Source organism: Populus nigra, chromosome 3 (assembly GCF_951802175.1).
Source record: "Populus nigra chromosome 3, ddPopNigr1.1, whole genome shotgun sequence".
NCBI lineage: Eukaryota > Viridiplantae > Streptophyta > Magnoliopsida > Malpighiales > Salicaceae > Populus > Populus nigra.
Window position 1 is genome coordinate 5,388,316 of NC_084854.1, and position 69,288 is coordinate 5,457,603.

General features: G+C 33.2%; 9 protein-coding genes and 1 long non-coding RNA gene across 16 annotated transcripts; 3 read left to right on the forward strand and 7 right to left on the reverse strand.

Moving 5' to 3' along the window:
• Window positions 1-3,310: 3,310 nt before the first annotated feature.
• LOC133690086 (F-box/kelch-repeat protein At1g57790-like) lies at window positions 3,311-7,710 on the forward strand. Of its 3 annotated transcripts, none has more exons than XM_062110261.1 (3): window positions 3,311-3,466; window positions 4,338-5,483; window positions 7,324-7,710. In XM_062110261.1, exons 1-2 carry the CDS (start codon window positions 3,435-3,437, stop codon window positions 5,437-5,439), a joined length of 1,134 nt encoding a protein of 377 aa, XP_061966245.1. In that variant the 5' UTR covers window positions 3,311-3,434; the 3' UTR covers window positions 5,440-5,483; window positions 7,324-7,710. The 3 variants fall into 3 exon arrangements, with proteins under 3 accessions (XP_061966245.1, XP_061966244.1, XP_061966247.1); XM_062110260.1 differs by having other exon boundaries at window positions 7,347-7,710; XM_062110263.1 differs by having other exon boundaries at window positions 7,362-7,710.
• A 1,504-nt stretch (window positions 7,711-9,214) lies between these two features.
• On the reverse strand, window positions 9,215-11,131 carry LOC133690087 (uncharacterized). The gene is made up of 2 exons (XR_009841393.1): window positions 9,612-11,131; window positions 9,215-9,523 (listed from the first exon to the last, which is right to left on the reverse strand). It is a non-coding gene; the product is annotated as an uncharacterized LOC133690087 (long non-coding RNA).
• An 809-nt stretch (window positions 11,132-11,940) lies between these two features.
• On the reverse strand, window positions 11,941-17,230 carry LOC133690084 (heterogeneous nuclear ribonucleoprotein Q-like). Of its 4 annotated transcripts, none has more exons than XM_062110258.1 (9): window positions 17,009-17,227; window positions 15,476-15,886; window positions 15,279-15,395; window positions 14,927-15,067; window positions 14,651-14,824; window positions 14,076-14,283; window positions 13,813-13,988; window positions 12,966-13,051; window positions 11,941-12,423 (listed from the first exon to the last, which is right to left on the reverse strand). In XM_062110258.1, the coding sequence occupies exons 2-9, from the start codon at window positions 15,875-15,877 to the stop codon at window positions 12,291-12,293; spliced, it is 1,437 nt and encodes a 478-aa protein (XP_061966242.1). In that variant the 5' UTR covers window positions 15,878-15,886; window positions 17,009-17,227; the 3' UTR covers window positions 11,941-12,290. The 4 variants fall into 4 exon arrangements, with proteins under 4 accessions (XP_061966242.1, XP_061966240.1, XP_061966241.1 ...); XM_062110256.1 differs by having other exon boundaries at window positions 15,476-15,911; XM_062110257.1 differs by having other exon boundaries at window positions 15,476-16,269.
• Window positions 17,231-26,067: 8,837 nt separating this feature from the next.
• LOC133688865 (replication protein A 14 kDa subunit A-like) lies at window positions 26,068-27,951 on the reverse strand. The gene is made up of 3 exons (XM_062108495.1): window positions 27,771-27,951; window positions 27,103-27,374; window positions 26,068-26,430 (listed from the first exon to the last, which is right to left on the reverse strand). Exons 2-3 carry the CDS (start codon window positions 27,359-27,361, stop codon window positions 26,366-26,368), a joined length of 324 nt encoding a protein of 107 aa, XP_061964479.1. The 5' UTR covers window positions 27,362-27,374; window positions 27,771-27,951; the 3' UTR covers window positions 26,068-26,365.
• A 6,597-nt stretch (window positions 27,952-34,548) lies between these two features.
• On the forward strand, window positions 34,549-36,675 carry LOC133689269 (uncharacterized). Its single transcript, XM_062109076.1, has 2 exons — window positions 34,549-35,761; window positions 36,022-36,675. Exons 1-2 carry the CDS (start codon window positions 34,873-34,875, stop codon window positions 36,597-36,599), a joined length of 1,467 nt encoding a protein of 488 aa, XP_061965060.1. The 5' UTR covers window positions 34,549-34,872; the 3' UTR covers window positions 36,600-36,675.
• Window positions 36,676-37,168: 493 nt separating this feature from the next.
• Window positions 37,169-42,753, reverse strand: LOC133689268 (ABC transporter B family member 29, chloroplastic). Its single transcript, XM_062109075.1, has 10 exons — window positions 42,009-42,753; window positions 41,465-41,551; window positions 41,267-41,374; window positions 40,709-40,975; window positions 40,261-40,344; window positions 39,498-39,714; window positions 39,280-39,365; window positions 38,523-38,710; window positions 38,270-38,399; window positions 37,169-37,736 (listed from the first exon to the last, which is right to left on the reverse strand). The coding sequence occupies exons 1-10, from the start codon at window positions 42,690-42,692 to the stop codon at window positions 37,593-37,595; spliced, it is 1,995 nt and encodes a 664-aa protein (XP_061965059.1). The 5' UTR covers window positions 42,693-42,753; the 3' UTR covers window positions 37,169-37,592.
• A 2,938-nt stretch (window positions 42,754-45,691) lies between these two features.
• Window positions 45,692-50,146, reverse strand: LOC133688414 (uncharacterized). Its single transcript, XM_062107892.1, has 2 exons — window positions 49,694-50,146; window positions 45,692-45,823 (listed from the first exon to the last, which is right to left on the reverse strand). Exons 1-2 carry the CDS (start codon window positions 49,835-49,837, stop codon window positions 45,692-45,694), a joined length of 276 nt encoding a protein of 91 aa, XP_061963876.1. The 5' UTR covers window positions 49,838-50,146.
• Window positions 50,147-50,249: 103 nt separating this feature from the next.
• On the reverse strand, window positions 50,250-57,453 carry LOC133690103 (signal recognition particle subunit SRP54, chloroplastic-like). Its single transcript, XM_062110287.1, has 15 exons — window positions 57,177-57,453; window positions 56,939-57,077; window positions 56,592-56,659; window positions 56,410-56,511; window positions 55,859-56,011; window positions 55,671-55,748; window positions 55,144-55,269; window positions 54,912-55,014; window positions 54,236-54,336; window positions 53,415-53,552; window positions 53,190-53,333; window positions 52,880-52,955; window positions 52,005-52,090; window positions 51,770-51,895; window positions 50,250-50,748 (listed from the first exon to the last, which is right to left on the reverse strand). Exons 1-15 carry the CDS (start codon window positions 57,357-57,359, stop codon window positions 50,641-50,643), a joined length of 1,731 nt encoding a protein of 576 aa, XP_061966271.1. The 5' UTR covers window positions 57,360-57,453; the 3' UTR covers window positions 50,250-50,640.
• Window positions 57,454-59,805: 2,352 nt separating this feature from the next.
• Window positions 59,806-62,777, forward strand: LOC133687909 (putative pentatricopeptide repeat-containing protein At3g11460, mitochondrial). The gene has a single exon (XM_062107246.1). It carries the CDS (start codon window positions 59,936-59,938, stop codon window positions 61,811-61,813), a length of 1,878 nt encoding a protein of 625 aa, XP_061963230.1. The 5' UTR covers window positions 59,806-59,935; the 3' UTR covers window positions 61,814-62,777.
• Window positions 62,778-63,052: 275 nt separating this feature from the next.
• LOC133687910 (uncharacterized) lies at window positions 63,053-68,194 on the reverse strand. 2 transcript variants are annotated; one of them, XM_062107247.1, is made up of 7 exons: window positions 67,182-68,194; window positions 66,912-67,087; window positions 65,764-65,862; window positions 65,556-65,653; window positions 65,261-65,416; window positions 64,285-64,404; window positions 63,053-63,491 (listed from the first exon to the last, which is right to left on the reverse strand). In XM_062107247.1, the coding sequence occupies exons 1-7, from the start codon at window positions 67,271-67,273 to the stop codon at window positions 63,243-63,245; spliced, it is 990 nt and encodes a 329-aa protein (XP_061963231.1). In that variant the 5' UTR covers window positions 67,274-68,194; the 3' UTR covers window positions 63,053-63,242. The 2 variants fall into 2 exon arrangements, with proteins under 2 accessions (XP_061963231.1, XP_061963232.1); XM_062107248.1 differs by having other exon boundaries at window positions 65,556-65,657; window positions 65,792-65,862; window positions 67,182-68,192.
• Window positions 68,195-69,288: the final 1,094 nt, after the last annotated feature.

The window sequence follows — 69,288 nt, forward strand, 5'->3', positions numbered from 1 at the left end:
CCCATAACAAAACCAGCTTCCAATTGCCCAAAACAACCTCCAATCCTTTATTAAAACACCATAATCATTTTCTTCTTGTCCCCATGAGTCTTTCTACTGTTTTTTTTGTTGTTACAAATCACCGATCCAAACTTGTGGTGACAGCCTCCTCGCCGCCATAATCGGTGGAACCCGAACCTAAACATCAAAAAATCAAGGTATAACAATTGTATTGTCTTTTAGTTTTATTGATTTTATTATTAAATTAATAAATTTGAAGTTTTGATTTATAATTATTTGTGTTGTGTTTGATAATTAGATTTTTTTTTTATGTTGAGATAAATTTGGGTTTTCAATGTTGTAATTATATGTTTTTAATACAATTGATGTTATTTATGAAATCAATTAGGTTTGAATTAAAGAAATTAGAGTTTAAATTGATTGTTGGGTTACTTGTTATATTTAATAATATTGTTTGAATTTAGATAAATTTTATTTTAATTGATGCAATTAGATAGACTTTTAATCAATTGATGTTATTAATAAAGTTATGGTTAAGATTATAGCAACTAGCGTCGAAGTTGAATTTTGATAAAAATTATCGTAATTAGAGATTTTGTTCAATTGATATCATTTAGTTTTTAATTGATGCAATCAAATATGTTTTCATTGATATTATTAAGGTCAAAATAATAGCAATTAGGGGTTGCACTGAATTATGAGATAATTTTTTTGATGAAATGAGTATTCTTATTTTATAGAAAATGTTTTCAAACTTTTTTATGTTGTGTAATTATGATGGTATTATTGTTCCTGATATGAATAATAATATCACTTATACTAACGGAAGTATTATGTTCTTGAATGCTGCTAAAGGCATGTCATTTGAAGATACTAAAAAAGTTACATATAAAAGACCTGGGTTGAGTTATAATGATGTTGAAATAAATATCACTTGGAGATTTCTTGTTGGGAAGCATCAGTATTTTCTGATATTGATTGCATGTTATGAGGATTTTAGAAATATGATGGAATTATTTGTCTAAAGTGGAACGAACATGATGGAGTAGTTGATCTAAACTTAGCAGCTCAAAATGAACATGATGGAGTTGCATGTGAGTAGTCGACCTAAACTTAGTATCTCATATAATATATATACTCATATTTTCTCGGCTACTTAGACAATGATCGCATTCAGCTGGTACTGGTATGTCTAGGATATTGGAAGACAAAGTTATGAAAATTTAATTAAAACTGCATATTATGATTAATGGAGGTATGACTTCTCTGAATCTAGCGATAATAAAGATGAGGATATCATGAATTTAGTTAAAATATCGATGATGATAATGATAATGATGATAAGAAATTTGATAAAAATAAACATTCTTATGATGAGAATTACCAATATGGCAATATAAAAACATTTTTTTCTAAATCTTTTACTAGTGTTTTGAAAGGTGCATGATAAGCTATTAAGATCCGCTGTCGAGAAATGGAAATGCAAAATCATGCTGCTTCCATGTTTACCACCTGTAGAAGGAAAGAAATAATTTTCTTGCACCGAGGCTTGTAGCCCAGCGGCAGAGGTAAGGTTTCCTTGCCTCTGTTACCTGGGTTTGAGTCTTAGCGTGCACACCTGTCACCCCCGCGGTGTTTTACTTGTCTACTTGGCTTGCAGGGTGTTCAGTGGGTCCAGAGATTAGTAGTGATGCGCGTAAGCTGGCCCGGATACCCTGGGTTACCAAAAAGAAAAATTTCTTTTTGTTTCAAAAATAAATAAAAATATTTGAAACCACAATTACATAATTAAATTACTAGAGATGTGATGATCATTTGCAACATTGCTGGATCGGTTTTGGGTTTCAAAATCTCAAGTCATACATTGTTTTTGAAAACTTGGATTTCCTGTGTAGAAGAATTAAGAAAAGAGAAGTTGAAAAGTGACTGTATATCTGATGAATTTTTTTTCTTTTAACCGGACAATACCTATTATACTATAAATTGAGCATTTCACTATAGCTCGGGGATTGTTTAATAAAACAAAAACTTTGTGGATTGTGTTGTCTCCCCGTAGTGCAATCTATAAAAGTTAAATTTGGTCCCTGAAATTCACTCAAAAAATTAGTTTGGTCCCTGATGTTTTTTATTTTTATATTTCAATCTTAAATGTTAATTTTCCTCGCAATTCTTAGATATTATGAAATGAGAGAAAAAAATCATTAAGAAAGAGAGGAGAGGAGAGATAAAGATCTTAGTCGGTCATAAAAAAATTAATCTTGGTGTCAATAGATTCGTTTTAAAGATGAAAATTTAATGAAAGTGATTTTTTTTTACTTTAACCATGCCGAAAAAATAGATTTGAGTTGTGTTTATTTTTACTTGGTTTTATTTCAATTTTTAGATTAGGGGGTGTTTTAAGGTTGGAATGAAATTATAGAGATTCTTGTTATGTTTTAAGGGTAATGCAAACTTTGTGATCACGTGGTTATACAACCCACTATAAGATTAACACCGAATCTTGAAAAGTCAAAACAAGTCAGTAAGGATATGACACAATAAAAACTCTTCTCAATGTACCAACACTATTGGAAGAAGAATCTTCACCTTACGAAAGGTGATGTTTGGACGTAAAATAATATTTATCGGAATCCAATCATTATGTTACCGTGCATACACACCCGTGACCTGACTAACAAAAGTCAAAGTTCTCTGTACTAAAATCTTGAATTCTTTTTTTACTAGATCTAAAGTCTTGAAATCAACCTATTATTACAAGAAAGATTATGTGAGGATGCTTTTAACATTACCAAAAAAAAAAAAAGGTTATGTTTGGACGTAAAATAATATATTATGTGTCATTCAAAGAATACTGGCATTGTCCACGAGCCAACTATTTTTATATTTATTAAATTATTATATTATCCCTCTATTATAACTTAATTTTTTTGCATGTAAAGCTAATTTAATTATTTTGAAATATTTTGAAAAGACATACTGCACCGATCATTCCGATAATTATTAATAGATTGCATTATTTCAATTAATTTATTTTTGTTGAAAAGGGAAAGAAGGATCATTATATTGTATGCATTCAAGGTGAAACAATAATGAGCTCTTTTATATTTTTGTTAATGGTAGAAGTTTGCATAGACTTCTCTCTCATGATCTAAATTATTCCGTGTTAAAACCAACAGGCACCGCTATAAATAGAACTCATTGAGAACTCGCCACGTCATGCCCATGTGACCTTTTCACTTACGTTGCAAAATCTTATTGGTCAATCATTATCGCAGAATGGGAAAATTCTGTTATTTCTAAATTATTGTCTTACACGTAAACCCACCTCATTCACTTCTGTGTAAATAAGTTTCTTCTCTTTTTCTCTACACTGTCTGCTCTCTCTCCCTCTCTCTCGAAACTGAATCGCCTCCTTCAGTACCAAAAGAGAAGAAATGGTTTGTAGAAAGCGAAGGAAAGTCAAATTGTAAGTTGGGTTTTGTTTCTATTGACTTAAAACACTATAAAGTTTGTTACTTTACTCTTTTTTTAGCTTAATTTGTGATTTAATTGCTTTACTGTTAGGGTTTCTTACCAAATTATTTTAGGGTTTTAGAGATTGTTATCTGTAGGGGTTCTGTACTGATGCAAGTTGGTTTCTTTAGATTGAGTTTAGTAGTTTTTGATTGATTGTGGAGAATTGGACTTGAAGTTGAATAATTTCATTCCAGTGTGATTTGAATATGATGCTTTGGTTTTAGAGCGATTTCACTTATGGGTGATGTTTTTTGAAAATCTGAAGAATTTTCGAATTGAAGACTCATCATGGAGGGTTTCTTAGAATTGCCATAATGTGCCATAGGGTTTTGTGATTTTGATCAGTGCTGATTTTTTTATTTGGCGGCTATACACTATCTATTCATTTGATTGATTTCTGGTTGAGCAATGCAGTTAAAGTCTTTTGATACTTTGTTTGAATTCATTTTTGGAGCTTTATTGTGGCTTTATGGCTTTTAATACTTAGCATAGAGCTGGTGGTCACGATCTTTTCGTAAATCAACTGCCTTTTACTATACTGAGCTCATAGAAAATATGCAGTTACCAAGATTATATGATTTATGCTTTCTTGCTGCAATCAATTCCTTTATATGGGAGCGGTTTTTTGGGATTGTTGACTCCATAATGTTTTTGATTTGAGAGATTCCACTTTTCAATAAAGGTCCCAATCTATCACTACTATCCCTAAAAGTGAAGCTGAAAAATGGTTATAAATTGCATTTTTTACTCTTTTTACTTCCCTATAAATAGCAAATGAGGATTCTATCTGATCTTAGTCAAATGATTTTTCCTTGACCTAGGTTATCTGCGAGAGTGGTGGATGATAAAACAACAACAACAACAAAGAATAAGAAAGTGAAGCTGGAAACACAAACTTGGTCTGACCTTCCTATAGAACTTCTGGAACTGATTTTGTGTCGCTTGTCACTTGAGGACAATATCCGTTCATCTGTTGCCTGCAAAAGATGGAACACTGCTGCCATTTCTGTCAGAGTGGTAAACCAATCACCCTGGCTTATGTATTTTCCAAAATTTGGTAACATGTATGAGTTCTATGATCCAGCTCAACGCAAGACCTATTCTCTTGAGTTGCCAGAGTTGTATGGGTCCAGAGTTTGCTACACTAGAGATGGTTGGCTGTTGCTATACAGACCCAGAACAAACCGTGTGTTTTTCTTTGATCCTTTTTCTCAGGAAGTTGTCAAACTCCCAAGATTTGAATTGACATATCAGATAGTTGCCTTCTCTTGTGCCCCAACATCTAACACCTGTGTAGTTTTTACAGTTAGGCATGTCAGTCCCACAATTGTTGCAATCAGTACTTGTCATCCAGGGGCAACTGAGTGGGTTACTGTTAATTACCAAAATCGCTTGCCTTTTGTGAGTAGTATTTGGAATAAGATCGTTTTCTGCAATGGATTCTTCTACTGTCTAAGTCTCACTGGCTGGCTTGGTGTTTTTGACCCACTGGAGTGTACTTGGAATGTTCTTGCTGTGCCTCCCCCTAAATGCCCTGAGAATTTTTTTGCAAAAAATTGGTGGAAGGGAAAGTTTATGTCAGAGCATAATGGAGACATTCTAGTTATTTACACTTGTTGTAGTGAAAACCCCATTATATTTAAGTTAGATCAGCCAAAGATGGTCTGGCGAGAGATGAAAACCCTTGATGGTATGACACTTTTTGCCAGTTTCTTGTCATCTCATTCAAGAACTGACCTCCCTGGAATGATGAGAAACAGCGTCTACTTCTCTAAAGTTCGTTTCTTTGGAAAACGCTGCATATCTTATTCTCTCAATGATTGTAGATACTATCCTTGTAAGCAGTGTTACGACTGGGGAGAGCAAGATCCTTTTGAGAATATCTGGATTGAACCACCTGAAGACCTCTCAGCCTTCATTTGAAGAGAATACCAGCGATGCCTGATTTGTATGTGCAAGTTATACAGGTATGCTACTTTGGTTAACCATTTTTCATATTACTTTATATTCTTTCTTGCACAGGATTGAATGCTGCTGTTGCTCCTTGCTCCTTGTATTTGTTGTAGCTCGTGGAAACGTGATTATCTTTAAGGAACTTAAATAATTTCAATGCTTGTCTGATGTAAAGCTAAAGATATACCACTTGAAGATTGAAAATCAAGAACGGTTTCAGCATCATATATTTGCTAACCCCATGACCAAGGGAAGCTTGGAAGTGAATCTCACCGTGTTCTTATGAACTTTAACATGTAATACAAGAAAGCATGGAATGCTGTTTATAAGGGACACTAATGGTTACTATCTGGGACTGACGATAAAAATATGTGAAAAAAAAGAAACATAAAAATAAATATGTTTCTAGAACAATTTTGAAGTGAATTTTTATACTTTTAAAATAGGAGATACAGAGAGAATTAAAGATAATATTTTTTATTTTTTATTTCTAAAATATCTTTATAAAAAAACTTTTAATTTTAAAATTGTCCAACTAAGATAAAAATATTTATTTTTATAGTTTTAAAACTTGATTTTGGGTCAATTTAGGGCAAAGCCTGGGACACTAGTCAAGGCACGGATCAAGTTGACCCGAGTAAGTGTAAAAATAAAAAATGGTTATTATCATAGTTTTAAACCAAATTTAAGGGTTGACTTGAGGTAAGGCTCGTGTCACGAGTGAGGTTGACTGTTGATTCGGGTCAACATAAGGATAAAAATAATAATTATTATAATTTTAAAATTAGTCTCGGGGGTCGTGTCCGGGCAAATCCTGGGCCATGTGCCAGGGGGTCAACCTCGGTGAACCCAGGTTAACATAAAAATAAAAGTGGTTATTATAATAGTTTTAAAACTTGATTTGTGAGTCAACCCATGGAAATACTCGTGTCACGATCAGGAGGGTTAACTTGGGTCAATATAGAGATAAAAATTATTATTATAGTTTTAAAACCTACTCGGAGGTTGACTAGGGCAAGACTCAGATTACGGGTTGGAAGGGTCAACACGGGTTGACCCAAGTTAAATTATGGATAAAAAATATTATTATTATAGTTTTAAAATTCGACTCAAGAGTTGACTTAAGGTAAGGTTCAGGTCAAGGGTTGAGAAAGTTAACTCGATTGACCAAAAAAATTAAAAATAATTAAAGCTACCTTGTGACCAATTTTTCTCTTCAAAAAAATCAATGAGATTTTTATTCGTGTTTTATTTCAAGTTGACCTTGGTTTTTTATCGGGTTAATCCTTTCTCTATATTTTTAAAAACTCAAACCAGTCCAGGCTTCGGGTTGACTTGATTCCAAGTCAACCTATTATGCCAGTCTTGGTTAACTAGATTTATTATAACATTTTTAATTTCAACACTCAATATAAACTAAATATAAACTAAAGTAAAAAAAAATATATGTAATTATTTTTTAAAAGAAGTATGTTTGATAATAATATATTAAAAGTAAAACAAATTTTTTCATATTTTATTTTGTCTTGTCCACTATAATCAAACACGAAAAAAAACAATCATTTTATTTTGTATATTATTAACGAACACAATTCTGTTTCGGTCTTTTTCTACAATGCTTGAAGCTTAGAAAAGTCAACCTTAGCATTATCATTGTATTTGCACAACTTTATACACCAGCACAAACCTCTGATACAAGGATCTTCTATTGTACTCTTGTATGAACATCTGATACAGGGATCTATCTAAAAAATTTCCCTTCAGCAATGAAGGCTTTGAATGGTGCATTTACAGACATCTTCGTATTTGCCTCCTTGATACTTGATCCTGCATGACTGTTTAATGTTTAGTTAGATTTTGCATGACTGTGGTTGCAGCGTTCCATGGAGCAGGTTTAGAGTGCCCACACACGCGCATCAAGATGGAGCTGTTCATCATTGAAGAGTCCTTGAAGCTTTATGATACGGTGCCGCTCAAATGCAGTGTGCTTGAAGCATATATTAGGAAGTTCTTTCAGTACAGGGGAGTGAATAACCTTGAGGTGGTATGATCATCTGTGCATTCTTAGGCATAAATGTGTGTTTAAAACAAATATGTTTATTATTTCTCGTACAGTTGAATACCTAATTAATATTGTTTAGTAGCTTAACCAAGTTGGAAACATGGTGACTTTAAAGATACTGATTAGAACCGAGAAGGGGAACCGATATGAGAATGCAGTGTTAGTCGAACATTACAGAATTTGTGTTGCTGTTGGTGTCTTCGGTTATTTCTCTGGAAATCCCTCCTTTTCCGATCCCGTTTGAATAACCTCGGATCTTGAATATGCAAATTTTGTAACTGCCTTTTTAGTTCTCAAACCTTGATGAATTGTCTTTTGATTGTCCTCGATCTTGATAATGAATAAATACAATTATTAGAAGGATAAGGGTCCTTGCTACTTCAAATAATTTTTATAATATTAGAATTTTATATTTACCTGAAATTTTATTTATGTAACAATATATGATCTACTAATTTGTTTTATTTACACAATTTATTTCGCAATTTACTCCTATCTCTTTTCCTAATTATTGCTTTTATATGTAGGTTTCTTTCTTTATTGTTTTATTTAGGAAGAATTACATTGTAGTGTCGTGCCTCCATTCTTTTAAAAATTATGAACTCCAAACAAATTTCTTAACAAAAATATAGTACAGCTTGTTCTTCTACCTTGCTAGATAGGAAAACTAAAACTCTAAATCTAACCATTCTATTTACTTTTGCACACGAGGTTTTTGAAATTTGTGATTTCTTGTTTCTTGAGCGGGGGAAAATGACCAAGTGATCCGAGTTTTTTACACCTTTTCACACCCTTTCTTCCATTGATTTGATTATCGCCATCAAAATCTGATTATTCTACTGGTTTCAAACCTCAAAGCCACCTGGGTTTAGCGCTCGACATGGAGACGGTGAGGCTCGTTGTGTGCTTGAAAAAGCTTCCGAATACGACGAAAGGGCTCATAAAGTGCTGGATTCTGTTCTCTCGGGCTTTGCGGGTAAAGAAGTCTAAATCCACCACAGTGAAGCTTTCCTTTGGGCTTTGCGGGTGTCGAGAAGGTGAAATTGAAGAGTATTCTTGTGAACATAATTTTTTGTCCAAACCCATAGTTAATCTCTCCATGAATATTTCTTTTTGTCCTCCTCACAAATCCAGTCAGTTTTTTTGTCGGGTCTTTATTTTCTCTATGGAAATGATTTATCAGGGTCTCAATTTAGAGAAAAATCAGGGATCTTCTTCCATTTATTTGGGTCTCAATTTAGAGAAAAATTCGGGATTAACGAGATCGGTGTTTGTGCTTATTTTTATTTGAGTGAACAATCTGAAGACACTCCACAATAAAAACAACAAATCCCTAATTTTTTCCAAAGAGCAAAACCCATAAACCATAAATATCAAAACCCTAAAAAACCATCACTATCAAAACCCAGGATAATCAAAGGCAGAAGAGTGGGTTCCCTAACAATTTAGAAGGCATGCCTATAACAATTGCCAATGATGGGTTAGCTTTGTTCTTTGGTTTAGACACTTTCAGTTATCAACATTTTCAGATCTGGACTTTTCGATTTGTGGGCGAAGATCTGAGGAAGTAGCATATGCCCTGTTTTTTTTTAAATGAAGCTTTGAAGGCATGCTGGATTGTTATTTTTTATTCTGTGACATCTTTGTTATTTTGATACTACCTCACATTCATGCTCTCTAAAATAGGAAGTCATGAATTTTTTTTTAATAAATTAATAATTATTACTTTTAAAATTCTTCAATGTCAAATTTACAAATCTAGGAACACAAGCTAGTAAAAAGCCAGCAAATTCAGAGCAATCAACAAAGTTCATAATCAAACAATCAGGCAAACTCAATTTAGGGTTGAAAAGCCATTTAACCATGTGTTAGCTTTGTCATCAAAATTACCTGCATTGCCAGTTTATTATCAGCATGTGAACCTCCATTTACGACATTGAATGCAGGCACTGGCAAAACCAAGGTCTTGTTTCCAAGAAGATTTGTAATGTGCTGCAAGATAAATGACATCACAACAATGAATCCCCCCAAGGATTACAATGAAACAATAGAACAGACTACACTAGCACTACATATATACCTGGTAAAGACGGATCTTCTTAACCATAGCACCTACTTTGCAAACAGCAAGTGACACTATAAGAAATTGGACGAGCTTTAACTACCTCAATCATTGCCCTGGTGGCGTAGAGAGAGCTTCTCATAGAAAGAACTGAAAAAATCAATCATTGATCTTAACATTGGATCAACCCCAGATTGACTACGTACATAAATCAAAGAATAGAACTTTCAAATTCTGACTCCAATCTTAATTTAATAAAATAAAAACAATGAACAAGAAGAAGAAAAAGAAAAAAAGTGTCCATAAAATCTTACCTGGTGGAGTGGAATTTCAGGCATCAATGGTATCATAAATTCTTGATATTCAACGGGTCAGTGGCTTAGGTGTAGTGAGTTTTAATACGCGGGCTAAAAGTCTCTTGAACCAAAGGCATATGTTCCAAAACTAGCTTTTATGCCAAAAACCGCCATGATCATCAAATTTCCACCAATTAAATCCTCAAATAACAATAACTAATGAAATAACAATACATATCCAGCAGACATGGATTTTTAAATCCATTGAGAATTGGCACGTAAAGAACCAGTTAAAACCATAATGCAAAACAAAAGAACCTAAAGGTTAGGTTTGCATTTGAAGTTTGGAATTAGAACCATAGATGCATAAGAACACAGCGGTGCTTCCGGGATTTCATCAGCAAGAAGAACAACATATAAGATCATATGGGGGTCTATAAACCAATATCATGTTTAGTTTAGTTTAATTTCATCCAGAATTCAGGAAACAATACAAACACCTATCACCGATGAATACGAACAAAGTGGTTTAATTTAATTTTTTCCAGTATTCATATGATGGTGAACCACATAGCTTGTATATCTTGTGTAGTTGCTCTACCTAGATCATCAAGCAAACAAGGACATGGTTCTGTAGCAAAGCTTATTAATCATGAACATGATTCTGAAAAACAAGGAACCTTAATAATCAGGAAACAAGAAAGGTATCAACCTCAAACTAATCTTTCAACCATTTTTCGGTAGCAAATCTTTCAACCATTGGTATACATCTTTAACTTACAAGGTGAGTTCTCAATCCTATCTCCCATTAGAACCTCACCAAGATTTTCAACACTATATTTAACACCCTCTAAAAGCTTACAAAAAGGTAAACTATAATAGCTAAAAGGAATCTCAGTCTCGATAGAAGTGACCGAATTCACTTTCACTGACAAAGTATCAGCAATACCATATTTGTGAGGGTAACTACCAGAAAGGTAAAACCCATGCCTAGATTGGAAAATCAAACAAAGGGTCAAGACCCAGATCTTAAAATGAGTAAAAACAGTGGATGCTCTTACAGTTTTGAAAGGATTTCAGTCTGATCTGGAAGACCTAGATCGTGAAAACAAGTGATTAAGACTCAAAGTTCTGGTCTTTATTGGCGTTTTCTGTAAAAGTTAAGATCTTGATATTACAAAGACAAATTATAAGCAAGTTCTAGCTATTTAGAGGTAAAAAAAGAGAGAGAAAGATAGCCAGCCTGACCTTATAAAAAGAGTGACGCAAAAGAGAAACGAAGAGAAGAGTCTTGGTACTGTCGATGCTTCACAAATCCTCCTAAACTGCTTCACCAAAAATGAGTTATTCTTCTTAACTACCTCCCATATCCGTTGTCCTGGTACTGTCGCTATTTTAAATCCTCTTCTTCTTCCTCCCTGCACATGCAACATTACTGAAGCCCTCCTCTTTCCTTTCCCGCAAATCCCTTTTTGCTCCCGCTACAAATTGGAGAGTGCTACAGTGCTCGCTATATAGCATGCACTATTCACAGAGCCAGAATAGCAAGACTTTTAACGAGTAACAATGCTATGGGTTTTATATATGATAGCCATAATAGCTAAAGAGCCTCAGTAGCAAGGCTAAACGTGGATGCTCTTGGAGAACAAGGGTGTGGATGATCTTATAGCACACTAGCAACGCAACAGGCGGTAGAAATATATGATTATCATTAGCTCTGGTATCGGGCATAAGACATTGTTTAAGCTCTAAATGTAACGAAACTTTGAGCCTGGGCTACAAATTTTCAACATATAACAGACCCATCGCTCTAAAAATACAATCTGTTTTCTCATCCAAGGATCAAACTTGAGGTAGAGAGCCTAGTGCTGCTGCTGCTACATATGATTAAACGAGATGAATAAAATTATTTAGCTGCGTCTTTGTAATTGATATCACCAGTGATCCTGCCACGTGACCTTTCTCACAATTTGGATGAGTTTTCTGAGCGAAGCAACAAGTTGCCCTAACCAAGCATAAGAAGAAATGCAAGGTTAACGAGATTAAGTTGCTTCATCCAAAAATTCACGAATAAATAAGCTGTTTTCAGTGTACCCAGACATAAATAAGCTGTCAGTATACATAAAGCAACCTACACTACTCAGGACTACCCTGTGACCTGAAGCAAAAACAAACAATGAACCAACATGCTCAAAAATCTGATTGTCCACCCTTTATAAAAAAGGAAAAAAGAAAAAAAAAGAGCAAGTAAATGGAGTTTTCGAAAATATAGGCCCATTTCCACTAAACGAAGTTAATTTTCTTGCTTGTTTGAGATGTTACAAAGCTTTTCTCATCATCCAAGTAATCAATGTCAAACAGTAAAAAATTCCTTTTCCCCTCCGCATTTCCACTGCTAAAATTAGTATGGGTTATATCGGCTGCGTCCACGGCCACCATCATTACGTCTCCCACCACTCGAGCTACCAGCACCACTACCCCTGCCACCCCAGGGCTGTGGTGGAGGGCTGTGCATTTGCATTCCAGGCTGTTGGCTGAGGCAAAATAATAAGGATATGTTAAATTCTGGCTGACAACTAATTATTCTGCCAGAGCAAGAAGTGTAAAAGTACAGGAATCAAATTCAGGATTTGCACGCCATTAAAATCACTGGTCTGGCAAGTGCAGCATCAAGGAACTGAGGTAAGACATCTTTTCACAACATAGTAAGAAGCTCAATCATCATGTTCATTGTGCTCAGGGTATGACACTGTCCGAGATTAGCTGTGCTCAATTCTCAGCACGACACATTTGAGAAATATTTTAAGGGTAATTAGTATTACAACGTGAGAATAGAGCAAGGTATATTTCCAAACGTTCCAGGTACACAAAGCATTTCAGAGTGATGAAAGGAGGTTGTTGGACAAACAGGTAAACAAAAGGATGATGACAAATAATCAGCCAGCCAATAGAAAAGTACAAGCAACTAATATCAAACAATGGAATAGAAAAATACAGAGTTCTAATTTGCTAACATATGTAACTGGTTCCTGTTGGATATGCAACTCATTGAAAATTATAAAAAAGTGATACTTACAGGACATATCCAATCCTTCCATCAGGCAAAAGCATTGGCATCATTGACATGCCAGCAGGAGTCGGTCCCCTACCATAGATGACTGGCTGCATGGTTTTTCATGCCAATGAACAAATACACTTAATCAGAAAGTCTGTAATAATTTCAACATGCACACTAGACATGTCATAACAAAGGGAACAGACTAATCCTTATCAAGCACACACTTTCAGTGATGATGTCAAATGCAATTTTTGAATTGGAAAAATACTTTTTATGAGGATAACCCATTGCTTAATGTCAATACAATTCACTGGGTCTTTTCTTGTTGTAATTAAATTGTGTTTATTGTTATTAATTCAAGCATGTATTGGGCTCCACATTCCAAGCAAATATTGTCAACCACAATAATCATGCTGAATTACAATCAGTAATAATTTGGTCAGCATTCAAATCAACTTCTTTATAATATCAAACAAATGGTCACCAGTGTGCCATTCTGTCGCACCTGACAACAAACATTAAGAAATCTGTTTATGCTACCTCTACCCTGCAGCATCCTTAGAGAAATTTTGCAAATATAGAATCATGCAAATTGACATCAGCACGACAAATTCCTGCCAATTAAAAGTAAACCCATCTTTATTTCTGTCTTGAAATGAATGAAAAGGCAACTAGCTCTTCAGCATCAAACCAAAAAAAGAGGTTGAAATAACTCAGATATTCAAGTTGACAAACTTTTCAAATATTTCCTTCCTTCATTGACCATAGCAGACAACCATAAATATGCTTATTCTGTGTGTCAGAGAGCCGTGTGTGTGTGTGTGCACGTGCGCGCACGAGAGAGTACAATTTAACATCAACTTACCTGTGCAAAGCCAGCAGCACCAAATCCTGCACCAAGAGCACCATATGAACTCCCAACTAAACTGTAACCAACACGAGGTGGGAAGCTTGAATGTGGGGATGACTTCTGTGAATTTGGCCCACCAGAAGACTTCAGATCTGCTTGAGGCTTTGCAAGGGAACAATCCAAAACTTGACCTACCAAACAAAGAAGCAACAGTCATTAATAGAGAATATTCATAAGTGAAAGAAAGAGAGGATATGCTAGATCTGAGGAAAAATTACCATCAATTTTATATTTCTCAGTGTTCTTTAATGCCTTCATGGCACTTGACCTCTCTGCAAAATGCACAAAACCAAATCGGCTCTTTTCATGTCCTGGTTTTGCAGGTGGCAAAACTACTTTTGTGACTTTTCCATGATGCTCAAACAGCTGCCTTAGACGATCCTGATTAATATCTTCTGGTAAGTTCTTGACATACACTGCCTTGACCTGCACCAGATGTATTAAGTCAGTCATGACTTGAAAACCTCTCAAAATAAACAATTCGAGAGATGTAACCACACTGTCTTGCTGTTGAGCACGAGCAATTGCCTAAGTGGTTAAAAAAAATTGAAAAAAAAATGCTCAAAAAAAAAAAAAAAAACAGAGATGGAAAAGTTGATTTAGCTTGGTCTTCTGAGAAGGGGAAAAAAGATGGTCCTCATAACCTCCAAGAAATAAGACTGTTTGGTATCAATAACAAGAAGGCAACAAGACAGGTGCAAAAGCATTTCAAGCAGATCAACTAAATTTACTGATAGTCAACACAAGGCTCCATTAAAGAAAATAGCGGACAAAATATGATAATACAGCAGACCTGAGAAGCAGCAGAAGATCCTGCATTTTTGGGATCCGCCCAGCTCACAGTTGGAGCATTATCATCTAGCTTGAATTCTGGGTTTGACATCATTTTTCTTGAGTATTCTGCACATGCATGATTATAATACTCAATGAAAGCAAATCCACGATTACGGCTTGGGTTCTGTGGGTCCTGTAGAAGATAAGGAAGTGCGATCAAGAAAAATCATTACACAATTAAACATCAACCTGGGTTGTCTATGTATGCATGTACAAGAAAATCAAGCACACAAACCTTCAGCAATTCCACCGAATTAACTCCTGGCCCAATCTTTTTTACAGCCTTCTTCATATCTTCTTCTCCCCAGTTTCTTGGAACATTTCCAATAAACAATCTATGATTTGCTTGAGATGTCGAACACTTAACCTTTTTACCCTGAAAAGAAAGCAGACAGGTTAAAAGAAATGGAAACTACCTGCACTAAGAAGTCAGAAACTCTTTTTCAAAAAAATAAAAAATGAAAGTAACATTCAAACAACATAAAATGAGAAAGATAATAGTGAAGGCAAATCCCATTGCAAGCATAAACCTGAAGTGATGTTCATGGCTGATGTTGTTTCTATAAAAGAACTCAGAAGCATAATACCTTAAATTCAGTATTGTTAAGCTCTTCAATGGCCTTCGAAGCCAACTCCTTTGTTCTGAAAGTCACAAAAGCATAACCTTTTGACTCGCTTGAGTCTTTTCCCTTCATTATCCTTATCTGTTGTCAGCTTAAACGAGATTTAGTCCATCCAAAACAAAAAACAATGACAGCATTTTTACAAAGACAAGATGAGTTACCTCCGTTACTTCTCCTATAGATTCACAAAATTCTTTCAAATCCTCTTCAGAAGCATCAGGGGGGATGCCACCGAGATACACCTCTGACCCATGAGGAGGAAGTGCAAGAAGCTCAGAATGTTTTTTATGCTCATCTTCCTCCTCATCACCATCTGAGCCCTTTTGCGAATCTGCTTCATCAGAAGCCTCTTCATTTTCTTCCTCCTCTACCTCCTCTTCCACCTCCTCCTCTATCTCTTCCACTTCCTCCTCTTCCTCTACTTCTTCATACTCGACTTCTTCTTCCATTGTCTCCTCGCCTTCATTGTCACCATCAAGGTCAACCTGCTCTTCATGCTCGGCAGACTTTTCAGGCACATCTGGTTCATCAGCAGATGCACCACTTGCCCTTGATCTCGGCATCTTATGTATCTAACAAAAGAAGCTTGCAAGGCAACTGTGAAGCAAGCACAGAAGCCAGAAGCATTCACAGAAGGAAGAATGCAAGTATGGAAAGGTGGAAACAAAATGAGAGGCCAAATGGAGTTGCAGAATAAGAATCTTGACAGAATTTGTGCCATGAGAAATCGGTCCAAGGAGTTTTAATGCGAATGATAATCAATTAAGGGATCATGAAAAGCAAATAGCTTTAGCAGCAGCAAGAAAGAATTAGGAATGACAATAGAGAGGATAATGATTGATGATGATAATGTTCAACAGATTAAAAACTACATACAATGAAGCAATGAATTTCTTGAAATTTTGATACTGATACTGGCCCAAAAAAAAACCAGCCAGTTTAATCATTCAACTATCTATCCGGATCAATGCATCCAGCCAAAAACAAAAGGGAGAAAAAAGAAAAAGAAAAAGAAAAAAAAAGTAATGAGAGATTGAACTAATGTGATTCACAAAATAAATTACATAATGATTATGAAGTAATGTAACAAAAATAAAGAAGCTTAAAATCCCCGCATAGAAATTCATAATTAATTAAAAACAATATATAATAACAAGCAACAGATACAGCCTTCTCTTGATTCAAATTCAAAGCTTTTCAACCTACCCCGCCCCAAAAAACAAACCCCAAATCTTAATTGCATCTTCTAGAGCCATCTGGATTTACAGCTACATTGCTCCATCTACTACAAAAACATCTTAGTTCATGCGCCAATTGCAAACATTTTTTGCAAGAATTAAATCCAAGTCAAACCAATTCCCGCCATTAATGAGCTAGTTGGCTCCTATTTTTCTAATTATAACATAAATAAGGAAACAATGAAAAAAACCCTCCTTTATTCATATTAGCAGCTCTCTTTTAAAAGAAATAAGAAGAAAGAAAAGACGAGTTCCTCCACAATAACATATTAATCTACGGCCCTCGAGCAACTAAAACCAAAGCCAACAGAACCAAAGAAACCAAACCCACAACCATATTCTAGACAAATAATTAGAACACACAAACAATTCCTATTAAACTAATGTAAAAGCAAAGTATCTAACTTTAATTGCAACAACCAAAAGGATAGAGAGAGAGAGAGAGAGAGATTTTACCGTATTAGGAGCACGCAAACTCGAGCTAAATAACCACGGAGGAAGAAGAAGAGGGAACTTTGAATGATTTTTTTCCTTAACAAAAACCCTAACTTTATTTTTTTTGTTTTTTTTTTCAGCTCTAACCGTTGAGTTCTTTCGGTACTTTGTTTTCGCTGGCCTTGAAATCTAAAGAAGAGGATGCGCGCTGTGCCCTAATTTAATGGGCTAGTTAATTAGTAAGGAATAACGCTGCAATGGATAATGAATGGATAACGGATAGTCGGATACCTACTCCAACGGCCCAATAAATGACGGCGCAGCAAATAATAATTCAGATAAAACAATACTCCTGGTTCTTTTATTAATTAATTCTTGTAAGATATTAAAGATTGAAAGCTAGCAAGGATTTCAATATAAATTCATTTTTCTTATGGGCAAATTAGATATACCTTCGGAGCTTGTTACTCAAGAAAAATTATAATTAGGATCAATATTGAAAACTATAATATTTTATTAGGTATAGTACTTTCTATTTTTAATTATAAAAATATTTATAGATAAGTTTTCACGTACATAGTTATAAAATCTGATCTGATTCATAACTCAATTTAAAACTTGAATCATATGATTAGATAAATCAATTTAGTTTAACTTGATTTAATCCCAAATGATGTTATGTTAATTTTTTTAAATAATCCAATTAGCTTTCATTTAGTTTTTTTTATCGGGTCAACTCATATCTTGTTCGATATAAAACTCAATCCGGATCAAGTTTTGAATTGATAAATTACCGAGTTAATCCATTAAACCGGGTTAGATTTAACAACATTATATATACAACTTGGTGTATTTATTAAATTTTATTTTTTCTAAATATTAACCCTAAATTTTAAATCAAGAAAAAAATGAAAGAAAGCAAACCTTCTTATCACCAAATTAGCAACACATACGTATGAAAATATTTATGTCAAAATAATAAGTGCAAGAGAAATCTTTCATTAGTCTTCCGACTGAATTTTTTTTTTTTGTAATAGGTCTACGAAGAATTTTGTGCTTTGCACGTGTTAATGTAAGATTCGTGAGCATTAAAAATAAAAATGTGTACTGATAATCTATAAAAATATTTGCTAAGCAATTAGATCTACGTAAGATCAGATTAATATCCAAATTCGAAATTTAATTTGCACTCCAAATATAGGGAAAATATTTCGATAGTTCTCGAAAAGAAGAAACTTATGGGGGGAATTCCTTGAGCTTGTAATATATATATATAGACAGACACAAAAAAAAAAAAACAATTGACAAGCTCGAATGTTGTTGTTGGGTTGTCATTTTGAGATAAAACATAATTTTTCCATGTGTTTGTTGTAGCAAAATGTCAATCTCCTCCTTGTATTTCATTTTAGGTTAATTTCCTCCTTGACTGAAAAGATGCAAGTCAAATCAACCAAATCGATTGTAAACACAAGAGGAAATTGATTTCAATGGCATAAGGATCGTTATTAGCGTGATTTGGCCTCCATTTTCAAAAATGTTAAATTATTATAGCAAAAATGTTTGTTTGTGCATCTGCAGGTAAGAATTCATGGCCGGAGCTCCTTGGAGCAGAAGCAAGGGTTGCTATAGTGACAATTGAGACGCAGAATTTTTTTTTTTTTTTAATTTAATGTGGGTGTCCGGTCTAACTTGCATGTACCTCAACTAATCTCACGATCCCATGTAAATCTTCAGTAATTATTATATGAGCATCACATGACTCGAATCTGAAACCACAAAAAAAATAAATTTTTTAGTTACCGTCTAGAGGGTTCGCAGAATCTTTTTATGGACACAGGTTGTGCCGGAAGGAACACCTGTGACTAAAGACTTCTCTTGCATTTGGATTGACAGGAACAAAATCGTTACTCGGGCCCCTGTAATCGGTTAAGGCAATGATTACCATGATGATGCATGGATCTCTCTTCCAAAAATGAAACAATTAGGAATTTAGGAGTACCAATGGTTGCCCTTTTATTGTTAGTGCACTAAATAAGAGAGATAGAGATGTATGCAATATTATTGTGTACTCACGCAAGCACAGTTTAATGAAAATTTTAGAAATGATAGTGATGAGATATTAAAACATTTAAATAGTTTAGGAGTAAGGTTTATGTGTTATAATTGGTTAATATCTTGGTTTTAATAATTTGATGAATTCTTTCTATAGCTAAGATGATTGGTACATGCAAAAAATCCTTTTTGATAAATTTAGAGACTTCCATATACTTAAATAAATATTTTTTTAGATAAAAAAGATGCAATAATATTCTAAAAAGATAAATTCTAAAAATATGTATGCTAAAAATATTGAGAATGAAGAAATTATCAATCTAAACTTGAAGGATTCATGGGGTATTTACAGCTCATAAGTAATTTTTTTTTATGAATATGAGAGATTGAAATGTTATTTTATCCTGATAGCATTGATAAAAGATAATTATCTCTTACATATGCAATAATAAAAGCTAAATATTTCTTATACAAAAACTAATGCGATGGAAATATGGTAGGTTCTTAAGAGAATTTTTATAAACTTAAGGGTATAAGAAAAGTAGGACTCAAAATGTAACTAAATTCATGGGGCTGAACTCTTTTCCTAGCTTAACCCACAAAAGCTGGGCTATTATTATACGCCAAGCCTACGAGAGTCAGGCTTTTTCTCTAGATTGAGCTCATAGCGTTGAGCTTTTTCTCGAGACTGAGCCCATGTAAGTTGGGTTCTTCTCATATAATGAATCTATATAGGCAGGGTTTTTCTTCAAAGTTGAGTTCATGGCGTTGAGCTAAACTCTTTTTCAAGATTGAGTACATGAAAATTAAACTTTTCCTTTAGAATGAGCTCAAGATGTTGGGTTTTTTTCCTTAAGCTAAACCCATGAGAGATGGGTTCTTCTCCTAGATTGCCCATGCTTATTGCCTAAGAGCTAAGACCATAGAGTTTTGCAACTTTAGGGGTTTTTTATGGCATTAAATTTAAGTTTATCATATAATAATATAGTTTTCTTTAGTTATTCATAATAAGTCTCTCACCAAAACACAAAACAATGACAATCCAAAATTTACATTTACAAGGATTGAATCCAAGGAATAGCCATCTACATGTGTATATATAGTAATACTTTTATTATAATCTGGGTAATTTAAATACCTACTGTGTATTGATTAGTTTAAATTAGAATATGGCATAAGACAATAATCTGATAAAATATTTTTTTTCCAGTAATTAATGTTGGTAAGAAAAATAATACGATTAGAGATTAGATAAAGGGATAATGGCTTTGGTGGATAATGCACCCTCATGAAATTCTTCCCGAGGGTACGTATGTTCTTAATTAATTAAGAGATTTCTATGCCTTAAGTACCAACGTTGTAATATTTATCTTACTAATTGCTCTTTGTAACTTAAAGTATCTGCCAATGTCAGAACTCTTAAATAGAGTAAAGAAGGGAAAAAAGAGTTAGCCTTTCTATAAATTTGTGTTCATGTCTACTGTACGTTTTCTCTTCTTCACTGATTTAAGAGCTAGAACTCTTCCTATTATGGAAGTTCTAAGTGATTCTTTATGGACTCATTATCATTACTACATATAAAGTTCATCAACATATATATATATATATATATATATATATATATATATATATATTACAATTGTTTTTGGTTAAATTTCATTGTTTTCAATATTATCTGCAGGCTGCCCCCAGATAATATTGAAAACTGTTAAATCTTGTTTTCCGACGGATCATTTCATGTGTCTTGCACCACTACGAAACCAAAAAAAAAAAACCCTTCAACTCCTGATGGCCAACGTTTTGTTCTTGATTGTTTTTTATTCTTATACATGTAATGGTTGCATGCATAACATTTCTGGTCAGAGAAATAATTTGATTATCGTCTAGATTAATTGGCGTGCTGCATCATTTCAATGGAGCAATGTCGTCTAGATGCCTAAGCTTGGTTAACATGTTTTGCGAGCTAGTATCAAAGTTTGAAGCCTGACCACCGAAGTAGATTTAATTTTTCAGATATATAAGAAAATATATAGCCAAACCATCAGATAAGGTTAATTAATTAGACATTCATGGAAGGGGTCAGAGTAATTTGCTCGGCAGATATTTAATTTATACAGTGGCACAGTCGCGTGTACGTATGCTAACTTGGACATAAATTATCATGGATCATTCTGACAAAAAATGAAACAAGGAGTTTTAATCTCCAATGATATTGTAATAACAGATTGTTTTCTCCATGATTTATTACAAGTCAAATAAAACATCGGTTGATCGATTCAATCTATTTTAACCGGTCTACTGGTTCTTTGTTTTTTTAAGAACAACGAGGACATTTCCTGCTGTCAATTGCGTGATTGTACTGCATAGATGTTTTTTTTTTTTTATGAAATACGAGAATTGTACCTGTTGAGAATGTTCAACTCATCGAATGCTCGTAGCTGACTTTAAAATCCAGTATCAAGCCCGGAAATTAACTACCAGAGGTCGTATGAATGCAATCTCATGCCTCAGAAGGTATATGAAAAGAAGCTGCCAGTTCATATCCACGTATAGAAAGAGAAATTAAGAACAAAGCAGACAAACTTGCTCTGGGCTTAATTAATGGCCAAAACGCTTTGGTCTCTTGAATTTTATTTTTTTTATAAGCCAGAGATAAAAATGAAGACATCAAAATGGAGATAGGATCCATTTGGAGAAAAAAAGGAAAACAATCTGCGGAAAGCAGAAGAAATAAAATGTTAAAGGCAGAAAAGGCAAAGTACTGCAGCAGAACATAATTAAAACTCCTGGAGCTCCTGAAGCTGCAGAGATTGGGCTCCTGATTGTTTGTTATTCTTATGTGATGATCACTGACTTTAGCAATTTCAGGTCAAAGAAATTAATTAATTATAAGAAAGGGTAGCAAAGAAATAGTTTGATGATCAGATTTTTCTTATTAATTTCGAGAATAATTCTATTGATTAATTTTCCCTATTGATTCCCATGAGTAGACTGCAAGCTAGCATAAACCATCTACTCGATAAGATTAGCTGAACAATATTGAATCAGTCAGAGTAAAATGCTTCATCGGCAGATATGGTTGAAGATTTGACAATATTCACCAGAACTAACAAAGAAAGGTTTAGAATATACATATACAATATATTAATTGTGGACTATCAATGCTTTTTTTTCTTTTATTATTGTTATGGAAGACTATTTATGTATTGTTGAAATTACATAAGATTAAACAGAGGAAAAACATAGGAGATTGCTTCTCACCTTGAAAAACGTGGAAAAGTGGCAATGGCTAAAATATCTGCAATGGTCAAGCATGCGAACAAGCCATTCAACGCCGCTCAACTAGAAAACTTTCTGCCTTGTGTTCAAATTGTGTCACGAGGTTCTCTTCACTTCCATTCTATTCTTATTCCTTGTAGGTTTTCTTCAAGCTTATTATCATCGGGCCAGTCTGCTAAAATGCTCAAGAAAAGTCAGCTCAGTATATTTATCAATGTTTGAAAGCATATAGTAATGGATTCCAATGTCAAGTGTGAAGCATATTCCATTTTGGCGATAAGGTTGATTAAGTTTAAGTGCCTAAACATTGAATTTGTTAGAGAATAATATAAATTATATCTTAGTACCTTATCTAACAGCTTAAGTTATTGGGTTGAGATAGTTCCTTGACATAGTATCAGAGCCTTGATGACCAAGTGGTCTTGAGTTCGAATCTCACCATCTTCATTTATTTGATAAAAATTAACCACAAAGGTAATTTGGTCTTAATAAGAAATCTAGGGCAAGATTTCACCTAGAAAATCGTTGATGACATGGGAAGTCCAATTTATCTTCTAGCTGTAGATGATTGAATTTTCAAGCAATAATGGATAGAAAATCAGTAACGGTCAAGTCAAGCTAGCTATCGAATGCAGCACTATAAATACCTATTGCTATCTCAAATACAATCACAACATAACAGCAGAAAGAGATATCGTAACAGAGCACCGAAGAGCAATAGACCAATACTACAATGGCATCAGAATGTCAAGGTAATTAATTATGAATGAAATTCTATAGCTTAGAATTAACGTGTAGCAACTGCACGTATGTGCAGCGTGTGTTTTAATGCAAATATTGGCGCCTTGAATTTTGCAGGTAAGAGTTCATGGCCAGAGCTCCTTGGAGCGCAAGCAAGGGTTGCGGTAGCCACTATTGAAACGGAGAATCCTTATGTGGACACCCAGGTTGTGTTAGAAGGAACGATTGTGACTGGAGAGTTCTCTTGCACTAGGGTTCGTGTTTGGATTGACAGTAACAGAATTGTTACTCGGGTTCCTATAATTGGTTGAAGGCCCATGCATGCTGATTATCATCCTGCTGGATCTTACGAAATAAAGAGTTTCTAGTTCTCCCTTGGTGTTTGTTTTATTGTACTAAATAAGAGATCTTGTTTTCCATGCATTATTCTGTAATTGTGCTCCAACTTCAATAAGACTGGTTTAATATTGTGTTTCGTTTTCCTTACAATAATTACTCTCTCTTTGAACAAGAACAACGTGGGATTAGTGCCATTAATCACAATTAACGGTTTATGCCTGATGAGCCATCATTGAATATCTTCCTTTTTCCCGCAAAGGACCACAGGCATAATCTGGAGACTCTCGTCCAAGCAGCGCACATGGAACTGCATGTAAAACACCGCACGGATTTATGTAACAGGTGATGATTAGCATGAAGCCCTCTAATATTAGTTGATTAAGTCAGTATATCCACCTCATTGAAACAAATACCATAATATGGAAAAAAGAATAAGTTCAAGGAGTAAGCAAATGAAAATTAAAAACCTTTCTGGCCTTTTGCAGCTCAAGTCATATTAAAAAAAAAACATATATTTCTGGATACTCAATTCCGATTCAGTTCAGTTACAACTCTGATCCAATAAACCTGGTGCTAGAACAGTACGTTATGGTAGTGCTTTTGAAGATTAAGCTATTAAGAGTATATTTATTTTTGTTTTCAAAAAGTACTTTTGAATTTTTTTTATTTTTTTTGTTTTGAATTAATTTTTTATGATTTTGAATTGTTTTAATGTTGATATCAAAAATAAACTTTTAAAAAAAATTATTGTAATATATTTTCAAACAAAAAACATTTTAGAAAACAATCACTGCCAATATTTCAAACACTACCTCTAATATGTACTAAAATAATATGTACTAAAATGCCTTGCCATTTCACTTTAACAATGAAATACTTTTTTTTATTTTAATCCTCATAGTTTTTGATATTTTTTTTAAGTTCAAACTTAGTTTTTTTTATTTTATTCTTTAACATTGATTTACTGGATATTCAACTTCATGGTTTATTTTAATTTGATTTCTATAAAGTTATATCGGTCTCATGAAATAACAAGTTTTGCAGGTTAGTTCTATTGACAAGGGCCATTTTATTTTATTTTTTTTAGTTTTTTTCTCTCAACGCCATCCTTTAATACTGGGTTAATTGAAAATTAAACTTAATGATTCTTTTTTCTTTCTATGGGGTTTCTCATGATCTGGATCGTGAGTTTTTCAAGTTTTTTTTTTCAAACTCCTTCTTTGACATTGAATTGATTAAGAATTTAATTTTATATTCTTTTTATTCTTTTTCTATGGAGTTAACCCGGAGTCTTGACATGGGTTTAATATATTAAATAGGGTTGACTCAGGTTTTTTTTTGTTCTTTTTTAAAAAAATTCAATTAAACACTTCGACTTTGGGTTAATTAGGAATTATGATTCATATATATATATATATATTGCTTTATATGGGGGTTAACATGGTCTTATAACTCAGGTCACATATTAGAATAGTTGACTTGGGTTTTTTTATCATTTTTTAATTGATTTGTTTTTCAATTTTATTGTTTAGCATTGAGTTGATTGAGAATTAGACTTCATAATTTATTTTGGTTTATATTCTATGAGGTTATCTCATTCTCATGACCCAAATCACGAATTTTGTTTAATTTTATCATTTAACATTGAATTAATTGGAAATTGAGTATCATAATTTATTTTGATTTGCTTTCAATGAGGTTATTTTGGTTTCATGACCCAAGTTTAGAAAGTTAACTCATATTATTTTTTTAATTGAATTTTATTTTCAATTTCATCATTCAATATTGGGTTGATTAAGAATTGAGTTTAGTAAAAAAAATTGCTTTCATAGGGTTATTAGAGTCTAATGACTTGGCTAGTGGATTTAACAAGTTAACCTGAATTGATCTGAGTTTATATAACATGTTGCTATTTTAATATTTAAAAAAGATTTCTTGATTTTTTTTAATTAAACTATATTTTTATCAGTAATCTAGATTGTCTTTAAACTTTCAAATCAACCAAGTTCTATTAATTCAATTCTTATATAGTTCAAAACATTTTAACAACAACCGAAATTTTTTTTACTTTTATTATAAAAAATTAATACATAATATAGCACAAACAATAATCTGGTTTCCATAACTAAACAAAAAACTATAAAAGATGCTCTTAGTGTGTGTTTAGGAATCAGATCTGGTGAAATAAGATTGAGTTTTTTTTTTTTATAATTACAATTTCTTTAAACATAATCCACACCTTACGATAATGTTTATTTTTACACATCTTACTAAGATAATGTTTATTTTTACAGTTCAACCATGCTTTTAAAAATTTTAAATTTTTTATTTTTAGAATTTTTATATCATTTTAATATATTAATATTAAAAAAATTAAAAATATATATTATTTTAATATATTTTCAAAACTACGAATTGAGATGCAGTAAATTAGGTTGTTGTAGTTACAATCCTTTTATAACACAACCTACAAATCACAAAAAGATAAAAATTTCTTTTTCTTTTTTTTTGACTTTCTATAGCACAACCTAAAAAAACTCAAACTCATCTCAATCCCAAAACACCAAGGAAAAATACATGCTTCCCACCAAAGGGATGCTGCGAGAAAGTATTTTTGAGTTTATTATAGGAACAGTCAGCTAACAAGGAAATGCTCCGGAATCACAAAATTAGGACGATCAAAACCATGCCGTAGGTTAATTTCTTTTATATAATCAATACCACCCGTTTCTTTGCTGTCAAAGGCGCAGAAAATAACGAGAAATTTTTTTTGCTGGTGCTCAGCAAAATATGAGCTTCTACACTCAACTTTACTGATGTTTACACGGACCAAAAAACAGGTTCAAGCAATCTCTAAAGACTGATAAAAACTACTACATGATTTACTTTGCCCATCAACATCTTCCGCTTAGCTACATCAGGGCCAAAAGAACCTCCAGCTTCTAGACAAAACATGGCCACCATACCTCAGAGGAATAAGTGCTGATATTCCCCATTTGCAAGCTGACACAGCTGATTGTAGTTGTATGTATCTGCCAACATAATGTGAAGAGACTTTTAGAAGCACATTAAGTTCAAGGAATGGCTAACCTAATAATGTGGAAAAATTAGTTTATTCAACTGGCCAAAACACCATGCCATTCCCACTATTGCTAATCACAACTTGCACATGCGCAGAGGGGGGAATAGAGAGATGCACTAAAAAACTGATCCCAGAACATATTCTAACAAGCATTAAAAAAATGAGAAATAAAAAAATCAGCATAAACCTCCATACAGATAGTGTTATCTGTGACACTCAAGCTAGGATTAGTAATGAGATATAAAAATCAATAAAAACTGCGCCAAATCTTGTTTCAGAAGTCAGATGCTTGTCCTTAATGAACATTGTAGCTGCTACAAAAGGTACTAGCCTTGATAGAACTTCAAGCTGCCAAGAGATCAGCTGATGAATATAAAACAGCATTGAGGAGTCACCGCCCACTAGAATGACATTCCTATACATACAAACTTAACTACACTAAAGATCTGTTCACTTAAGCATTTTTAATGATTCAAGGAAAATCTATAGGTAGAAGAGAAAATAATCTGTGTCTGCTCGATTGGCCCGCTCAATCCTCTCAAGTAGAAGCAACAAAACCCAATATATTTTAAGAAAGGCAACACAATAGAGAGAAATTTAACGAAAAAGCAATATGCCATACCAAATGCATCCCCAAAGTTGGTCCATATCTCAGCCTGGATTGATTTTTCACTGTCAGCAATGCCAATAACCTCAACAAAATTTGTAAGAGGAGCAGATGGCGGAGAGCCTTTTACAACAAGCTGGAGATCATCCGGGGATTTTCCAACTACTGCTCCACGATCAGCTCCCACAACTTGAATCACAGTCCGGACCCTCTTTCGAACGTGCATCGGCAAAAGTGCCCCGTTGACAAAAATCGCAGGTTTTGATGTATCCATAACCTCTCAAAAACTAAAGAGTAATATTATTATATCCAAATGAAAACATCACATCCTCATAATTTTCTCAGATTATATTTCATTGAAAATAGGCTTAAAACTGCTATTAAACTCAATTTTAAAATCCAAATCTCTAAATTGCCCAAACAATACCAAATCTCTAAATTGCCCAAACAATACTAAAAAATTCAAATTCTAAGTTGCCCAAACAATACTAATGCATCTCATTCAAGATAATCACATTAATCATTCACATCAAGCCTTGAATTAAAAAATTATATATAAAAAACTGAAATTAAGCTTAGATAAAAATACTCATTATATTTCACGCATGTATCCAACAGATTTATGACATAAGAAATAAATATTGAGGAAAAAAAAGTGTAAAGTTAAAGAAGCTAGGACTTACACGGGTGTGTTTGGTAGCTGAGAAACCTAGGGATGAAATGATCAGTTAAGTTTGCGATTTTCCTGCGTTTAATCTCGCCGAAACCCAAACGGAGAGTGAAGAGAAATTTAGGGTTAGAGCAGGACTGAAATGGGAGACGGAAAGGCCGAAGAGAAAAAATGAGAAGCGCGGGGTTTTTATTGTTTCAGTTTTCAGATGGCGCTAAATAGTTTATGAAACCTAAAAGGGTATATCTGTCATTAAAAAGATGTTTTATAATTATTTTTTTTAAAGTATTTTTTATTTAATAATATATTAAATTTTTTTTCAAATAAATAAATCAAAATAATCTAAAAATTATAAAATAATAAAATAATAAATTTTAATCCATTTTCATTTGGCGAGAATCCCAAATGAACACTAAATATGTATGGTCTTATATAGTATACAAAGAAAATTGAAAATTTATCATCATTTTAAAAAAAGAAAATTAAGATTATAGGATTCATCAATCACCGTATTGCTAGAAATAAATAATTTAGTCCCTTTTCTTTTGGAAATTATAAATCATCAGTGTATATCCATATAATTCTATAACTTCATCCTTTTTTGTTTAGAAGAAGAGAAGAATCGGTCCCTATATTCTTGATTATATACTAGTTTAAACTCTTTTTTATTTGTATTAATACCAATTCTATATTCTTCATTAAGATCGAGACAATATAAGAGTTTAAGTTATTTCAGAAAAAAATAAAAATAAAAATAAAAACCCGTCTTTTTTAAATAAAATAAGATTTTGAAGAAAACAAAATCAGTTTGAAATTGAATCCCTAAACCTTAGTTCCCATTCTCTCTTGTAGTTCCAAATGAATCACTCATAAAACAAGGCGTCACGTGACTCATTAGCCTGTACCTCGCTTTTTTACCCAAGTTATGTCGTGGGTATAGTCATTTTCTTTTAATTTAAAAAATATATAAAGATGTTAAAAAGTAAAAGATTTGATGTACACTAAAGAGATGTTTTTTAAATACTTGAATGGTGATATATTTAACAATATTTTTTTATTTTAAAAAAATTATTAAGACAATGATATATTAAATCGACCTGGATCTACTATGAATAGCTTTTGAAACCCGTAATCCGGGTTATGAAATAATGATAATTACATGGAATCCAGATTAAAACAAAGTAAGAAGTTTAATTCTAATTAACCAAATATTGAAAACCAAAATAAATAAAAAAACCAACAAAAGTAACTCAAGTAAACCTATCTTGGTGGTCGGCAGCGGCGGACTTAGAGGGAGGCTGCAAAACATTTTAGATTTTTTTATTATTTAGTGTTTAAATATAAGATAGTGCAATGTTTTTTATTTTAAATAAATGAGTTTTCTAATAATAAGTTATATCTTGAGTTTTGCCCCCAATCAAATAATCTCAGCTCCGCCCCTAGTGGTCAGCGTTACGCCATGGCCGAGCCAAATCTTTCCAAACACAAAAGAAAAAATAAAGTTAAAATGATGCTAGAGTTTCTAAAAAAAACAAAAGAAAAGAAAAAACAATGAAACTCTAGTCATTGAGTTGACTAGGTTTAATAAGCTCAATTGATTTAATAATATTTAAAAAATCTTAATTTAATAATATAAAAAATAAAGTAAACTCGGATGAATCTCTTAAATTTAGGTGAATCATCCAAGTTCGTAACCCATAAAATCATAGACTCGGTCTCAATCAAGAAATCCAATTCCCAACAAAATTAATATTAAAAAATAAAATTGGAATAGACAATCAATTAAAAAAACTTGCTAAAGTAAAAAATAGCAATAAAAAAGAATGAGGATTGTAAACAAAAAAAAACAACTTTAAAAATCATATCAATTAAAAAAAATAGCAATTAAAATAATATGAACCACATTTAAAAGATGAAAAAAAATTAAAGGATGATAAAATTAAAATAAATAATTTATTCAAAGAAAAAAATTACAATTAAAAGAACAAGAACTAAATCTGGAAGAAAAATAAATTAAAGGGTTACAATAAAGTTTTTTAGGGGCAGAATGTAAATTGAGAAGGAAAGAGAGAAAAGGAGAAAAAATTATAACCAGCGTCAAACTGGCATGGATTACAATAGACATGTCACCTAGAAAGGTAAGCATTGCCGAAACCAATAGAAAAATACCAAGGAAAGCTTTTTTTAGCCACCTTAGCCATCATATTCACTGCCTGAAGATGACGGGGCAAATCACACTATGGTGCATATATTATATGTGCCAACTATTTTTTTATTAATTAAAATATTTAATTACCTCTAAGCTCATTTTATGAGAATAAAGAAAAAACCAACAATGAAAACATTGAAAATAAAAACCCTCAAGTCCCCTTTTAAAAAGTTTTGAATCTAAATATAACAAGGTAATTTGACTATGCTTTGAAAAGTGGAATTCCATAAAAGCCTTTATATAAGAAAGTTGGTTTTCCAGGGGTATTTAAATTATTTTGATGTATAAAAAAATACAAATATACAATGTTATCCCCAATCAATCTAGAATGACCAATAGTCCCCATAAATAGATTTATTTATCCTTCGAAGTCAATTCAATAATTTTCTTGATTAAAAACAAAGATGTAATTTCATTATTTTCAATGAATTACATATATTTTTTACACTACTTTTCCATGACAATTAGGTTATGTTAAAAATCTGGTTGTTGAACTGAAAGTATAAAGATCACACATCACATAAAAACACAAAAAAAATATTTTTTATTTTTCAATTTTAATTTTCTACCCCTTTTTTTTTAATGAAAAATCATAAAACTTGTTCGTTACTTACTATTTCATTTAATATTTTTCGACTACAATCACAAAGATTAAATCGAATAAACTTAAAATTTAGGAAAAAATTATAAATCTCTTATCTTCTACCTTGAGTAACAAATTAGAGAACATGTTCGGGCCATTTGCAGTAATTATTCTAATTGAATTATAACCATAATAAATAATAGATGCATCGAGTCAATCCCATGCTTCTTCTTGCATTTAACATTGGAATAAAACCAAAACCTGAAAACAAAATAAGCCTGGATTGACATAGACATAATTTGAACCATTAAAAAATGAGCCAAAATGGTACAAGCAAGGTAAATAATACCTTTAAAACTATTTATGGAGTAGCCATTTACTTGATGAAAATTATGTTTGTTTTATTGATTCCTTCAACCAACTTGAAAGACTTAAAAAGCCTAGGAGAAGGTAGGATTTTATAAAAATTCTTGACACTTAAAAAAATTAATCTTCAATTACTTTTAAAATGTCAAAATTCAAAAACAATATTCAAGAATAATTTTATCTCTTTAATCTCAACAACAAAGACGACGACAACAACAACAACAATTAATTAACGCATAGGTAAATTGAGATAGAAAAAGAGATAAACACATCGATTTTTATAGTTTGAACAATCATCTATTCCATTACTTGAACTTTTGTTCAAGTATACACTATCACACATGATCTTTTTAATGGGTGAGATCAAATCAGTTACACAATATTTTATGGGCTCAAGATTAAACTCAATTCTTTTACGGGCTAGTGATCAAATCTATTATAATTGTTTTATGAGATCAAGATTAAACATGATTCTTTTGCAGGCTAAGAATCAAGCCTGCCACAATCTTTTTCAAAGAAAAGATCAAAACCTTTCTTTGGCACACAACCAAATAATTACTGAGGTGATTTTAAGTACCACTTACATTTTCACAAATAGTTTTATCTCTCACAAGAGAATGATTACACCTTAGTAAAAAAAAAAGATTACCAAGATTAAGTTCAAGTCTTTATAGGAATATAATCTAACTCACAAAGGTAAAAATAAGATTTCAATGCAATTAAGATTCAAAGCTTTTTCAAGAGAATAAGAGAATAATTAAAGATTTTTGGAATGGAAAATATCAAAGCATCAAATATGTAAGATTGTAAAATAGTATAAGTGTTGAGAGAGAACTTACATGAAATCAATGGGGGTATTTATAGAAGAAAATCCCCAAATTATTACTCACATGAAATAAAAAGAAATAAGAAATTTTATTCTTTCAAATATTCTTCTCAATTGTTAGAAATGTATAAGGCTTGTTTTTTTAAAGGAAAAAGTTGTTGTACGAGTATGCTAAAAATATGAGTTGACATGTTATGTAAAAATAACTCTTAAGTGTTTCGTGTACTTTTTTCAGAGTTACAACATTGTTACTTAACTACAAATAGATAATTAGGTGTAGGAACCTATGTGATAGAATATTTTAGTTACAATTGGATATTAAAATACTTTAAGGTGCAAAAGCACATGATAAAGATAATGATCTTCATTTAATTAAGAAATACCAAGATATATGATTACATAATTTTTCATGATGTATTTTTCAATATGTAGTATTTTGTGCACTTAAAATATTTTTGGATGGAAATTCAACAATAAAATATTTTAGGATAAGTGAAGTTCATTTTATGATGTGAAACTAAATCATATAAAGACATGATTACATAAAAATACAAGATTGATAATCATCAAGTCAAGTTTGCATCCGAGAAGTCCAATGCTTTAATTTGATGTAGAAAATCCCTATAACAATAATACTCATATTACACTTAATATGTTGTTATCATTAAAACAAAATAATTCATCGGTATATAATGACATTTAGACTAACACAACAAATTAATCATAAAAAGTTTTAAAAAATCAAAAAATTAAACTCTTTTCATTATAAATGATCACTAGATTAGTGGCCCACATAACATCGTGGGCTAGGCTAAACTTGTTTTTTGTTTGGAAAAAGTTATTTAGGAGATGACTATGCTTTTAAATAAGTAAGAGAAATCTAAGAGTAGAGTTAAACCTTGGTTAATTTGATAATATGATAAAAAAAATAGACAACAATAAAAACAAATAAATTATAAAAAAAATATTGGCTGATGTAAAGCTAGGTAAACATGCGAAACCCTTGATCTGACACATGAGATTAAGATAACCCCATAGAAAAATGGAATCAACAAAAATCAATTGTAAAAAAGATCTAAAAAAAATATAACCTAACTCAGTCCAATCTTTTAAATTCATGACTTTAAAGGTTAACAAAATCATGATTAATAAAATATTAAGGGATGAAATAAAAAAAAAGTTTCAATAAAAAGGATTAAAAAAACAAATAACAATAAAAAGCATAAGGATCAAATATGATATAAAAGAAAATGAACTAAATATTGAGGGATGCAATTGAAATGATATTTTAATTAAGATAATAATTAAAAAATAACAATCAAAATAATGAGAACCAAATCTGAAAGGTGAAAAACCAAATGAGAGTTAAATTGAAAAAAAATCCTAATTTTATGAATAACTTAAAATAAAACATAGCAACAAAAAAAATCATGGATCGAATTTAGAAGAAAAAATAAATCAAATGTGCAGAGAAGACTCTAAAACTAAAGAGGAAAGAGGAAAGAGTTAAGAAAAAAAAAACAACCAGCTACACATAATTAGATATATTTTCACTATACATGCCGCCCAATAATAGAGGCGACATCACGAGGATTAAAACACCATATGTGCTGTCCAAAGAACTCAAGAGCACTCATGTGCAATCAACTTTTTAAAAATAAAAAATATTTTATATATGTGAACATCGACTTTGAATTCAATAAAATAATTATAGAAAAACTAAATAAAAAAACAAAAGCATCCCTTAACCCAGGAGCAATTATGATTCAAAAGCATTATGGTTATTTTAGTGCGCAACTAAAATAAAATAAAAAAGTCGAATCTATAAGGGTATATCAATTATTTTACTTTGTAAATAACTACAAGAAGACTACTATACCCTTGTTTGGAGGATCGATTGTGTTATGTTTATAAAAGAAAAATCATTATTTTATTGTTTTAATTCACAGTAACAATGAACCTACATGTACAATAATAGAGCTATAGTGAAATTAATATGAATTAAAAAAAAATCTATAAAAGGTATGATTTAAATAAATCATAAGTTTAATTATGATATGTTTAGAGTTAATAAAAAATCATAAAATTAAACTAAATAAATAAATAAACACAACATGTTTTTTTTAAAAAATTATCATCTTTTAATCTCAGTAAGTTTTCAGTAACCAAACATGGTTTTTAAATAAATAGAAATTAAATAAATCTAAATTTCACAGGGAATTGAAGTGAAGAGGGGAAAGGGAAAAGAATACCCAACAATTGCCCATGTAAATTCTCCGAATCTAAAAACAATATGCTTTTTAAAAATAACAGGATATTTGAATTTATTTGGATAGAATTCAATTTAAAGATTTTAATGATATATAACATTTGAATTTTTTTAAGTATTAAAAATTGAATTTCAAATATAATTGAATTTCTAAAAATATTACAAAAATAAATTAGAAATCAATCCTTTTAATTTATTTTTTTAATTTAATATTAAAATTAATTTTTCTAAAGTATTTATTTACTTATTTTTTAAAATCTTTTAAAAAATAAGATAAAGATAATGAAAAAAATAAGATAAATATAATGGAAGTAATATAGAAAATAAAATGAAATTGAATTTTATTTTATCTAAATAGGTAAATTTAACTTATTAAATTTAAATTAAATATTATAATTGAATTTAGAAAATCGGTAAAATATACTCTTATTTTCTCTCTCTAACTCTCTCTCTCTCTCTCTCTCTCTCTCTCTCTCTATATATATATATATATATATATATATATCAAACGATTTATTTTAAATAATTTTCATTAACACAAAGAAAAACTTCTCTTCCGCTAAAACTCCAACTGCAGAGATAATCTTCAATGATATCAAGGTTTTAACCTATTCCACTTTTCTCAACTGCCTCTGAAGATAAAGCTTCCAAATCGCATGATCTTTTGTATTCTCTCCACATTTTTATTTCAACTTCACGATAAAGCCTCCAAATTCCTTCACTTTCTCTACGTTTCCCAGGAGAAAACCTGCTTTAAACCGCTGCTTCTGATCTGGGTTTTCTTTTTATTTTGCAAAGCTTCTCACTTCCCTCTCTCTATTATTTCTTGTGTGTGTGGTACATCTGATTGTCTTGCAAAAAAATGGCATTTGGGTCTCGGCTGGCTGTTGATTTTGAAGATGGAGAGAATGTCAACACTCGAATCATTAGGGAAAAGGTTTCATCTTTGAAATCGACTTTCATGTCTAGGCACTTCACTGAAGTGGAAGAGTTTTTGGTGTCCATGGTAGAAAATTTGGAGCTTGAGATCAAGTCACTAAAAAAAGAGAAGGAATTGATTGAAGAAAGAGCTCAAATTCAGAGATTAGAGAAGTTGAAAGTTGAGGGTGAACTTAGGGAGTGTACAAGAGAGTGTTTGCAGTTAAAGAAAGAGCGAGATGGGTTTAATGAGACAGTGAGAAGTATTTCAGAAGTTGAAAGGATAATGAGGGAGCTCAAAGAGGAAAATCGTGACTTGAAGGGTGAAAAGTTGAAGGCAGAGACCAAAACTGATTTCTACAAGCGAAAGTTTGAGGATTTGGAGATGATGTTGTTGCTTTTAAAGAAAGATGTCATTTTGAAGCCTGAGGAGCCTATAAGCAATGTTGGGGTTCCTGGAGAGGTTGTGGGAGCGAAGGGCGTTGTAGATGAGAATGTTAAGCGTGATGAAAATGCTGTTAATCTGAAGACTAAGATGGTTGCCACCGATTGTAATGATAATGTTGTTATTGAGGCAAAAGGGGTTCCAAGTTGTTACACGCCGAGGGGAATTGTTGATTTGGGTGCTCGGGGTTTGAGGTGTGATGGAGGTTCCGGTGAGGGTTTGGGAAAGAACGGTCTGATTGAAAATGAAAAGGGTGGTGAAGGAAGTGTTAATTTGAAAGCAAAAATGGGTTTTGTGGATAGCCATGGGAACATGGTTTTAGGAGCAAATGGAGGTTCTAGTAGCAATTTTCTGGAGAATGGAGATGGAATCGTGGGTGGTGCTTCAGGTATTGCTAGATCCTTTAGTTTTTTTTGTTATCACATGCATTAATTAAACTGATAATGTCTATGAATTTGTTACAAATGTTTTGTTTAATTGGGGCAATAGGTGCTTTGATAGGAAGAAATCAGTTTAATGCATGTCATATGAGAGGGAGTGAGGGACCATTTCTTATTTTCCCAATATGTGATTTTTGCTCTTGAAATTCCTCTGCTGCTTCTGTGGAAGACATAGCCAGATACTGATAATGTGGTTTTTCCATTCCAGGTGGAGGAACACCTCCATTAAAAGAAATTATAGAGCTTGTGGACAGTGACGATGACACATCATCATGTGCAATTTCGAGTAGAAACGAATTGGCAATGGAAGGATGTCAGTATGAAGCAGATTTAGATCAGGGAGTTGTCGAAAATGAGACCAAATTGCTCAAACGAAAACGCGCATCTTCTTCGACTTCCAAGGACAGCCATGGTAGTAGCAATGAGCAGAAGGCAACAAAACGCAAAGGGTCGATTGAAGGCCCTGATAGTCTTCCTGTCAATCATCGCTTGGCGACAACCATGTTTTCTGAAAGTAACGAGGGTCGAAATGTTTCTACTCCATCAAGGCAGGGCCAAACAATTTTGACGCAACTTGAGGAGAAAATCACGGCTGAATGTTATTCCCGAAATCAGAGGAATGAGCTTGTCTTGGATAGGCTTCTTCTTGATTCTGATAGTGAGGATAGTTCCAGTTCCTCTGATTCAGAGGATTTGGATTTTTCATTTGACTTCTCTGCCATGACAAAACTCTTCGCAAGCAAGGAGAAACAGGAGTTGAATGGCAATCGTCATGTAGAAAGCTAGCAGCATCTGCCAGTGATTTTATGTGATAAAATTATATGATATTCTTAATTGGAAGTAAAAATTGCTCTCTTAATCACCCTGGATATACATCATTGGAAGCCTAAGAGACCCTTTGTATAGATTAATCTTTTCTTGTCTTACAGTGAGGGAAGGGGGAAGAGGCTGCACTTAAACTCAGCTTTGTGGGAGTCAGACCCGCAGCCTGTCGCATGATGTGGGGGGTTGCTACCACTAAGCCAAGGGTCTATTGACGGATCAATCAATCAATCAATATATGATTGAATAACATGTCACTTTTATTCAACCTCTACTACCAGCCAACGAGCCCAGCTATGTTATTAATCTTTGGATGATTCACAATGAACCACAATAAGATAGGCAAGCATGACTGCATTGTTATTTTAACCAGGCATGTCGCGCATACTGTTGATCAGTCAATCGAACAACTCTGCCTGCATTAAGGCCCCGGAACTATAACAGTATAGAATGTTGACGTTTTGAGCATCGGCAAACCTAGCAGCCCTGATGGTCGCTGGTTTTGTGCCGAAGCTTGTAGCAACCACCAACAATAACAGAAACTATGCTGAGCTTTACTAATTATGAAAGAAAAGGGCAAAGCTCAAAAATGAGGAATCCAGGGGTCAACCAAACCCAGAGTATGCTAAATGCCTTTCTAATGGACTATTTCAACCTTGTCGTGTATTCCTGGTAAGTTATAGATAGCTGTTGTCTAACCTCCCACCCCCTCAAATTTACAAGCTAAAATAGAAAAAAAAGAAGCTTGGGTGCTCTGTTCTGTTCCTCCATGGATATACATGCATGATGGCATCATGATGGTAATTGTTGCGAATCTGGGCGTTGTAGTGAAAATAATATGTGCTGAATTTGATCACAGAAACTGCTGCAATGTGGGATAATCTAGCAGATCCAGCTATGGTTTCAGCAGCATCCTGTCATGAATGCACATTGATCTGTCCAACTGATGCAATGCCTTCAAATCACAAGCCCAGTAAATGTCTGGGAGCTCTGGTGGCTGCCCAAGAGAGACGGAGTCAGCTCCTGAAGTTTTCCATCATCTAAAAGCAATACTCGTTTAGCCATTAAAACTGTTTCCAACCGGTGGGCAATGACAAGCACCTATCACCATATAAACTAGTGGTTCAGTACACGTTCAAGCCATCAAAAAAAAAAAAAAAACACACATTTGAAAGCATTATTCATAAATGAGCCCCTCAAAGAAATGGTAGTTATGACTTTCTGCCTGCCTTTCAAGAGCGATACCCCCCTTATCTTGAACACAATTTAATGGCTTCATGTTGAATTCTTGCCTCTCCCATATCTCATATAGTGAAACTAGTTTGAATTTGAATTAAAATGTTAAGGCCAAATGAAGCAGACACCAGAATGTTAGTTGCATTTCGTTGGAACCATCAAACTCCACGGGCAAATCGAAAAAAGATTATGGACTTCTCATCTACAAAAGGAAGTATCTTTAACAGGTGGTGTTGGCTAAGTGTCGTGGACACATTTATTTAAGCACTAATGGCACAGGGCCTGATTTAGAATAACCTTTGCTCAAGCCAGATTCTCCTCGTCATATCCATACCTCAAAAAATAAAAATATATTAACAAAACACACGTTGGCTGATAGAATGAGTAGTTGTCCTTACAGTATGGTTTTCCATTAAACGCTCCACAGCTTGTCTCACCAGCAATTCAGACCTGCTATCTAGAGCAGAAGTTGCTTCATCCAAAATAAGTATAGAGGAATCCTGGTAGAGTGCTCTTGCAATAGCTAGTCTGCACATTTAAGGAAGCGTAAGGGTTGGAGTCCTACACTCTCAGCTAGATATATTAGCCAACCACCAATTCCCTCAAACAAAAACCAATAATGGAAACACGAGTTCAGATGGAAGATTTCACCTTTGTTTCTGGCCTCCACTTAAACTTGAACCCCTGGGCCCAATATTTGTTTGGTAACCTTTGGGAAGCTTTCTAATAAATTCATCAGCATTTGCAGTTTGTGCTGCCAACTCAACCTTCTCCATGTCTATTTTTGTCATTAAATCTCTATATCCAATGTTTTCAGCAACTGTTCCTGAAAAAAGACTCTGAAGCATATACAAAAGACTAGATGAAGAGCCACCAGGAGTTTTCTCCATGTTTCATGATGTGAGTATAATAACAGTATTTCTGACTACATTTTTACTTGCCAACCATCAAGAGAACTGTTGGAAATTATACACAATAATTAACAAGATGAACTTCAAACTTCCAAGTTTTAGCTAGCAGGCTGACAACAATAGTAATATATATATATATATATATATAGTGAACCAATTATCTGATTGATTAGGAATAGACAGTTTCACCATGGAAATTAAATGAGCTTTCCATTTTCTAGAAAAAAGGTAAAATAAGAAACAATTAAAAATGAAGTGGATGAATGGAAACGAAATCAAGCAGCTCCTGCTTGAAAAAAGACCCATTTCAAGCGATTTGGTATTATGAATGAACTCTTTCACAAATCTCAATTGAATGAGATTTTAGGAAGCTGAATCAAAGGCCTTGAACACAAGGCCTTACAATCTCTTCCCCTTCTTTTTCCTTCTCTTTCTTTTTCTTGACAGAGTCCAAAAACAGAAATAAATCAAACATAAAAGGAAGTTCAAAATCTTACTATATCCTGAGAAACCAGACCAACATGCCTCCTCAAGCTTTCCAACTGGACGTTTTGGATATTTTGGTTATCAACAAGTATGCAACCTGTTAGCATGAAAAGATTAAATAAGCAGACACTTTTAAAAGGAACAGAGAGTTTCAAAGTCCAAACATTTGACCATAAATTGACCACATTTTTCAAGGAACTTGTAAAAATTGTTTATCCAGATGGCTCACCATGTAAAGGATCATAGAGACGGAGAAGCATTTTAATTAGGGTTGTCTTTCCTCCTCCAGATGGCCCAACAAGAGCTACTGTCTCTCCAGCTTTGATATGAAGGTTCAATCCGTTCAATACAAGAGGGCTATTTTCCCCATATCTAAATGAGATATCACAAAATTTGACATCTCCCGAGACATGGTCCAAATCCACAGCATCTGGTTTTTCAGTCACCTATATTCAAGAATGATTAATTTGCAACTACAAGATGATAAATAATGACAGGCAAGTATTCAGGGGGCTGAGCCAGGATTCTTTTCTTGGAGGAGCCAGTGTTAATATAGGGGAAAAAAATAGTCACTATCTTGGCATAGGTTCAATATCTAAGATAATTCCAAGCACCAGAAAAGTATGCCATCACTAGAAGAACCATCCCCACTGGATAGATCATGTAACCCGATTAGAGTATAAGCAAGTGCATGTTACTTCAACAAATATAGAAATCATTCTCTCTTTTTATGTTGTGCTTCCTGCTCTTCCATTGAGTGGAAAATCATTTATTTCCATGCAATCAGAAATTTATTAATAATTGCCAAATGACTGAAAATGATGACACTTATGTCAAACCTCTCTCTGAGTATAGAAAATCACAGCTTAGTATGTACAAAATCAATTCATCTGCAGATAAAAAATAGGAGGAAGCATGTGCTGCAGAATCTAAAAGACATAATATATAAAGTTTTTGACAATAACTACAGTTACTATGAAGATCTGACTTACCTTAGATTTAAACCTGGTCAAATCAAACAAGCGTTCAATAGCTGGTTCTCCTTGTTTCCACTCATTGTATGCTTTTCCAACATCCTGTATGATGCTTTAGATTTATTACTTAAGCCAAATCTTGATTGGCTAAAACATGACAAACATAACAAAAGGCACTGACTATATCTTTTACAACAAACAAAGTTCATAGCACGCAACGACTTATTTTATTTTATTTTTTGCTAGATAAGTAATTATGGTTATTGGCACTGGGGCCACAGTCCAGGACACCTCCAAGTCCAGGATGCTGTGTGCATTTCTGGGTGGTTAAATTAATAAAGGGCAGGTCAAAGGTAACATCATATGAGGGAGAGAGGGGAAGGCAATAACAAAACCAAGGAAGATGCTAGTAAAATCCCTCCTATTTCTCATAGAATCCAAAGATAATGTGATTAGATGATGTTACCTGGATTGGCTCAACGACAAAAATCAATGAGGTTATAAAAGAAACCATGCTACAACCATCAAAACAACCACTTGAAACCACCATTGATCCAACACAAAGGATGGATAATGCTCCAAAGTATATAATCTGTACAATTTGAGGGATAAACGCCTTCATTTTCCTTTTGGTAAGAAGTGCAGATAGGTCAGCATAAGCAAGCCTTTCAAACCTAGCAATCTCACAAAACTCTGCATTGCTTGCTTTCACAAAAAGAATTGCCGGGAGAACCTAATATATATAAAATAAATAAATATATCATTTAACGATAAACAACAGGGTAACAGCTAAGACCAAAACACATGCATAATTATATGTCAAAACAGATTAAGTGCAAGTGTGTCTGCATCGGGGGGCGGGGGGGTTGTCCACCTATATTCATCTTTTGGTAGATTACCACAAATGTAAAAGGTGGGACTGACTAGGAATAAACATAAGCATAAGGTATGAGAAATCCAAAAACTATGACATGCATTGCAACATAAAGGAATTTTGGGCATCATACAAGTTTCAAAACTTTACCTCGTTAAGGTAGGCTGAAAGAGCTGAAATAGTAAGCTGTGCCTTCTTAGATATCTTCCGAAGCCTGGTTCCAAGGTATGCAATTGCAAGAGCTGTGCAAGGAATCACCTATAACATTGCAGAAAAAATTCCAGACCCCTAGATGAAGAAGAATAATCTGAGCATAATCAGATATGTTGAAGCTGCTTTATCCCTTACCATAGCTGAGATCAAGGAAAGGGCAGGGCTAATAACCAACATCCGTGAGGCCATTGCTGATAACTGCAGAGCACTGGGCACAATTGTCTGTGATACAAATTGAACTCATCATTGAGAATTAAAGCAAAAATGAGTACACTTTGTGTGCAAGGTTTATCATGAAGCTTTATTCCATAACAATGAAATTAAAAGCAAAACATGTATAGATGCAAAATCACAACGGGTTCCTCCACACAGACACCCCACCGAGCACAAAACAAGAGGTTACATCTACTAAATGAAGACATGCGCATGATTAGCCGTTTTTAATTTACCCACTAATAGAGAACTCTTATTTTCCTAACCAGTAACTCCTTGCCAGTGTGCACAAAATTGAGTCTTAAAAGCAATCATACGAAGATTAACATTATATACCTGTAATCGATTGTCAAAGAAAAAACACATAAAATCAATTAACTTTCATAAAGGGAAAAACTTTTCCTTCAGCATATACTTAAGCAATTAACTCCCTACTTTTGTTCACACAAAAATAAACATCACTCACATTGAGAAGCGCATAGAGAGTGTCGGCGACATCAGCAGCCTCAGCAGTGATCCTATACGCCACATCCCCAGAAGAAACAGCACTTCCTCCTTCAAAAAACCCCAATTCTCTCTCCAAAACCCTCTCAAAAACAAAAACTCTAATCTTATAACTGGCATTCAATGCAGCCTCCCACAAGAGTGCATGCTGGCCATAAGTAGCAATCAACTTAGCCAAAAACAAACCAGCCAGCACCAACCCGTCATTTCTCAGCGTAACCCCATTAATTTTACCAATACTAGAGGAGAATTGACCAAATTTAGGCACAAGTTGGGATAAAGAAAGGACAGAAAGTAGACTGCAAAGCCAACCAAGTAGGATTGGCTTATACTGAGAAAAAATAAAGGGTTTTATAATGGAAAGAGGATCAAATGGTTCGTTAGTGTTCCCTTGTTGCTGTTGTTTATGGGGGGCTATTTGAAGCTGTTGCCTTTGTTGCGGGGCGATAGAAGAAAAGAGAGAAAAGGTGGAAGAGAGGGGCTCAAGGAGGGTTTTTGAAGGGAGTTTGACAGTAGGGTTTGTTAGCTTTAAGGGTTTTGAAGGGAAGGGGATTCGGCGTCGGGATTGCAGATTCTTCATGTGGAGAGGAGAAGGGAATGAAGACGAAGAAGGAGAGGGTTTTAGTTGACATTGAAGAAGAGACATCCTCTCTCTTTCTCTCTGTTTTTTTTTAATCTTTTTCTTAGAGGGAAAAGACAGAGGTTTATATATATTTATTTATTTATTTATTTTGAAGACGAAGACGGAGAATAAATAAACAAGTAGTCCTTTGGTAAGAAAGTTTGAAAAGAAAGGAAGCTGGCAGGTGGCCGATAACATAACGGCGAGGACACGTGACGCCTTACGTCTTGTTGTGTCACCGGCAGAACTAGTCTCTCTCTAGTCTCTACTCGCTCTTAGGAAGGCACATTCTAGCCTTGGTCTCGTTCTTTTTTTTCTTTTTCTTTTTTGATAAATAAATATCTTGGCCAGAATCTTTTAATTTTTATGCACCATTGTTATATTTATTTCGGTTCTTTTTTATAGCTGGAAAAAAAAAACAAACGTGTGTATAAACGACTATTGACATGAAGGAAGGCCATTTTCTAGGGTTGGAATATACTTTTTTATTTATTTATTTATTTATTTGAAAGAAAGTGGAATAGAAATAGAAATATGATTCCTTCCAATAATTCTTTTTTATTTTATTTATTTGAAACTAAACGCATTGTGACAACATTTTATTATATCCATAGAAAATGGTTGGTTTGTCTAATTTAATATAAAGTTTCTTATTTTTCTGTGGTGAAATTCCTTTCTTAGAAAATTCTAATTATTATTATTATTATTATTATTATTATTATTATTATTATTATTAATAAATCATAGGATTTTTTTTAAAGGTTGGCTGATAGCATTATGGCTTTGGCTACTGCCAACTGCCAACTGCCAACTTCTCTGCACGAAAACTTAACATCCACCTATTCAGAAGCATAGAGGTAAACAAGATAAATGACCTCTAGTATGCTATTGGTCGTGCCAAGTCTTTTCTATGTAATTTTTATTTTTATTTTTATTGTGAAGAACTATTAGATAGTATTATTAAGCATCGTTTTATATAGATTATTTTTTAAACATTCTCACTTATCTATTTATTTAGTTCAGATTTAAAATTAAATTATTTAAAAATTATTCTAATATGATCTAGTTAACTTGACAGATCTAAAAACAATTTAAACTACCAATAAAACATGGTTTGATTTAACAAAAATATTTAAGATGATATCTTTTTTAGAAAAAAATATTGAGATGACAATACATTGGGTCGGCTCAGATTTCACAACTTAACCCGCCAAACTACCCATCTAGATCATGAACTCTACTGGATTTAATATTTTTTTATAAATTATTTTTTACTTAATTATATAATAAAAAAACAGATACTTATAAAATTGAGCACTAACCAATTGTTGTGACATTTGTTTGAGACCACGATAAAACTATAGAAAACATACCAAAATAAATTATGAAGCCCGATTCAAAATCAACTAAAGGATATAATTAAAAATAAAAAGGCAATAAAAAAATCAACACAAACCCAACATTGAAGGAAATAATAATAATAATAATAAAAACAGGTCAAGCGCGGATGAGACATGCTCACGTGTTTGGTCTTAATAAAAAAACTCAAGCTCACACCTTCTTTGTTATCTTAGTAACAAATAATTTTTTTTTTAGCCAATGACAAGTCACCTTCTAGGTAATATCCCAAAATCCAGCCATCACTATAGTGACCTAAAAATCAAGAGTTTTTTTAGCATAAAAAATAATTTTTGAAGTTATTTTCAACTACCAACCCTAAAACATCCCAAAATTACAAAACAAAATCAACCAAATCTAAAAAAATGTAAACTGAGCTCAACCTATTTTTTAGGCATGTTTAGAGAAAATAATCACTATCATCGAACCTCTCTCGTTGAATGAAATATATTGACATCAAGAATGACAAGTTTTGCTTGCTGAAAAGTGATTATTTACCAACTTTCTCCCTTTTTTATTATTTTTAGTCGACTTTTCCTTTCTTTTCTCAAACTCAACAACTGAAATATTAAAAAAATAAACTTTTAAACCAAGATTTGCAAAAGCTAAAAGAACCGTATAATAAGAAAAAACAAAGTAGATGGACTAAAGAGAACTCTTTCTATTAAATTTGAGATTAGTCATAAGGTTTCTCCTTGTTCTACACTTTGATCCTCTAATTTTTATTTATTTTTATTTCCTTAACAAATGCTGAAAAATTGATCATGAAATTAGACATAGAGAAAACTGCAATTGAAAAAAAAAGTTTGAGGATGAAAATTAAAAAAAAATGGTTATTATGATTTGCTAGAATGATTTACCTATCCTTTTAGTACATTATTTTTGTGATTGTAAATTTGAGCACTATCACTTTGTTAGCTTTAACTAAATCAAGATAAAAAAAAAATTAAAGATTTTTATCTTGATTTAGTTAAAGCTAACAATGTGATAATGCTCTGCATGCATTATCAAAAACACATTTAATAGTTTCCTTTCTTATCTTCCAAATGGTAAGGCATATGAATTGTGTAAACTATGCTCCCACTTGAATTCCATTTCTTTGATGTGCAGTAGAAATTTGTAAAGGCAACTCATCCAGAATTAAATATTTATAGGTTGTTTAATTTTTACTATAATTGAATTCAATACATATATAAATTAAATTCAAAAGATAAAATTCAATTTATTTTATTTTTTTATATTACCCTTATCACATTTATCTTATTTTTTAAAAGGTCTCTGAAAAAAAAAGGATGGATGAGCATTTTAGAGAAGAAAATTTTAACATTAATTTATTATCTTTAGTATAGAATCAACAATCCTCTAGTTTATTTTTGTATTATTTTTAATGATTGAATTTCATTTGAAATTCAATTATTAAAAATAAGACAGGAGAGTTAAAAAAATTCTCCTTCAATTATTATTATTATTATTATTATTATATTATGCAGTAATTCACATAGCAATGTGGAATGCATATTATGCAGTAATTCACTTCACATTCCCATCCTTCATTATTGTTATTATTAAGATATCAGGAAAATGGAGCATTTGCTGGAGTTTATAATACCATCCGGCTAGTGATTTCATCTCTCTCTCAATTTTTTGGTTACGGCAAAGACAGCCCCGGCAACAGCAATGATCATGGCTGAAACTAAGATGGTTGTTTTGAGTTTATGCATAGCATCCTGCTTTTCCCTCTCCCTTTTTCGTGCAGCCTCATCTTGTTCCTGCAATGCAATGCAATGCAATGCAATGCAAGCTAGTTGGAGACGGAAGAAGGATACCAGAGCAAGGAGAGGGAAAACAAGCAGGCGTAATGAAGGTTTTCTTAAATATTCAAGACAAGTGACGTGTCCTTCAGGATTTTTCACATGTTCATGATTATATCATTTCCCAATGAGACTGCTATGAGAAAAAAGATCATGTTTTTGGGCATATCAGCATGCAATGGAATGCATGTTTTTGGGCGTATCAAACTCTCTCTCTCTCTCTCTCTCTCTCTTTCTCTCTCACACACACACACACTATTATACAATACTCTAAATAGTGTGGAGAAATCATTGTTCCCACACATATTTCACTGTAAGTTACAATAGTAATCCACAGTGATTCTTCTCCTGTTTTGTTTTTCTCTTTCAACTTTTCTATTTTTTTTCATTTATTATTTTTTCAAAATAATTTTTGTTGATTTTACCTTTTAAATATTGACCTGATTAAAATTTTTGCTTTGTAATTTTTTTTCTTTAAAATACTGTGAATTGCTGTGATGTTTTTCCACATAGTTTTTCTATTTTATTTTTTTATTTTTCAAAATTATATTTGTCGATTTTTTTTCATACTGAGGTGATTGAGAATTTGGTTTTGTAATTTTTTTTCTTTAAAACATTGTTATTGCTACAATGTTTCTCTGCATGGTTTTTTCTCTCCAAAATTATCTTTTTTATTTTATTTTTTAATATTGAGCTGGTTAAAAATTACAGCTACAATATGTTAAGAAAGCACTGTAACTTTTTTTGAAAATTACTGTTGATTGCTATAGTGTTTTTTCCCACATGATTTTTTTTCTGTTTTTATAATGTTTTTTCCTAAAATTATATTTGTCAATTTTATTTTTTAAATATTAAGCTGGTTAAGAATTGCAATTACAATTAAATACATGTTTTTTCTCACAAAACACTATGGATTGATACAGTTTTTCCTCGCATGATTTTCTTCCAGTTTCTTTTGTGTTTTCTTTTTTTGTGATATTTTTTTCCAAAATTATCTTCGTCGATTTTTTTTTTAATATTGAGTTGGTTAGAATTTAACTTTGTAATAAAGCTTAATCATATGGGGAAAACATTGTAGCTTTGCTTATAAAACATTGTGGATTGCTACAATGTCTCTCCGCATAGTTTTTTTTTAATAATTTTTTTCAAATTATCTTTTTTCATTTTATTTTTTTAATATTGAGTTGTTTGTAAATTATAATTACAATTCATTACAAATAAGGCTAAATCATGTAGGGAAGCACTGTAGCTTTCATCACAACACACTGTGAATTGCTACAGTGTTTCCAACATGATTTTTTTTCTTTTTTTTTGGTGTTTGTTTTTTTTTTCTAAAATTATCTCTGTCGATGTTTTTTTAAAATATTGAGCTGATTAAGAATTTAGCTTTATAATTTTTTTCTTTAAAACACTGTGAATTGTTGCAGTGTTTTCCTATGTGATTTTTTTATGATTTTTTCCAAAATTATCTTTGTCGATTTTTTTTTTAATATTGAGATGGTTAAGAATTATAATTACAATAAAACTAAATCATATGGGGAAAACGTTGTAGTTTTTCTCACAAAACACTGTGGATTGCTACAATATTTCTCTAAATAGTTTTTTATTTTATTTTATTGGAAAAAGCGCTATAGTTTTCCTCACAAAACATTTTCAATTGCTACAACATTTTTTCTCATGGGTTTTTTTCCTTCCAAAATTATCACTTTTTTTTTAATATTAAGTTGGTAGAGAATTTAGCTTCGTAATTTTTTTTTCTTTTTATTAACTGAAAAGTTAAATCATATGGTGAAAGCACTGTATTTTTCCTCACAAAACACGGTAAATTGCTACAAATCATTTTGTTCAGTCTCTAAGTTTTTGATCACCAACACAACTTTTTTTTTCATCATGAAATATTTGCTCCATCATACCTTTAATTTCTATTACTTATCTAGCGCTGGTTCACAATTATAACACTATCAAGTGTATTTGTTTTATAAGCCCGTGGCAGCGCGCGGGCATGTCATCTCGTAAATAGCTAAAAGGAATCAATGTTTTACTGTGGATTGCATAGTGCGGTCCACAGTAAAACACTGATTCTTTAGGCTTTTTTTTTTATATTAGTTGTCTAAGTTTTTTTAGTTGTTTTTTTAATACTTTTTGAGATTTTTTTTTGCTTCTTTCTTTGTTTTTTTAATTAATTTTTTCCTTTTAGTTTAGTTTGTTAACGTTAAATTTCTTTCTATTTAGTTATTAGACTTTCATAACACATATTTCGAGTTTTACGGGTGAACCCAGTTAATTACGGGTTGACCCGTCAATTTTTTTTTAATTATTATTTTCATAAATATTTTTGTTTAATTTAGTTTGTTAATGTTAAAAAAATTTTTATTTAGTTATTGGACTTTCATAACACAAGTATTGAGTTTAACAGGTTAACATGGTTTGACGAGTTAACCCAATTTTTTTTTCTTTTTAATTAATTTTTTTTGTTTAGTTCAGTTTGTTAATATTCACTTTTTTTTTATTTAGTTACCAGACATTCATGACACGGATCCCGGGTTTAACGGGTGTGCAGTCCACAGTAAAACATTGATTCTTTAGGCTTTTTTTTTATAAGTTATCTAAGTTTTTTTAGCTGTTTTTTTAATACTTTTGGGATTTTTTCTTGCTTCTTTCTTTGTTTTTTTAATTAATTTTTTCCTTTTAATTTAGTTTGTTAACGTTAAATTTCTTTCTATTTAGTTATTAGACTTTCATAACATATATTTCGAGTTTTACGGGTTAACCTGGTTTCACGGGTGAACCCAGTTAATTCCGGGTTGACCCGTCAATTTTTTTTTAATTATTATTTTCATAAATATTTTTGTTTAATTTAGTTTGTTAATGTTAAAAAAAATTTTATTTAGTTATTGGACTTTCATAACACAAGTACTGAGTTTAACAGGTTAACATGGTTTGACGAGTTAACCCAAATTTTTTTTCTTTTTAATTAATTTTTTTTGTTTAGTTCAGTTTGTTAATATTCACTTTTTTTTATTTAGTTACCAGACATTCATGACACGGATCCCGGGTTTAACGGGTGTGCAGTCCACAGTAAAACATTGATTCTTTAGGCTTTTTTTTTTATAAGTTATCTAAGTTTTTTTAGCTGTTTTTTTAATGCTTTTTGAGATTTTTTTTTTGCTTCTTTCTTTGTTTTTTAATTAATTTTTTTCGTTTAGTTTAGTTTGTTAATGTTAAATTTTTTTTTATTTAGTTATTAGACTTTCATGACACATATCCCAAGTTTCACGGGTGAACCCAGTTAATTCCGGGTTGACCCGTCAATTTTTTTTTTTTTTTTCATAAATATTTTTGTTTAATTTAGTTTGTTAATGTTAATTTTTTTTTATTTAGTTATCAGACTTTCATGACACAAATACTGAGTTTAATAGGTTAACATGGTTTGATGAGTTAACCCGGATTTTTTTCTTTTTAATTAGTTTTTTTTGTTTAGTTCAGTTTGTTAATATTCACTTTTTTTTATTTAGTTACCGGACATTCATGACACGGATCCCGGATTTAACGGGTGTGCAGTCCACAGTAAAACATTGATTCTTTAGGCTTTTTTTTATTTTTATCGTCAGATGAGCATAAAATAAATCAAGATTTGCGTAGCCTTTCTGGACATGCTAATTTTCAATATCAGAACCTAAAAATGTACGGGTCCATATAGAAATTCAAATAATAAATGTTCAAAAAAAGAAGAACAGCCACAGTTTTGATCGATGTCTATTTCCTCCTGTACTGCGTGTAAAGATTAGTTGAATTGAGTGCAAAATGCAAAAGTACCTGCCGAGTCTCCCCTGAGGTGGCAATATCTGATGATACAGGATCAACTTCAAACTCCTTGTTTTGGCTAGGGTTCAATGCTTGATCAACATCAGCCTCTGGAAATGATGATGCTCTATCTATTGCCATTTTTTCTTCCCTCATAAATGTCTTTCAAGTAAGTGTAACCTTTTCGTTCTCTCTTTTGCTTGCCAAGGAAGAAGAGGAAAAAGAAGGGACCTATAAAACTGGGCATTTAAATAAATAGTTTGTTGTGTCATGCCCCTGATAATCAGATGCTAAAAGATTGCTACTGTTTTTGGGATCTTAAGGACTTTCTCTTCTTTGTTCACAAGAATCACAATTTCCCGGGAAATCTGTCAGATTCAACTATTTCTTGGATGTACATAATGACAAAATTGTCCTTGGAGCTTAGCTTCTTCTGTCATTGTTTTGATGTACATAGCCACCAATCCTCAAGTAACATCTGTGAGACTACAAGTACAGCAGAAAGATAGCGCACATGTGGTCTGAGAGTCATGAACTGGATACCTTCAACAGACAATAACAAAAAAAAGAAGAAAAAAGCCCCGCTACTGGGTAGAACATAAGCGATGAACACTTGTCATTACAGATTGCACAACAGTTTGTGTACTAAAAATATTACCAGAATAACATGATTTCGTCTCAGCCTTTGTTCCCCGTTAATACATTCACATCTGAATTCTTAAACAAGTTACTTACAGGCATTAATGCATGGTTCTTCGCCACGAGGACGGTTGAAAACATTAGTCTTAAAAATTTTGTATTCATGAAGAGAATTGTCATTAACTATCAAGTCCCTTAATCTCAGCGAGCTTTGAACTCTACCTTCATGATAAGTGGAGATATGTGAGAACTCGTAAAAGGACTGGGGCTATGATTCGTTTGCTTTAAGTCATTCTTGCAGCGCCTGCCAGCTTAAGCTCCTAATTACTTGATCCAAAACCACGAGGACTTGGCCTTGATGATACCGAGTCAACAAATCGCCTCCTTGATTCAGATTTTCTCCTCCTCCTTGCAGCACCAGGAGAAGCCTTATCCAGGAAATATCCAAAAAGATAGATAGATTAGGATGAGGACTTATCAGATGGATTCGAGTTAGCTTTATAGTTTCTCTTCAGGTGTCCGATATTCTTAATGCCTTCAAACATGGGAATCGCAAAATTTGTACAATTATAGGTGTAAGGACCATGCAAGTTATTAATGTCTTTTACGTTTTGCAAGTTGCAGAGAAGTTCTGTAAATAGGAAAAATAAAATAAAATTCAAAAGGCACAGAGAATTTTTCTCCTGATAAAAAAAGATTGCTTAAAAGAAGCAAGCTCAATTTACCATCCTGACAGTATTTTGACATGCCATACTATTATTAAATATCCTAATAAGATATTATTTAGCTTCTTGTTTGGTTTTGTGAGTCATCTAAGTGAATCGAGCAGCAGATCATGCAAGGGAAAATTTTCCTTCCATTCTCCCTAACAAGAGTGTAAAGATAAGAGAGAGATCTCTACCTTCTCAATGGTTAATTTTATTAATTTGTATTGCTGACATGTTTATTAGCCAATCCTTGAATAGGCCACAATCACAGCAACATATGCCTGCGTAGAAATATTCTGCTATCCAAAAAGCACTTCCACAATCCACTTAAACTAGCTTTCTCTTGTCTAAACAGATTTAGTAAAACATAGAAATAGAGATCACTGGCTCATTTATGCGACAACATGAAACGAAGAGCGATATAAATTATTGGTCTCATTAATCAACTCAGTGTTGAACCAAAAAAACTTTTCACTTGTGATATTTATTGTATTCGTAGTTTCCCGGCCTTCAAAAAAATTAATGCAATAATGAGGATGTCACAAAAGTGGGTGGTAAAAGTAACAGTAAGAACTGAATAGCAGAACTTGTATATTCTTTTTAGAATTACTGAGAACATTCTGAACAACCAGCATGCCTCAGAAACCCTTTACCAATGTCTATAATCATGTGGGAATTGAACAGCAAACCAAACATTAAAGCATGTAAAGAAAATATACACACACATAAGCAGATAAGGTACCTTCTGTTCGGTTTTTAGTGCATCCTCAAGATTGCTCAGAGAAGGAATAGATCCGCCATCCATTGCACCCATTAGGTTCTTCATACGAACACGCATTTGAAAGAGTTGAGCAACCAGTTGGCTCACCTAGTTTTGATATCACAAATACACCCATGCAAAAGTAAACAGCTGAATTACACAAGTACAGAAACTCCATTGTTTTCCAGCACACACATCAAGTGGAAAGTGTGCATACCTGCTGCTCTGTTTTTCCAGAAGCCTGAGCAATTCTTTTCCTCCTTTGAGGAGATTCTGCTAACAATTCTGGTTTCTCTCTCTCCTCTGTAAATGAACAAAAAATCAGAAAGCACTACAAGGACTGGATATTCTGAAGGGTTAAGCATGTGCAAACTGTATCACATAGAAGGAAAAGACATATAATACATAATCCTATGAAATTAGAACCAAACATCTACACTTATGGTTGAATTGAATAAGTTATTAGATAAATTTCAACTAGAGAATCAGCCAACAAGCAAAGCTGACTCCAAAAGCCTGGCTTTTGTTAATTGCGGTGTGTTTAGCATCTATGACAAACAATGAACAAAGGCATGTCTAAGTTGAAAGTATGTGGGCTTTAGGTGTGTGAGGAGCAGAAAGAAAAAAAAAATATTAAATCCTCGGAAGACAACACTGTCAGGCTTTATCAGCATGTTTGAAATAAGTTCTAATTTTCCGAATACTGTAGTCACTAGAAAAACCAAGTAAGCCTATGCATACTGGGCCAGATAATAAGGTTTGATGTCTTTGGTTATTTTCAAAGCAAATCAGAAAAAACTTGTAATGCAATACTCTGATCAGGAAAGTACTGAATTATTGAATCCTTACCAACAAAGTTTCTTATAACAGAAAAGATTAATCACAGTCAAGTATTGGATTGAAGTTTCACCAGAGTATATTTAAAGAAGGAACTATTGATAAGAGGATTATAGGGTGCTGGACTAAATGAGGGCAATTGTACCAAAAGCTCTAGTGTCTTATCACCGCTATGTAACTTTATATATGTTTTCAATTTGTCCAGGTTTTATATGTCAAAAGCAGTTACAACAAAGAGAATGTGGAAGAAGAGACCAGGAGTCATCGCTTCAATCATTCCTTCCATTATCTTTAAACTCTTCTCGGCTTCTCGAATTTGTGCAGGAGTAACCTGTTTGCATGCACACATAGGAAAGTCAATTGAAGCTTCTTCCACAAGTATACAGACTTACAAGGAAGAGTGATGAGCCACATAAATATAGCCACTTCCATCATCTAGGTTCATGAATTGAATCTTCAATGATTTCTAAATCACCAATCCAAAAATTAGAGCATAAATTTCTTACAACAACCAACAAACACAGTAACTCTGAAAAAATATTGAAGTTAAACCAGACTTTCATACCTTTGCCATTCCTGGGATCATCCCTAGGACACGAGTCATGGAACCCATCTTAGCAACAGCACGAGTTTGCTTTAGGAAATCATTGAAGTCAAAATTGGCACTCATAATCTTCTTCTGCAAATCTTCAGCATCTTCTTGTTGCATCTGTACAGACAAATCAACTAAGAATTGCATTGAGATACACTCGCTTCAAAAGAAATAGAAATGTGATTCACTAGAACTTACAACTTCTTGAGCCTTCTCAACAAAGGACAGAACATCTCCCATTCCTAAGATGCGTCCAGCCATTCGATCTGGGTAGAAAGGTTCAAGATCCTCCATTCGCTCTCCGCGTCCTACAAGCTTGATTGGCTTTCCTGATATCTGTCATCATTAAACAACTAAATACTTAATATATATGTAATCTCTGTACTATGTACTGAATAAAGATGAGACCAGCCAGAACCTACAACATTTCCATTCATCAATTACTTATGTTCTGCGCTGAATCTCTGTATGTGTGCATGATAGAGAGACAAGTGAGTTCATTTCCTGCTAAATCTCTCTTCTCTCTTAAAGCAGGGATTCGCCCTATAGCACCAGATTTTAGGTGATCTTGATAAAACTGAACTGGATAACCAATTTTCTCAAAATTGACCAGTTACTCAGCTGACTGGTTTCAATTTTTTTCAAAAAAGTCAAGGAGTTCATTTCTGATTTCCCCATAACATTATCCCAGGGCCTTAATCTTATTGACAACCATCACAACTCCTTATCAGAAAAGCAATCAACTTTATGAAAGTTCCCAGACAAACAAAGAAGATACAAAAGATATCATAAAATGAACAGACAGTTATGCTAAGTTTAGTTATAGTCACAAAAACTCATCCTCGCATGAATTCAAGGCTGCTATAAAATAATGAAAAAAAATCTATGCTAACATTTGTTGTAGTCTTACGGTCACAAAAACTCATCCTTGCATGAATTTGAGGCTGCTATAAAATAATGCAAAAATAAAATAAAATATATATATATATATATATATATAAGGGAATTCAAATGCAGACCTCTTTAACACTCAGAGCTGCACCACCTCTAGAATCCCCATCTAGTTTGGTCAAAATGGCACCCGTAATTCCAATTTCCAGATTGAACGTTGTTACCAAGGCTGTGGATTTACCCAAAGAAAAAGTATCCATGAAGTAAGAAATGTAATTGTAAGAGTGAGAGTAAGTTCTGCACATTTGTTTAAGATTATAAGATGGACAGAAGCAAAAAATTGCTAATAAGAACTATACTGCATGATAGGATTATAGATTGAAGCCCATATGACCTACCAAGGAAAAACAATGTATCGCTATAACCTATAGTTTTGCCAATTTACTTTACAATGGATTCATCACAAAGCTGAAGGTTAGCATAAAAAACTGATGTATCAAGAACAGAAAATTCACAGAGGTTCTATTGGTACAAGCTTTAGGTAGAATGAGCAAAATGGTTCTTTCAATTATTATGGAAAAAATTATCAATGATAGTTAGCAACAGAGAAGTAAAAAGTTTTATCATATTTTTTACACAAATAAGAAATCAATAGCTCATGAGACATTATAAGAGCATTTTGCAAGACAAAAATTTTACTTCATTAATCCGTAGATTTTATATCTAGAGAAAGACTGTGACTAGCAGTTTAAACAATAATCAAATTAATTGACCATTATCAAAGAACAGTGAAAGCCACTGTACCCGCAGCTTCTTGCCCAGTCATTGCATCCACAACAAGCAAAACTTCCGTTGGATTCAATACCCTTTTAACATCTTTCAGCTCATCCATCATCGCTTTGTCTATCTGTTAAACATTTTGAAAATAGAATGTATTCCGGTGAAATCATAAACTGATAAGTGCTGCCCAAACAGAGAGTCACAAGGCATATTTTGTAACTATCTAGATGACCAGACACACAAAGAAAGTATTAACCTGAAGCCTTCCTGCAGTGTCTACTATGACCACGTCTATGTTCTTCTTTTTGGCTTCCGCTAAACCTTTCCTAGCTATTTCTGGAGGTTTAACATCGGTTCCTTCAGTATAAACAGACACGCCTACCTGTCAAAAGCCACAACTACATATAAGAACAATGATTAATATCCAAAAATCACAAAGATATATTATGAAAGCAAAACAACTAACTCATATAACCACAGTAACTTGACAAATATGGAAGTTAGTTCACATCAAGTTAGTGAGAAACATCATATATAGTACTCCATCTTGGAGTACAAAACAAGAATAACTGTTGCCTTTTCTGTCAAAATTAGCATCACTACTTGGTAAAAGTGCCAATCTCTGCTAATAAAAATGCTCAATAAATATATTTGCGCATTTTACTTGACATCTTAGGCAAAATCGAAAAGGTAGGCAAATGCCTAAAACAGCAAACAACAGCATTAATCCAGTACTCTTCCCTTAGGTACTAAAGCAATTTTTTGAAAATCAGTATTTAATACCTGTTCACCCAAAATAACAAGTTGATCAATGGCAGCAGGTCTGTACACATCTCCTGCAACAAGCATGCAAGACTTCCCCTGTGGTTGACATCACATACTAGTGTCAACAACATAATTAAGCATAACACAAATCTTATCAAAGCAAACTAAAACACCACACAAACCAAGTTGTGGCTTTCAAAAGGTACCTGTTTCTTAAGATAATTAGCTAACTTTGCACAAATAGTTGTCTTCCCAACACCTTGTAGGCCGGCCAGTAATATTACAGTGGGACCAGATTTTGCAAAGACCAATTCAGATACCTCTCCACCCATCAATTTCACAAGCTCATCACGCACAATCTGCAAGAACCAAAGATTCATAACCACCGATTCAAACACGATAAAAGACTTCCTAGCTTTTCTTGACTTCCACATTAAAGTCATGTACTCAATATTTATAATACTTTGATAACACATTATCAATTTAATGAGAGTGGTGTCAACTGCCTCCTAAGAGTTTTTATTCATGCTGCAGGCTAGTTTCAGTTCAAATTAGAAAACAAAGACAATAATTTACAGAAACAGAAGAATAGAAGAATACAGCACCAGATGCGCCAACCAATGATAACAATAAGTGAGCATATACCACATCAAAACTCACTGAAACTTAATGAAGTTCGCAAACATAAAGAAGGAAATTTCACCATTTTTTTCACAAACCACTCAGATTGAAGTATTTAGTTCAGAGGAATTTATACCTTGACAAATTGCTGATCAGGTTTCACTCCTCTTATGAGGCCAACACCAACAGCTTGGTCACCGACTGATTGCACAAACCTTCGAACCACAGGAAGGCTTACCTGTTAATAGACCAATCATATTCTTTTCTTTTCAAAAAGCATTAAAAGAAACTCAAATTCTAGTTTACAAATTCACTTACATCTGCTTCCAGTAGAGCTCTTCTTATATCCCTCATTGGCTCCGCAATATTCTCCTTAGTCAAAACCTCTGCAACAGGAAAGATAAAAATTCAACCATAAACAAAGGCTAAACACCAACAACCTGGCTGAGTGAAACATTTTACTACAAAAGGATAAAAGAAACCCACAATTGTAATCCATCTATAGATACCAAAATCAATGCTTTCCTTTTTATAGCTTGCTAAATTTGATGCACTTTAAAAACTAAAAACACATTGATTGATGCATAAAGCCGCTAACGTTTTTTAACAGAAAAAAAAACAACAAAACTAATTGAAGTGCACACAGACAGCATGTGAGCTCAAACCTTCTCCTTTGAGCTTGTTCCAAGCGGATTCAAGGCCACTAGTTAACTGACCAAACATCTCTGCTTTGATCACGCCACCCCCCATTTCTCTTCCCAAAGTAACAACACTCTTACAATTCACCCACCTCCATATCTCTCTCTGTTCACCAAAAAAAAAAAAGCAACACCAATCTGTGCATTAAAAGATAAGACAAATTTACTGAGATGGGTGTCCTTTTCGTTTCTTTCTTGAACTTACAGTGAAAGAATTTCTTGAAGAAAGCGAAGTGACATTATTGCTTGAGCCAGTCCACGAAGAACAAGAAGATCTAGCTGAATTTCTTGAACAACTTGAATAGTAAGAGAAACTCTTGTTGTTTCTCGCAAAAGAGGGTGTAGAGAAATGGCGGGAGGCAACGGTCGAGAACTGTACAGCCTCCATTGCCTAAAGGCTAAAGGTAACAAGCTCCCTGACAAATTTTTTATCAGTTGAAAATCTGTATGTTCTATCTCCTTCTTTATCTGTTTGGTTGGTTTGGATAACTCGCCGGCTATGGCTTTATTTTGATTTGTTGGATCAGAGCCGTCTAAATCTATGACGTGGATATATCATATCAAAATTTATTTACCTAACTATAGTTTAAGAAAGCAAAAATTACAGCCATATACTGGCCCTTTATTAAAAGCTTGAAAGATTTATTTTCACTGGGATGTTATATTTGAGTAGTGTAGTTAATTTTAGAGCTGATAGAATTAATTAAGATATACTAACATGTAAATTGATCTAGATATTTATATTAATAAAAAATAAAAATAAATAAAAAATAAAAAATTGCTAGTTTATAAATAGATAATATTTTCCATAGCAGAAAAAATTTTGATTTTCTAACTTAAGTATACCCATCTCTTTTTATGCATGTTTATGTCTTTTATCTGCAACATTTCTACTAATATTTCTTTATTTTCTTATATGTGTAAATGTGTTTTATTTACAATGTTTCTGCTTATATTCCTTTATTTTTTATGCATAATTATATCTTTTATTTGTAATGTTTCTTCTTGTATTTCTTTTTTATCTTATGCATATTAATGTTATTTATTTGTGATGTTTCTTCATCTGTTTCTTTGATGCTTATGTTTCATTATCCTTGATGTTTTCTATGGGTATGTTTCCTAGATGTTTCTGTTTTTACTATATCATTATCCTTAATGTTTCTATTTCTGTTTGTTCAAAGTAATGTTTTGGTAAATTTTACAGTGATATTATTGTTGTTGACAAATACTGGATATATTTATGTGTCTCTTTATGATTTTAAAAACCCTGACTTTTAAAATGCTCTATATATGATTAAAGGAAAAATATTTAGTTAATGTGACAAAATCATGTAAAAAATCTATTAAAAATATAACAAAACATAAATTTTATCTTCATTGATTATGCATGAATAATGTTTTAATTCTTTTTTTGCATATTAAGAATACAATAACTAGAAAAAAAATTGTTAACATTCTCGTAAAAATCCATAACTTATTTAAAAACCATTCCAAAATTGAACAATAGTTTAAATATTATGTTAGGTATTTTATTCACAACTTATTTTACTAAAACAATATTGGGAAAAAACATAAAAAAAATGAAGTGTCTAGGTTTAATAAATCAGGCCATGTGCCTGACCCAATATATGAAGGCCTGGCGCGTGTGGACCTGCAAGGCTAGGCCAATACACCTAACTTTTATTTATTTATTTATTTTATGTTTAAAGATAGACAGTGCATCAACTATCTTTTAATTTTTTTAAAAATAGATAATGTGTTGTTTGCTCGTCTAGATTTTTCCCTGTAAAGAGATAGTCAAAAAATCATTTTTTAATTAATTATCATATGAAAACATCTAATAAATACTCTAAGAAGCTTAATGACCAACTTTTAACCCAAAATACATCTAAATTGATCCAAAAATATAAAATTAAAATATAAAAATTTTATTTAACCCATTTTATTTTCTTCAGTGAGATATATACTCAAAAACACTTTAATGACTTTCTTCTCATCAAGAGAAATCTATTAACATCAATATCATCTTTTTTGTTGTGAAATATGACCGATCCAAGTACTTTCCCTCCTCCTAATTTACTGTCAACTTTCTCTCCTCTCAAATTTAAAAGAATAAAATGCAAAAAAAAAAAATTAGTTGAAAAGCTAAATCTTTAAAACACAAGTATCAAAAATGAAAAAAATTAAGGATCACAGTGAACCTTTCTCGCCTAATAAACAACAAAAAAAAAAAAGTTTGCTTTTTACTTTATCAGGATCCTATTAACCAAAATAAATTATCCGAGCATCTTCACTGGAAAAACTAAATGAATAGTCAAAAATAAAAAATTAATATTTTAGTTTTTTTTTGCTTGTTTTGCACATTCTAAGAAAGAAGCCAAACAAAATACTAAAATGTTTTTTATCTTTCACAAATGTTATTCCTACATATCTCTCCAAAGAACTAAAACCAACAAAGTAGGGCCACTAAAAATATAAATCAATTAAATGTAGCTATGTAGAAAAAAAAATAACATCGAACTTATTAAGAAATAATAAAACACTTGTTTTTTCTACTTCAATATAAATGGCTCTTCAAATAGTATTTTTTTATTAAAATAAATATGATAAAAAAATTTATATTTATATTATTCAAAATATTATTTTATCAATTTAGCTTTTAAAAAAAACATTTTGCAAAATGCACTCATATGCAAAGTTGAAATTAAAAAAAAAGTTTCGGGGTTCGAAATGAATAACTGACCAAGGAAAAAAAGAAAAGAAAAGCAGGCGTCCTATAGTATTCTACAGTACACCTGCGTGTGTAGGGAACAGTAAAAGCCGATGTTTGTACTTTGTAGTGTACTGTAGCATTTCTACCCGCCCAAACCAACCGGAATATAGCCGTTTTCCTTCCCCTCTCATTCTCCCTCGTCAAAACGGCTCCTTTCACCGCCGTTTTTATTTTCTCCATCATGCTATGTCATGACTATGAAGACCAAATTATATCACCATCTCCAATCAACCACAACAAAGAACCCACAATGGAACACCCTTTTAAGAGAAGCAGCAAACAAATCCCTTTTCACCAAAGCTCTCTCTCTATACCTCCACATGCTCCGCTCTGGGGCATCGCCAAACGCCTTCACTTTCCCATTCGCTATCAAATCCTGTGCCGCGCTTTCTCTCCCTATCACGGGAAAACAGCTCCATTGTCACGTCTTTAAAACCGGGTGCTTATTAGAACCTTTTGTACAAACCTCTTTGATTTCTATGTACGGCAAGTGCAGCTTGATCGATAATGCACGCAAATTGTTTGATGAAAATCCTCAATCGAGAAAATTAACCGTTTGTTACAATTCTTTGTTATCTGGTTATGCATTGAATTCTAGAGTTAAAGATGTGGTCGTGTTGTTTTGTGAAATGAGGGAATTGGGCGTGGAAATTAATGGGGTTACGATGTTGGGTTTGGTTCAGCCTTGTGGGATCCCGGGGAATTTGGGATTGGGGATGTGTGTTCATGGTTTTTGTGTGAAGTTTGGTTTGGATATGGATGCATCTGTTGGGAATTGTTTGCTTACAATGTATGTGAAAAGTGGGGAAATTGATTGTGGAAGGAAGCTGTTTGACGAGATGCCGCGGAAAGGGTTGATCACTTGGAATGCAATGATTAACGGGTATGCTCAAAACGGGCTTGCTAATAATGTTTTGGAACTTTATAAGGAGATGGAATCGAAAGGGTTTTGTCCTGACCCTTTAACACTTGTTGGGGTTCTTTCTTCTTGTGCTCATCTTGGTGCACTTAGTGTTGGTAAGGAGGTAGAGAGGAAAATGGAGGGTTTTGGGTTTAGCTCGAATCCCTTTTTGAATAATGCTCTGATTAATATGTATGCGAGATGTGGTAATTTGAAAAAGGCTAGGGATATATTTGACGGCATGCCAGTGAAAAGTGTAGTTTCATGGACGGCAATCATAGGTGGGTATGGAATGCATGGACAGGGTGAGGTTGCGGTGGAGCTTTTTGATGAGATGATTAGGGGTGGAATTAAACCTGATGGCACAGCTTTTGTAAGTGTTCTGTCTGCATGTAGTCACGCAGGATTGACTAACAAAGGGTTGGATTATTTTGGTGTCATGGAGAGGAAGTACGGGTTGCGGCCTGGTGCAGAGCATTACTCTTGTATGGTGGATCTTTTAGGACGCGCAGGTCGGCTCAATGAGGCCCGGGAGCTTATTGAGTCTATGCATGTGAGAGCTGATGGTGCATTATGGGGGGCCCTTTTGGGTGCTTGTAAAATCCACAGAAATGTAGAGTTAGCAGAGTTGGCTTTTGAGCAGGTAATTGAGCTTGAACCTACAAATACTGGCTACTATGTTTTGTTATCTAATGTATATACTGAGGCAGGGAATTTGGAGGGGATACTGAGAGTTCGGATGTTGATGAGGAAGCGGAAGCTCAAAAAGGATCCAGGGTGTAGTTATGTAGAATTTCAAGGGAGAGTTCACCTTTTCTTTGCTGGAGATAGAAATCATCCTCAAACAAATGAAATATACAAAAAGTTGAATGAGTTAGAAAATTTGGTGAAGGACCTTGATGGATGTAAGAAGAATGATCATGAGAGAAGAGAAGAATATCTTAATAGTATGGGTGTGCATAGCGAAAAGTTGGCTGTTGCATTTGCACTCTTAAACACCAGGAAAGAAACAGAGATCATTATAATAAAAAATCTTAGGATATGCGGAGATTGTCACTTGTTCATAAAATTGGTTAGCAAGATTGTGGATCGTCAATTTGTTGTCAGAGATGCAACCCGCTTTCACCATTTCAAGAATGAATTCTGTTCTTGCAAAGAGTACTGGTAATACTCACTTGAGGTTTTTATATTTGTAGAGCCAAGTCAAACACAGCAAAAACAAGAAGGATTTTTCTGAGCACAGGTTACAAGAACCCAACAACAATTCTTCTCGATAAACCAGGACAGTGTGCAATTAAAAAGGTCAGGGTTGGTTTGATTCTGCAACATTGGATACTCAACATTAGGTTTGCTTGTCTGGTTGCTTGTACTATTTTCTCAAATATCTGTCTGTCAGCCGCAGCCTTTATTCTGCAAATTATTGTCGATGAAGGTTACCGAGATTGATTTCTTAAGACATTAGTCTGCATTCTGGTAACTTATAACTAGTTAGAAGATCTAGAAGATCAGGTCATTCATCAGTGATCGCAGTTTAATTGCTGGAACAAGGCTAGTTGCATTAATAGAGAATTTCAAATAGTTTGAAAGAGTACCCACAGGCAAGTGGCAGGGTTGGGCATTGCTGTTAAGAAGAAGAGCGCATGGCCCTCGACAGAAGGGATGTGAGCTCAAACCTCGGGTGCCTTTCAATCCTAGCTAACCCACGTGCTCCAATGACGAGCTTTGGTCAGCACTAATTCAAGCTTGTAAATTTGGAGGTCGTCTTCAAATTTGTAATGCTGCCAGGATTATTGGTGACCTTGCACGCAGGGTGGGATGCCTACAATCCGGGCTAACCTACTGGGTCCAATGAGGAGCTTTGATCAGCACTAATTCAAATTTCTAATGTTATGAGTGGTGGAAGTTAAAACTACTTTTTGTTTCTTTTCTCATTGGTCATTCATTGTTGATTCCTGATCATAGGAAGGTCAAGAATTTTGTAGCCTCTCTTGCTTTCATTTAATACTTGACATTTTTACAAGGATAGTCTCTGGAGCCTGGATTTTCCACTCTTAAACTGGAGGTTAGTTAATCCAGTTCGGTGATTTTTATCTTTAACAAATACAGTGAATGGAGGTGCTGCACATACAATATATCATGCCACTATTTACTATTGTCTAATCATTCTTCTACCTTCTCTTCACCTGTCCTCAATCCTCTCCTCTTCATCAGCATATAAGGTCTGACTAGAAGGAATTTCAACTTTTCGAAGTTAATCAACTTGTTCCCATAATTCAGTTTCAAGAGTCATAGTACCCTCTTTTTAGTGTTTTGTCGTGAAAAATAGAATCTAAAGATTGCTTCACATAGCACACATCTATACAATGGATAGGCGTATGATGTAAAACAAAGGTTATAAAGAACAGAATTAGAGTACAAATCCAATGACTTTATAATTTACAAAAGATCAGCACAAATGTCTTGTATCTTTACTACCTATGAAAGGTCACTACTTTAGAAACGAATCAATATTTTGCTTTCTGATTATGTAATATGCCACAATGCGCTTACAATTCCAAATAAAAAAATAATAATAAGAGAAAAATGGAAGTATATGATCAAAATTGCTCGATCAAGCCTGCAATAGGTACAACTGCATCAGTTCCAGAAATGCACTCATCTTCAACGAATGGGATGGTTTTCCGTACAGTCAATCTCATTGGAGCACTCATCCCAGCATCACTTGTTTTATCTTTTTCCATGCAAACGGCAGCATAATGAGAACTGGTCAGTTCAAAGAGTCCAAATTGCCAGTTGTTTGTGAGCCTCTCAGGGTGATCAGAAGATTCAACAACTACTTCAGATGCCTGATTGCAAAGTTTGAAACAACCATTAATCATTGGCTTGCTTAAGAAGATCACCGATACTAAAAAAAAAGGCAACAATAAAAAGGTCAGGAAGATGTACAAACTAGATCAGAAATATTAGGAAAAAGGGGCAGACCATCTAATGTCGACACGCTGTGTTCTATTTTGTTTGTATAATCTGTGAAGAATTAGCATTTTAAAAGTGACCATACATGATAAACAACTAAGGAGCTTACAGGGGGCAAAAAAAACAAAGGGCTTCCTATGCTATCTGCATTACACCTTGAGTATCGCTTTCCAGGTAACCTTTCTTTATTTGCTGCATAAATCTCAAAGCACAGAGATGAGCTCACTAAACTTGATAAATGGGTCATTCCCTTAACATTAGCCATCTGCTTACAAGTCATAGAGTCCAGCAATGTGTTCCCATGGACATGGGTCTATTGATCACAGAAAAATACTACGATGCTCAAGCTATAACTACCTATAGACGCAAGGAGAGAGTAAATCGCATTCGAATCCAGTAAAAGTGATAATAATATCTCTCTAAAAAATTATTATTTTTTAATTCAAATAATTTTTTAGAAGAGAGATATTCTTATCACTTTTAAAGGGTTCAAATGTGATTTTCTCTCTCCTTGTGTCTATCTCTCTCCTATGCTTGTCGGTAGTTAAAGCTTGAGCACCATAGAATTTCTCTTGATCACACACTTCAAAATATGTTAATTTCTTTGCATACATTTCTAATTTGCTTCAGTGCTTTCTCAAAGAAATTTAGAATTTTATGGCATACCCCAGATTCTATATCATCAGCATGATCAAAGCCCCTCCTAAAGGCATTCTTTATGCGAATGGTGAAAGTCTTGAAAGGTGCAGCAGAGAAGCCTCTTCCCAAAGCTTTCACATATGCCTCCTACAAATAAGATTCACCAATGAGAGGCTTGAAGAAAGTATATTTGGCCAGTAATTTCAATGAGAAATTGTTTTTTGGCAGCATCTAGAGCTTTTAGATTGAAAATGAACTTGAAACAGAACACATGCTGAATTCAGTCAAGCACTGAAGTTACCAGCTTATATCTTTTTTAACAAGAGATTTTAAATCAGGTTACATTGATACATACACACGGAATTGATTCAAATATATACAGGTTTCTACAGTTAAGTGGACAGGTCTATTTGATATCAATAACTCGAGTGTAACTGTAGTGACTTGTAGCTAGTCTAGAAATACAAAAGGAGTGCATTCCATTATCTAACTGTTTAATTAACCTTCACACCCTTCTGTTAAACCAACTGAAACTTATACAAACTATCTGATAGGAAAAATGTTCATTGAATTGAACTGGAACATGGTAGATATAAATTTCGTATTTCTTTGCCATATATCTGCATCCAAAAGGAGAACAGATGGATAAACAAGAGGGAAAGCATGTTGGACCATTAGAAATCTTAATATCTTTGGTCCTAATAAATTGGCATGGAGGCAGACTTTGCTGCCAGACACGGAAGCAAGGAAAAAACAGTAATGAGGTTTAGCAAAGAATCATGCATAAATCCAAGAAAAAAAAAATCATGCATCTTGGCAATTTCAATTTCGACAAGTATCATAGACAGGCTCGCAATAATCTTGCGGAATATTGTAACAATTCAAGAGTGCATTCTAGCAGTTTCTACATGGCAATAGCCAAAAGATGATTAAATTATGCCAAGTTTATAGCTTTACATGTAAAATAACACATACTTTTACAATGACATAGCACCATGCTCACCTTGAGAGTCCACAACTTTACAAATTCCTGGCGCTGAACTTCAGAGTCTGAAATAGCACTTAAATGTTCCACTTCATGGAGAGAGAAGTAACGCCGTGCAAAAGCTAGGATATTGTTTTTAATCTTCCGTTGCTTCTCTTCTATATCAATTCCAATCTAGAAATTACAAATTAAAACAGGCTCTAGTCAATTTATTACGAATCAGCAGAAACTTAGATGAGAGCAGCCAGGTCACCTAGGCCATCACATTAACTGAAAATATACTTAAAAGAATAAAAATAATCAGAGTACACACCGGTGAATTCACAGTCACTCCACAAGCTATCAAGGACGAAGTATGTGAGATATTAAAGTGTAATGGTGAAGGACACTGACCACCATCACTTTCCCACTCTAGCTACACCATGAAAGCCAGTAAGTAGTATAAGAAATGAAATTGAGCTTCAACTTAAAAAGTAAAGAAACACATTCCACAGGTAAATAATGAGGGGAAAAAATAGTACCTTTCTGAATTAACAAATGAAAACTAACCTCAGGCTTTCCATGAACATTCCTCTTGAACTTCAAAGATCTTGGATCAACAACACGATTATTTATCTGATCTAGTAATAAAACAACATCATTCAAAAAAATCCGACCTAACCTTTTTTCTATCAATTGCACAGTGCAAAATATACATCATGGTAAAATATGTTATGGAGGTTTTAAAACTGCCACCCTCCTACAAAAGATCCCCCAAGTTTAATGAAAAACGAGAAGTGAAAGTGAGATCTCAGACCTATCCCCCCCCCCCTCAAAAATGGATGATCCAACTCATTACTCTAAGATGTTTCATGGTCCCTTGTCTAATTTGATTACTGCAGGACTTGTGCAGACCCAGACCAACCATGTTATTATCTGAAATGGGTCCATTGCAAGAAGAACAAACAAGCAGTTCAGGTCTCTAAGAAATGCTGCATTTGTGACCCTATAATGCCGTAGCCAACAGCATCTTGAAGCACAAATGCTACAAACAGTGTAGCACTGCCACATATTGAGATAATCAAGCCTAGCAAAGAGATGTTTTCAATTTTTTTAGCTCGACTCTGAACTGGGTCCTTGAGATTTTTATTCATAATTTCATAAGATTCATAAGAATAGATCATTCCAGTTCCTGGACTCGTTATTTATTCTCTTTTCAAACCAAATCGCATTAGATTGCCTATCTGCAGAATCAAGAACACTAAACTGCCAGACAAAACATATCTATTCAACTACTACTACAATGAATTCTAAAAAGTGCTCAATTACTACATCCAGCAAAATAACATCTGATTTTAAGATGTGCATTGGATAAAATGTTAAAGTGCTGCAGCGAGCAAGAGTTTTGTGAGTACAATTCATATTGTGTCGGATTTTCTTTAGTTTACAGAAGCAACCAGCAAAAGTACCATCAATGGAAACAACATGGTCACCAGCAAACCAATCCAAATTTGAAAGATTCATTTCATCAAACACCTACTGAAATCACTACTAAATCCAAATTCCAAAGCCCATTTATCCATTCATTTACATAACGTTAATGAAAAATCAAAACTTTAAAGTAAGGAAAAGGGTATTGATCAAATATGTAAAACTGAACTAAAAGAGGAATAGCTGACATAAAACTTACATCTTGCAATAGTAGTGCGAACCAAAGTACGAGCAAGCAAGGCACTTTTCTGGAGCTGCTCTCCACGCATACTCAAAACATTTTCTTTCTCACATGGAGATAGAAGTTCCATGTATTGATTCAAAAGAGACACGCTCTTGAATTCATCAGGCACAACAAACCAAAGATGGGTTTCCCTAAAAGAATAAAAAAACAACATAAGCAATCATTAAGTTCAAATGGGCATCGAGGGGGAGAACCAAAAAGACAATAAAATATGTGAAAACTTACATTGGAGATGGCAGCTGTAAGGGAAGTGTAGGGAAGGGGGAAACAGAGAAACTCCTTTGAAATCTAAGCATCTTTTGCATAAAAGAGAACATGCGAGCTGCTTCGTGGCTAGCTGTGTTTCAAGATTCAAAATCTAGAGATAGAGACCGTCTCTGTTGTCTGTTATGGTTGCTGGAAGGAACCAGTCCAGAATGTTTGGTGCTTGGTACTTTGGTGGAGACGCGACGGTGAAAACAAAAGAAAGGAAAAATTTATGAGGAGCAAGTATTTTATTTTGATGGAGATGGTCTTATTTTACTATTTTTGTGTTGAATCATAAACTTACATCCTTAAACTGGTGTCACAACAACAACAAAAAAATAATTCTAATTTTCCATTATATTTCATTTAATATATAAAAAGACATTTAAGGCTTTTTATCATACACGCTTTCTTTGGATCATCCAAACGCTCACATTTAACATATAAATCAAGCAAAGCAAAATGAATCTCTCTTTCTTCCGCTATTACTATTTGGGTTTACTGTGGTAAAATCAGGTAGGGTGTTGTCTTCGAGGGTGGGGGTAAAGCCTAAATAGCCGTAAACTTGGACAGAAAGCCACTCGAAGGTTTGGCTAAAGGAGACAACAACAAGGTCGGGCATTAAGGATCCATAAATGGGATAAAGGAATTCTTTAGGAGGTGGTTGTTGTTGTTGGGGTTGTGCAGATTTTGAGCAAGAATATAAAGAAAATTTTCATTTATGTTTGCCATTTCCACCCATGGCCTGTGGTTGTTGTGAGAAAAAGAAAGAAGTTTTGCTTTTTTAGTGTTTGAGAAAGGATGTGGTTAGGGTTTTTGATGTGGTGATTGGGGGCATGAAGAAAGAGGGTGAAAAGACTCTCACAGTCTATTGCTGCGACATAAAAGCACTGTGGGGTGTGAGAGTTTCACATTTCTTGTTTGTGATTTTTGACTGTGTAAAGGAGATAGAGACTTGGAGGCAGCTGTTGAGAGGAGAGCTTGGAAGATCATCCGATATCTACTTGCCTTAAGTTTAACCTTCATGTGTTGGGCCAGTATTTATCTTTCAACATGCTTTGGTTTTTTTCTGAAAAATTGAGAATTTAGAGTTTAGGTTAGGATTTAGAAATTAGGGAGTGGTATATACGAGGATAGTTTAGTTATTTTGTTTAATTTGAGAATTTTGGTTAACCAGAAGTTGGTTTTTAAAAGGATAGAAGCAAAATTAAAAAATAAGTAAACTACTTGAGGTTTTTTATAATTATCTTTTATTTTTATTTTTTGTTTTTATCTGGGTATTTTTATATTTTTTTAAAAGATAAAATTAATTCCGTTCGGGATTTGTGGTTACCTCTCCTAATAAATATGTTTTCTAGATATTGAACTTATACTTTTATTTTTATTTTTATCATGTTTGAGTGCATAACTTTTTAATTTATCTATTCGAGTGATTAATTTTTTTTAATAAAAAGAAACTAATAAACACACACTTGGTATCAAGTGAAACATGATCAATTTATACCAACGTGTTGTAAGAAGTGGGTCTCACTTAAAATTATTAAGAATAAAAAATACAACTATAAAATACATAAAAAACTAGTTTTATACGGACTATACTCGCCTTCATAGATAGTGTAAAGTCAAGTGCAAAATAATTGATTGAAAAGTTGGTGAATTATATGTTAACTCAAAGTTTGGGAATGTTGCAAAATCTTGCGTATTTACAACATTTTCAATGTAATTAATAATATAACCTTTAGCAACCTTGTTTGATGATTCTCTTAGATGTTGAAATCACAGAGAGTCCTGAAGGAAGATGGAAAGATTGAATTGACAAAAATGAAATACCAAAATCAATTGCTTCTGCTTTTGCTTCTGCGAATTCTACTTTTAGCCATTGCATTCCATTAATTTACAATTTGAGTTTTGTGACTCAGTTTCAACTGGCTTGCAACTCATTAGCACCAAGAAATTATTATAATCTAATTGCAACTCACTGCCACCAAGGCATCATTGTAACTCGCTTGCAGCTCACCACACCCGAACTCATCATCTATTTCAAAAATCCTCGCAACTTAATCCTGCAACCATTTTTTTATATTTT

Excerpts from the sequence above, each read along its gene's own strand:
- LOC133688414 (XM_062107892.1), bottom strand. The coding sequence starts at position 49,837 with ATGAGGGAAGAAAAAATGGCAATAGATAGAGCATCATCATTTCCAGAG. Across the intron at positions 45,824-49,693 it reads CCTCAGGGGAGACTCGGCAG|GCTGCACGAAAAAGGGAGAG; the intron begins GTACTTTTGCAT and ends GAACAAGATGAG.
- LOC133689268 (XM_062109075.1), bottom strand. The coding sequence starts at position 42,692 with ATGTCTCTTCTTCAATGTCAACTAAAACCCTCTCCTTCTTCGTCTTCA. Across the intron at positions 39,715-40,260 it reads TGACCAGGTTTAAATCTAAG|GTGACTGAAAAACCAGATGC; the intron begins GTAAGTCAGATC and ends TCTTGAATATAG. Across the intron at positions 38,711-39,279 it reads GTCTGGTTTCTCAGGATATA|AGTCTTTTTTCAGGAACAGT; the intron begins GTAAGATTTTGA and ends TATATGCTTCAG.
- LOC133690086 (XM_062110261.1), top strand. The coding sequence starts at position 3,435 with ATGGTTTGTAGAAAGCGAAGGAAAGTCAAATT. Across the intron at positions 3,467-4,337 it reads AAGCGAAGGAAAGTCAAATT|GTTATCTGCGAGAGTGGTGG; the intron begins GTAAGTTGGGTT and ends TCCTTGACCTAG.
- LOC133687909 (XM_062107246.1), top strand. The coding sequence starts at position 59,936 with ATGACTATGAAGACCAAATTATATCACCATCTCCAATCAACCACAACA.
- LOC133690103 (XM_062110287.1), bottom strand. The coding sequence starts at position 57,359 with ATGGAGGCTGTACAGTTCTCGACCGTTGCCTCCCGCCATTTCTCTACA. Across the intron at positions 57,078-57,176 it reads CTTCAAGAAATTCTTTCACT|AGAGAGATATGGAGGTGGGT; the intron begins GTAAGTTCAAGA and ends TTTGGTGAACAG. Across the intron at positions 52,956-53,189 it reads TGATCCCAGGAATGGCAAAG|GTTACTCCTGCACAAATTCG; the intron begins GTATGAAAGTCT and ends GCATGCAAACAG.
- LOC133687910 (XM_062107247.1), bottom strand. The coding sequence starts at position 67,273 with ATGTTCTCTTTTATGCAAAAGATGCTTAGATTTCAAAGGAGTTTCTCT. Across the intron at positions 67,088-67,181 it reads TTACAGCTGCCATCTCCAAT|GGAAACCCATCTTTGGTTTG; the intron begins GTAAGTTTTCAC and ends TTATTCTTTTAG. Across the intron at positions 65,654-65,763 it reads TCATTTGTTAATTCAGAAAG|AGTGGGAAAGTGATGGTGGT; the intron begins GTACTATTTTTT and ends TGGTGTAGCTAG.
- LOC133690084 (XM_062110258.1), bottom strand. The coding sequence starts at position 15,877 with ATGCCGAGATCAAGGGCAAGTGGTGCATCTGCTGATGAACCAGATGTG. Across the intron at positions 13,989-14,075 it reads TGAGAAATATAAAATTGATG|GTCAAGTTTTGGATTGTTCC; the intron begins GTAATTTTTCCT and ends TTTGTTTGGTAG. Across the intron at positions 13,052-13,812 it reads GTGCTGCTGGCTTTGCACAG|CCAGTCATCTATGGTAGGGG; the intron begins GTAAGTTGATGT and ends AAAACCATGCAG.
- LOC133688865 (XM_062108495.1), bottom strand. The coding sequence starts at position 27,361 with ATGGATACATCAAAACCTGCGATTTTTGTCAACGGGGCACTTTTGCCG. Across the intron at positions 26,431-27,102 it reads CAACTTTGGGGATGCATTTG|ATACATACAACTACAATCAG; the intron begins GTATGGCATATT and ends TTATGTTGGCAG.
- LOC133689269 (XM_062109076.1), top strand. The coding sequence starts at position 34,873 with ATGGCATTTGGGTCTCGGCTGGCTGTTGATTTTGAAGATGGAGAGAAT. Across the intron at positions 35,762-36,021 it reads AATCGTGGGTGGTGCTTCAG|GTGGAGGAACACCTCCATTA; the intron begins GTATTGCTAGAT and ends TTTCCATTCCAG.